The sequence below is a fragment of the Vigna angularis genome, chromosome 11 (genome assembly GCF_016808095.1).
Source record: "Vigna angularis cultivar LongXiaoDou No.4 chromosome 11, ASM1680809v1, whole genome shotgun sequence".
Classification (NCBI taxonomy): domain Eukaryota; kingdom Viridiplantae; phylum Streptophyta; class Magnoliopsida; order Fabales; family Fabaceae; genus Vigna; species Vigna angularis.
This window is the reverse complement of record NC_068980.1, coordinates 18,015,512-18,087,600: the sequence shown is the minus strand read 5'-3', so window position 1 is coordinate 18,087,600 and position 72,089 is coordinate 18,015,512. Positions and strand designations below refer to the sequence as shown.

Genomic DNA, 72,089 nt, shown 5'->3' with positions numbered 1-72,089 from the left:
CAAATTCACAGTGATATGTAGATTTCTCAAAGTGATGGCCATGGTGTGGGCTGGTAGTCAAGTCACTAAACTTATAAGAGCAGGAGGGTAAGCTACCTGAACCTTTTCACCTTCTTGGTTGTGTTATGCATGCACATATGTTCCTGTCTCTTGCCCCATCTAAGCCGAAAACTTTGTAAATATAGTAGAAACTATGTTATGTTCCTATTTCCTCTATATATTGTAACTGTGATAAAGTTTGAGCTGTAAGGATGACATTTGGCATTTAGCTTCTAAGCATTGTTCCAAAATTCATGCAACTATTAAAACTTCCATGTGACGGAGAGCCCTGGCGCAGTGCTAAGGTTGTGCCTTGGTGACCAGTGTGTCATAAGTTTGAATCTGGATACAATCTCCCTGCATAGACAGGGATAAGACATGTGTTCCTTGCTTCTTAGGGGATCAGAGCTGTTGAAAATGTTTATGTACTGTGCTAGATTGTTCTTTCCTTGTTTGGTTTATTGTTTACATCTATGATCTGTCAGCACATTGAAACTATGCAAAGCCATTTTTAAAAACTTTAAATTGGAATACATCTACATCTAAGTTTAGCACATGACAACCATTTCAAACAATGGAGTTACTTCTTATGCAGAGCATTGGCACTGGCACCTTTTGTTGACAGAGGATTGTCCTGGTTTACTGATAAGTTTAAGTTTCAATCACAAGGGAAGGTAAGTTGCAATTGAATAATACCTTTTTTTCTCTAAATTATTTTGTCATTCTTGTTGTTCGTTCTGACTTATTTGATTTGGCATTTCCAGGCTTTCATGGCTATAGTGGGATTCTGTCTTGCATTGGCTCTCATTGTATTTTTTGTCATCACACTGCTTTGGGCTTGAAGCTTCTCTCTGCCACCTTATAGGGAGAACATTCAAATTCGTTGTCACATAATAGTTATTTTGTTCTAAAATACACTATTATTGAAATTTTTTTCTTGTTATATAAGACTGTCTCACAAATTTGCACCTTTTTTCATGTATGTGTTATTTTATGTTGGTTTGGTTTTAGAAAAATTAAAAATATTTGCAAAGTAGTTGTGCAAGTGGACTGTACCTAATCCAGAAACTCTTCCAACCTAATCCGATCTAACTTGATTTTTGTGGATTGAGTTGGATCATTGGGATATCTTGGATTTTGCTAATGCAATAACTATAATTTGGTTAAATAACCAGTTCATGAATCTCAAACATGATGAATATAACTCAACTGCATAATAAATATATAACATAAATTGTCTAATAAAATATTATTAAAAATAAATTTATGTTTTATCATATTAATATTGTTTATAAATGTGTTATAAATATTGTCACCGGTTAATAACTATTGAAAATGTTCATTTGTGTATTTTTTTAAAGGTGATATTTTTTTCTAAAATGCTGATGATCCAATTCAACATAATTCAATTATAATTCAATTGCTAAATAAAAAGAAATTAAAATCCATCTACTTTAATTAAATTTAATTGAGTTACATCGAAAAATTATATTAAATTTGGCTCATAAATGCGACTTCTACTTATGAAAAGAGTAGTGAATTGCAAGCTAACATTTTCGTATTGAAGTACATAAATTAATTAGCATTTACAAATTTACTTATAAATAAGTTAATTAGCATTTCAAAAGGTTTATTTTTAAATTTTTTTTCTATAAGCTGTTAAGAAAATTTTAATACACGTAATCTTTACTGATCGACAAACTAGGCTTAGGAGGATTATTTTTAAAAATAAGATACAAATAAAATTTCTTAAAACATAAATATATTACATGAAGGGTACATATTCAAATTAAAATCACATTTTTAAACATTATCAAAATAAAATGCTTTAAACCATGGTCACCATAAATTACTTCCTATTAATCTCTAATTACTGAAACAATTCCCCTCTTTGGTTTACGAAAAAAACAATGTTTCAGTATCTCTGTTTATGTTTCTCGTAGTTTTATACATATTTGTGCTTCCTAGGTTTGGATAAATACAGGTACCTAGAGTAGAGTATCAGATACAGATACATAAAGTAAATTTAAGTATGGGGCATCAAAGATTGTGATCTTACAATGGTGAAGCAAAAATTGTCCAAAATTATATATTTTTTTAGGAAAAAAGGCAAGTCAAAAGATTAGTATTTTAGAATCAAACTCAAGGGCTAACAGCAGTATCACTGTGGCCATCTAAACTTTCCACTAATCTCCTTTTGGCAGATTTGGTTCTATAACACCAGACCTCAAAAGCCTCACTCAAGTCAGGGTATCCAATTTCCCTACTTCTGATCCAGTCTGCCAAAATGTCTGCTTGATCATTTGATGGCAAAGTCAATACCAGTGACACAATTGCTCCTTCAATGGCCTGGCACAAATCTTCATTCATCTTGTAAGGAAAACCAATCTCCTCAACAGCTTTTGAATCCAGCAAGGGCTTCATCTTCCGGACATATGGAAACCAGGTCTTCAGCAATTGCACTCGACATGGAGCTGGAAGAATCACACTACCATAACCAACTGCTTCCAAAACTTTACATGCTACTTCTATCAATTTCACTTTCAGCCCCCACATGATATGGTCAAGTTTCCTGTCTTCAATGATCCCCAAAATTTTACTTGAGATTGCAGCCCAGTTAGAAACAAAATTCTTCATCAATTCCATCTTGGGGAGCACATTACACATCCATTCAAGATCAGATACCCTTTTCATTATCCTGTTATACACCCCCTCAGGCTCAAGGGAAGTGTCCAAAAGCAAGGAACACAGATCCGTTTCAAATGAATGAATGATATTGTACACACCCATTGTTACTGCTGATTGTACTTCACTGTCGGCGACGATGATTGTAGTATCTCCATCTTCTCCTAGCATGAAGTCGATTTGCTCTTGAGCAGAGATTCGTAGCTCATCTCCAAATGGTAAACATGGTCCCTCAATAGACACAGCAAAGCGTACAGCTGAAACAAATATATCTTTTGTAGAGCTTAAATCTCCAGGTCTGGTGTTAGGTATTTTTGACATGGCCATTTAACTGTTTCAATACTACAGTAAGCTTTTGTAACCCCGTGTGTTCATCCAGAAATGACCTCCATGTTTGCAAAGAGCGGTTTTTACCTATTGATTATGGTCATTGCAACAAAATAGCTTTAAATGGCAACAGCATGACCACAGTCTTAGTCTCAAGTGCATGTCAGAGATCGAAACATAATGTAGACCAGTGAAATGATCTATACGAAGCCTTCTTTTATTTGTCAGTGAAATACTTGCAGGAGCAGTAGCCTTCAAATTCTTAGGTCACACTAATCTTTCACCAATATAGTAGTATCATGGTCAAGCTTACAATGCAGATTTAACTGGAAATATTCATGGTACAAACTGCAATTCCAATACAACACAAACCACCCTTCAACCAACAGAATAATTTAAGCCTCTAATAAGGATGATACAGAGAAATAAAAACAAGGCATAAATTCCAGAAGGGTGCACATGCGTTTTTTCAAGCACGTGAAAAGCCATCAAATTGACATAAAACATGACAAATAGTCTCCTGTAAACTACATCAAAAATAGCTCACCTAAACAAAGGTATTTAAATTAACGAAAGTTTACAAAACACAATCACATCACAAGAAAGTACAAAGGAACACATGCAGTCTCTAACATAAAACTAATGTATCCTGGTGAAGAAAGGCTCCTCACTATGGCATAACCCACTGGTGATAGACACAACTTAACCATTGCACCACGGCACACTCTCTACACACACAAAAGTGGTTAGAAATGGAAAAGGAGATGAACTGTTTATCCCACATCCATTTTTTCCTATCAGTGCTGTTGGAGATCACACATTGACTAAGAATAAGGCCTGGTTATAACATGTAAGTAGGGTACAATGCTCATATTATATATAGGGTTGAATTAGGTATAAACCCACTAAGATGCCCACTTCTCATATTCCTTTAACTCTGAAATGAACTAAACCCACATTCCTACTGCTAGTCATTAATCAATTGAACATGATCATTCCTTTTTCAAAAGTCATTTTGGACTGATTCTGGTCAATTAGCATAATTTTTCAATTGGTCGGTTCATCAAGAACCACAAACAAACTAGACTATAGATATACTTGCCTTCACACAACCATAACCATTACATGACTGGAAGCACAATAATCACTGTTTCCAGCTTCGAATTAAAAATTCAGTCCATGATACAAAACATCAAGTTGAAATGGAGCCTGTGGTTATTGTGTGCAGTCACATACTAATGCTTATCTCATGAAAAGAGAGGTTATAGAAAGCAAAAAACACCAAAAGAATCTGGCCTCTCCGAAACATATTACCAGCACCCATGACTCTCTTTTTTCATTTGTCAACGTATCAAAGAACATTTCAAGTGGAAAGATAGACAATTACGAAACCCATTGAAAAAAATGAATCATTTAAGCCAAATAAATCCAAAAGATATGAAAAATTCAAGCCAGGAGAACAGATATAAACAACCCCACAACTACACAAAAAGCAAAACATACAGAAAGAAACAACAAAAAAGAGAAGAAAAAAAAAACATCAAAAAGTAAAATAGATACATATATAAAAAGAGAAAGTAATCAATTTGCGACTTGGAAAAGTTACAGTATTTTAAGCAAACAACAACTGATTATCTTTTGTGCTAAAAGAGTGTTTTTGGCTAGATAAAAAAGCAGAGATTTTGACATTAAGACACAGACATAACCATGTGACAGCAACTAGGAAAAAAAAAGACAAGAAATTTACCTTACAATCCGAAAAACAGAGGAGAAAGAGTGCATGATTTCATCTTGTTCCTAACCTCACATATCACCACCAGTTTCATGGCCAGAAAATAAAAACCCTAACAATACTGCGTCGTTTAGCTCCAAGTTTTTAATCATACCGAACTGAGATGCACTAAGTGCTGTTTAATAATTTAATGATTTTTTTTATTGTAACAGAAATTTATAAGATTATTTTGCATAAAAGCATCCTACATATTTGAAAAAATAATGACATGATTGAATGATCTGTAATATTATAAAGAAAATTTAAAAGTTGGATTTTAGTGAATTTATATTGTAAAAGAAACTTTTAACGATGAAAAGTTTTTCCCCAAAATTACAAGAAGGAATTTCACATAATCTCAGAAAACAATAAAAAATTGCAAGGGTAAATGAGAATTAAAAAAAAAGGTTTAATAAAAAATAATCTCAATACAAAAGTTCAATATTATAATAATTAATTACTTTTTTTTTCATGCGCTTTTCTTCTTATATGCATTAACTTCCATGATCTTTTGTGTTTGATTTAAAGTTGAAGTTTTTATAATATAATAAGAGTGAAGATGAAGATTTATTTATTAATTCAATTCAAAAAGTATTGTAATTATCTTTTTTACAGAGAAAGTTAAATCATGTACACGAGTACTATCTTCAACCCAGATGAAGCGTAATTCCGACAATTAACATAAAAAGTTTTCTTCTAGTATGTTTGGGTAAAGATTTTTTTAGATTATTTTATTTTTATTTAAAATTTAAAATATTTTATAAAAACACGTGTTTTTTGAATGAAAAACTTAAAAAGAAAATTAAATTTTAAATGTTAAATAATTTGATTATTTAAAATAATAAAATTTCAAATTTTACAATTTTAAGTAGTTATGATTTTGGAAGAGTATGTTTAATCTTTCTTTTATAAGTTATATTTTTAAATGGATTTTGATGTATTCTAGAAATTTCTATAATAAGAAAAATATATAAATATTTTTTATATATTAGAAATTGTTACATGTTACAAACTATTATTATATATTGTTACATGTTAGATAATCATAACAAATAATAATAAATTATTATACTAGACTTATAAATATGCAAGAGATAAGGTTTAAGGGTTTATGATTAATAAAAACGGTAACAAGTCTGAAAACAAAACAAAAATACTAGAAGGATGAATAGTATTTTCGAAACCCTTTCACAAAGCAACTCTCAGTTTGTAAAGGACATATTATGAGATGAATAAAAGAAAAATGTTTTAAACAACAAAGTAATAAATTGTAGGTTTTATACTAGTTTACTTAACCTGAGTTACATCAAGTTCTTCCTTAAGAACTCTTGAGAGCTTTTATTAATCTTTACAAAGATTACACAAGATTTACTTTTTTAGGTTTACAACAAATATTCTAACTATTTTTGGTTCCTTAGTCAACACGATTAGTATGAGTTTAACCACTACTGATTTACAAGTATTCTAACCACTTCTGATTTTAACCCTAGACAACATGTATAAATAAGTGTTTTAATTCTCTTTAAAATTTAGAATGCAAAAGGTGTTATGAGCAAAGGTACAAATAATAACTCTCAAAAAGAGAATATGAGCATGATGTGATTTTGCTAAGATTTTTCTCTCAAAAGAAATATACAATGTCAAATAGTATATGAGCAAAGGAAGCTTAAGTTCACTACTATATTCTTCTTATCTTATCCTTCTTTTGTTATCATTATTATTTTCTCTTCAAGATTTCGTGTATATATAGCTTCTTTTGAAAGATGACTGCTAGCCTAAGAAGTTGACTTTAGGAGAGTAGGTAGTTTCAGGTAGGAAGTCAGACTTTAGTCTACTTTGTAGAGGTTTAGAGCTTTATCATAGCCTTTAGAAAATCTGAGCTTGTACTATATGACAGAGTAGAAGACTTCAAGGAAAACATTTCCAGAATGTTCTTCATCTCTCATAACGTCTTTTTTCTTAGGTGTAGTGATTTTGAGCATATCTTTCTCCTTGAGTGATTTGTATAAATATCAAAACCAAAGTATACAAGTATCGAAACACTTTATCATACATGCATTAAATGTTTTGAACATTGATAAGCATTAGACGTATTTCGTGTTCAAGACATTTTATCATTTATCATGTCGTACATAAATGCATCATTTGGTAAAACATATAACATGTATTATCATCATATGGTGTAAACATTAGATGCTTTTTCAAAGGCTTTTTGTGAAAGGCAGCTTTGAATAGTCATACATTAGACGATGTATTCTTAAGACGCTTTGCTTGAAATAATACTATAAAGAATTTCTTTCTTTTAGTTTCAGTCTTATAAGAGAGATAAACTTTCTTGTTCATAAAACGCTAGTTCCAACTCATATAGTCTATTAGATTATTTCAATGAGATACACTTTCTTTTCTTAGATGTCGTTCATAACTTTTATTTCATTAGGCAGTTTGGTTTAGACAATGTTATTCATAAGCTCGATTTCATTTACAACAGACGTTATGAAATATTTTTTTCTTAGACGTTATTTCTTTAAAAATACTTTTCATACATAAATTTGTGATTATACAGATTCACTCTTATGCTTCAATATTTGTTTGTATGTGAACCTCTTTGTTTGGTGTTTTTCCCTCGTTTACAACACTTAAAAGCTTTTTCCAATTTTTGTATCTTGTCTTTAATTACCACATATACACAATTAGCATGAATCACTATGACTTTTGTGGGCTTGTAACGTGGCTTGGTTACAAAGGAACTTTGGTTTTTTAAGTCGAGTAAAACTCATTAAAGATAAATGAGGAAATAATATACACATTTAATGTTTTCTTTTCCTTTGTATCCTTTTCAATAATCAAAATAAGATGCTTCATTTTTTCTCATATCTTTTCTTTTTCGTTTGCACATTTTCTTTTATAGTGCAATAGTTTTCATTTTGGGGCATTTCACACCCACTTTTCTTGTTTTGTGTTTTTTGGGTCCTTTCTTTATCATCCTATTTTGTTCAATAATGTTGAACCTTTTCCTTGCCTTTAAACTATACATATATTGTTTTCCTCATCTTTTTCAATGAGAAAGGTGGATTTAAATTCTTTTTCGGGCGCATGGTGCAAAAAAGATATATCAATATTTTTCTGGATTGGATTTTTTTAACAATTATTTAACAAAAATGTTCATTGATTCTTTTCATGCCTCTCATGGTTAAGCTTTCATCTAAGACTTAGCACAAAACTCGGCAGGGCGCTCTACATGTTGTGAAAATCTTTCAATCATAGATGTTTTTGGTCTTTCACCTTGCTTGGTTAGTTCATTCAATTTGCAGTCTCTCTTACTACACTCATTCTTGCAAAGTATTCAACTTATTCCATTTAGAGACTTACTATTTTCCTATGCTTGTAATTCCTATGTTCAATATTCTCAACTCAAATTACTATTTAGTTCTTTTTCCAACCAGTTTTCAAAAGATTAATTGAGCAAGAATCAAAACATATTGATAACTTAAAATACTACTTATTGCTCACACATAAAACTTGTGAGAATATAAAAAGTGCAGAAATTTGAAAATTAAAAAAATTTAAAACAAAAAACATGTTTCATTATAGGATGTGGTCAGTTGTTGGGTCCATATGGGGAGTTCATGTTGAAGAACTCCTCATCCTCTTTAGTCTCCTCGTCATCAACTTCTTCCTCACCTTCGTGTCCATCATCAGCCTCATCTTCCTCCATTTCAGCTTCCTTTGTTGTTTCAATAACTTTTGGTTCTATTTTCGGCTTAAGCTCTGGAATCTCTGGCTTAGTGGCAGGCGCTTGAGGTTCAACACTCACATTAGGGACAAAAGAAACACAGGCATCTTAATGCATATTTTCAACGCCTTGATCAACTACTCCACTAGTCTCCCCTAGGAAGAATGGACTATCCCTAGGCCATGCCATAAAGTCGTGGAATTATTGAGGATGATATAGAAAATAGGTTTGTTTTGTTGTAGTTGCATGACAAAATCAAAGAGAATCTGATGTAGGGCAATGTGTGCCTTGTGACTGGTTGTTAACTATTGTTTCATTAATGAAATTTTGGTCATGATGGAGTGAAATACCATCATTTTCTCTTGGGAATGATCATGTGCTTGTTGTGTGGTTTCTTCAGGTATTGGTTGTTGTTGTAGGGGTTGTGGGCCTGTGTAGTATGTGTAACACCCCAAATTTCTTTAGGATATTACGAGTAGTGAAACAAAATTTTAAATTTAACATCTCATATCCATAACTAAAACTTTATTTTTTATTTAACATAAGTACGATTTTCAACTTACAAACCTTAAACACAATCTTCACAATTTAACCTGAATACAGATTTAAACTTACAAATCTTGAACAACATAGTTTTCATATACAAATTTATTTTTATCAAAAAGCCCGTGAAAGTTTTTACCAGCATGTCTCTCGTCTCTATGCATGTCCAACGACATCTGCAACATCATCTATTCATGTATAACAATGCGAGTTATACGATCATTGCACAAATAAATAAGAGTGAGCTAACCATACAATCATAAAACAAACTCACCCTATATTCAATCATATATTATTACAATTTATATAGACAATTATTCTGATGCTATTAATTCACTTTATTGTATCTTTTAGTTTTCATAACATATCGTCCTATGACTCCTCTCAAAGTCATCCTTTTCATTTCCATAATCCCTACAAGTATATTATGCTTACTCTCGAAGCTTTATGGTCATATCACTCTTTGCTTTCATAAGCTTCCCGAGTCACTATTCTTAAACTCAGTCTTATAATGGAAAATAAATGTACTACTCCCTGATGTACAATTACATTAATAAAGAATTATACATAATTTCATAGCTAATAATTCCTCATATTCACTCAATATTCCACAAAATCAACAAATCATATGATCTCATCCACCTAACTCAATCATATTCATTCATTAATCATAAATTGATAATAAGCCATTTTCATCATGCAAATGTCAATACACAAAATTTATAATAAATAGATCATACATATACCTATTGATAACATAAATATCATACTCATCTTCTAATCTTAACTTACTCATAGCTAGTATAACCTCAACATAATTTTACTAATCGTATAGATCAACAATCTAATTTGTTATGAAGTTACAAAGAAGTTTGTTCCTAGTACATGTTTCACATTGAAGATCTGAACGAATAAATTAAATCACAATATATCTAGAATCTATGGTAAAATTTTCAGTTTGATCTAATGGTTAATTAAGCGAAAATCTTAAATTTTCACATCTGTGCTCCAGAAACAGAATTTAGGTTGTGTTAAGATCCTTAATAAACACTACATAATTTCTATAAATCTCTAATAAAAAATCTGAACGGTCAAGGTGAACGTATATGTCTTAGGGACTACATATCCAAATTTCAGGTTAATCTAATGGTTAATTAGGTTGAAATTGAGATTTTACCTACATAACTCGAGGATAATGTATTCAAGTGGTTTTCAACTCTATTCAAAAAGCGAAATTAAATCCTCTAAGTACAAACATCCAATTAAATATCCAAGTGGTCAAAGTATAGTATTATATCCCAGAAATCATATATCAAAATTTCAACTTAATCTAATAGTAAACGAAGTGGAGATTGAGATTTTACTGAGATAACTTAGAGATAGAAATAAAGTGATGATCATTTTACTCAAAATTATGAAATTGGTTCCTCTAGGTACAAACCTCAAATTAACAATCGTGACAGTCAAAGTTAATTACTATGTCTTATAAACCATATATAAAATTTTGCGGTTAATCTAATGATAGAATGTGTTGGAATTAATCAAAGAAACCTAAACTTCACAATTGGACTGAGTATCTATCCCAACCTCTTTATAGCTCACATATTCAAAATAATAATCGCAATTTATTTGAAATTTACATTGTTATTTATCTTTACATAAAATAATTATTTTCAATTTTTGAAATAAAGTGAATGCTTGTTGAGTAGACTTCTAGGAAATAGAGGTGTGTCTTAATTGACAGCTTAAGTACCTTGTCTTTCCTTAGTCAAAGTGTTCCCCAACTAACTTTCACAAATTTCACATTATTATCAGCCCTAGGCATCGATCCAACAAAGAACATTCACAAGATCACAAACAATTTTCATCACCCAAGTTCACACAGAAAAAAAATAGTAAGAATAGTTCCCTTTTTACCACAACAATATTAGACCATCAAGGCTTATTACAAAATAAGAACAAGGTTAGCTCCTCTTATCTGATTCTCTCTTCTTCATGGATGAAGAACACCTCTTTAGAAGCTCTTTCTACATTCTCTAAAACTCATATTCTAGCCCTAAAATCTATTCATTTTCTACTAAATTCTTACTCACTTTCACTCTCTTGATGAAAAACTTCATTTTCTCACCCTTATTTATAGTTGAAGTTAGGGTTACTGTAGCAGTATTGTAGTTGTACTACATTTTACTATAGCAGTGATACATTTTTCTTGTAGCAGTACTATACTTGTACTACATTTTTACTGTAGCATCATGTGTTTCGTGAGGTATTTTCTCTATACCATAATACGTATTTTACTGTAACATTGTACTTATTTTATTGTAGCTATATACGTATTTTAGTGTAGCATTTTACTATAGCATAATACAATGTTTTCTAAATATATATATTTTCTTAAATATAACTATTTTTCAAGGTCTTACCGTATGCATCTTGCTAAGCCCAAAATACAAATAAGAAATAATAACAAACTAACTAAAGATAAAAGATAAATATAAAATAAAGATAATATATCTAACACTCCCCCTCAAGTTGGTGCATACAAATCGTATGTACCAAACTTGTTACAAATATAATTAATTATCGGCCCCCATAAAGACTTAGTGAAAATATCTACTAATTGATCACTTGAATTGACGAACTCAGTCTTGATATCTCCAGATACAATCTTCTCTCGAATGAAATGACAATCAATCTCAATGTGTTTCGTCTCTCACGAAAGATATGATTATATTTAATATGAAGAGAAGCCTGATTGTCAAATATAAGCGTCATTTGAGTGACATCTCTAAATTGTAACTCTCTAAGCAATTGATTAAGTCAAACAAGCTTACAAGTGGTTGAGGCCATAGCTCCATATTCTGCTTCTGCACTAGATCTTGCCACAACACTCTGTGTCTTGCTTTTCCAAGAAATCAAGTTACCATCAATGGAGGCACAATATCCGGATTTAGATCTTCTATTAGAAGGAAATCCTGCCCAATCAACATCAGAATAACAAACCACTCTTGTATGATTACTAGAACCATATAGCAACCCTTTTCCAGGAGATCCTTTAATGTACTTTAATATACAAATAACTGTATTTCAATGATCTTCACATGGGGAATTAAGGAATTGGCTTACCACACTAACTCGAAAGAAAAATGTCAGGAATAGTAACTGTAAGATAATTCAATTTTCCAACTAGTCTTCTATATTTCTCGGGATCTGACATAGGCTCCCCTGTTTTGGTAGAAGTTTAGTATTAGGATCCATGGGTGTGTCCACAGGTTTTGAATTCATCAACCCAGTTTCCTCCAAAATATCCAGTGCATATTTCTTTTGACATATAATAATACCATTGTTGGATTATGCCACCTCAATACCCAAGAAATATCTAAGTTTGCAAGGATCTTTGGTCTATAAATGGTTGCAAAGATGTTGTTTCATATGAGAGATGCCATGACTATCACTGCCTGTAAGAACAATGTCATCAACATATACTATCAAGTAGACAGATCCAACACTTGAGTGACGGTAAAAGACTGAATGATTTTTCTCACACCAAGTCATACCAAATTGTTGAACAACGTTACTAAATTTTCCAAACCAGGCCCTAGGAGATTGTTTTAGGCCATATAAGGATTTACGAAGACGACATACCAACCCAGAAGACTCCCCTCGAGCAACAAATCTTAGAGGTTGCTCCATATAAATCTCTTTTTGCAAATCTCCGTTAAGGAATGCAGTTTTGACATCCAGTTGATAAAGAGGTCGTTGTTGAAGAGCCACCATGGCTATATAAACGAACATATGTCATCTTTGCCACTAGAGAAAAAGTATCACCATAATCCAAGTCAAAAATTTGTGTGTAACCTTTAGCCATAAGACGAGCTTTGAGGCGATCAATAGTTCGATCAGGACCAACTTGTATAACAAAAACCCACCTGCAACCAATAACAAATTTTCTAGACGGTAATGGGACAAGGTCCCAAGTTCCACTACTTTGAAGAGCACTTAGTTCATCTAGGATGGCCTAACGCCAACCAGGATGAGCTAAGGCATCAGTAACATATTTTGGGATGGTCATAGAAGAAATAGACGAAAGGCAGGTATAAAAAGATGAAGGCAATCTATGATAACTTAAAGCAAGATAATGTGGAAAGGGATTACAAGTAGAACATATACCTTTTTGGAGGGCAATTGGAAGGGTAAACTCAATTATCGGAGCCAGAGGATGCTAGGTAGGTATAAATCAATTGAGTCACTTGGTGGTTGTTGAGAAACACCTGGTGAACTAGGCACAATTGGATGAGCACAAACAATAGGAATATTGATAGTATTGGAAAAAGACATATCAAAAGAAGAATGATCATTAAAATCAAAAGAAGATTCATTGAAGGTGGCATCTATAGATAAAAAATAGCGATCAAGAGAAGGAGAAAAACACTTGTATCCTTTCTTTGATTTAGTAAAGCCTAAAAAAACATATTTGTATGATCGATGAGCTAACTTATCAAGACCATGACTAAAATTATGAACAAAACATGTAGACCCAAAAACTTTTAGAGGTAAGGGGTGAAGGGGTTCACGAGGAAATAAGATAGAATAAGGTATTTTGTTATCTAAAACAGAAGAGGGCATGTGATTAATGACATAACTTGTAGTAAGAATAACATCACCCAAAAAATATTAAGGAATGTTACCACGAATTAAAAGAGTACGAGTTGTTTCAATAAGATGTCTATTTTTGCACTCAACCACCCTATTTTGTTGAGATGTATAAGCACATGAAGTTTGGTGAAGAATACCATGAGAAGCCATAAATTGTTGAAAAGAATGGAAAAGATATTCACGACCATTATCACTATGCAAAGTTTGAATAGAAACACCAAACTGAGTTTTCATTTCATTATAAAAAGTTTGAAAAAGATACAATAACTCAGAACAATTTTTCACTAAAAATAACCAAGTGCATCTAAAATAATCATCAATAAAAGTAACAAAATATTGAAAACCTAAATTAGACTTAACACGACTAGGTCCTCAAATATCATAATGGACTAAGGCAAAGGGGGACGAAGCACATTGTGAGATAGTACAAGGAAAGGAACTATGGATATGTTTTCCTAATTAACACGACTCATAGACCAAATTGGACAACTTGGATAAGCTAGGAACAAGTTGTTGCAATTTGGCAAGACTGGGATGACCTAACTGAGCATGAAGAAGAGATGGAGACTCAATAACTGCACCAATATGTGTAGAGGGTCGAAGATGATAAAGACCATGAGACTCACATCTAGTTTCAATCACCTATCTCGAACTCTGGTCTTGTAAACAAACAGAATCTTGGTTAAAAGAAATATTACAATCAAGAGAACGAGTTAGACGACTGATAGATAATAAGTTAAAAGGAGACTTAGGGACATACAAAACATTATCAATGGATAAAAAAGGAAAAATGTTAACACTCCCAACACCATGAGCTAAAACTCTATATCCATCAGCCATTATAACAGAAGGTAAAGGCACTAGTACAAAATGTGCTTTTAAACTCGCACAATAGATCTTGGTTTATACCAAACCGCTGTCTATTCAGACACGGTGGCAGTTTTGTAATTAACGAGACCTTATAGGCCTCGGTTCAGACTTGACCGGTGCCAAAAAGGGTTACCACTTCGGTTGTAAAAGCAACCGGTGCCTAATGAGTGGTTTCTGACACAATTTCTGACGCGGTTAAGAGAAACCCGAGGTAAAAGAAGTATACTGCACCGGTTGATAAGAAGAACCGAGGCGTATAAGCCTCTACTACCTCAGGCCCAAAAGGACCGAGGCATATAAGCCTCTTATTTCTCCCCAGATTTTCCCCAAACACGCGAAGACCTACCCTTCACCCCTCGCGCGCCTCGCTCGCCTCCCTCGCCTCCCTCCCCTCCCTCCCCTCTCGCCCTCCCTCGCTCTCAGTCTCGCCACCCTCGATCTGGCCTCCCTCCCCTCGGTCTCGCCTCCCTCCCCTCGGTCTCGCCTCCCTCGGTCTCGCCTCCCTCGGTCTCGGTCTCGCCTCCCTCGGTCTCGGTCTCGGTCTCGCCTCCCTCGCTGTCGCCTCCCCTCGCTGTCGCCTCCCTTCGCTCTCGCCTCCCCTCTCTCGGTCTCGCTCCGTCGCTCTCTCGGTCTCGCTCTCTCCTACGAGTGCGTCGCCTCTGGAGGGAAGAGCATGCGGTGGTGATGCGTCAATGGTGGCGGCGGTGATAGTGGTGGTGGTGGTGGTGCAAATCTGAGATTAGGGTCAGATTGGGGTCAGATTAGGGTTTTGCCTGCAAAAGGTAAATGTGTTAATTTGCTTGTGTTAATTTGCCCGAGGCACCAAAATTAAATTCCTGTGTTAATTTGCCATCATTTTCTAAGCAGGCTAATGTGCTCAGATCTGCAAAAGGGGTGAAGGTTGTGGAGAAAAATGAAGAACTCCATGGTTTTGCTGAATCCAGTTCTCTGTTTTTTATTTGTCTGTCTCCTTGATTCTCTGATTTGTGTAATTTGCAACTGTAAATTCTCTGATTTGTGTAATTTGCAACTGTAAATTCTTCTCTGATTTGTGTAATTTGCAACTGTAAATTCTCTGGGCAAGTTTGTGTGTTATTTGTTAATGAAAATTAACTAGATTATTTGTGTGCATGTTCTTTGTTCTCTGTTTTCTGGGCAAGTTTGTGTCTCTGTTTTCTGGGCAAGTTTGTGTGTAATTTGTTTGAGCATAACGTTTGCTTGTCACTGCCAGAATACTATGAAAATTATAACGAAAAAAAAAAGACCCTACTGCCTCGGTTCAGCCTCCAACCGAGGCAGCAGAGGGAGAGAACAATCTCGGTCCTGTTAACCGAGGCATAAAGTGTATCACCTTTTACCTCGCCTGAATATGCCTCGGTTGATGAACCGGTGTCTATTAGTGAAAATAACCGGTGCCATTTCTTTTATCTGTACTAGTGAGGATTAAGAGAGGACAAAGAGGAAAATAAAGATTTGTTTCCAGTAATGTGATTTGTGGCTCCTGAGTCAAGAACCTAAGAGCCAAGAGAAGAAGATGGACTCAGACCAATAAAAGATGTACTTGTGTGTGCTACAGATGTAGTGGAACTAGAAGGTTGTTGATCCTTATACCATTTGAGAAATTTACTGAAAATAACATAGTCATCAGTAATATCAGATGAAGGAGGATCCCTAGTAGGTGATTGTGATGGAGAAGCAGTCTGAACAATAACAACATATCTAGGAGGGTGACCATGTAATGCATAACACATGTCAATCGTGTGGCCTAGCTTGCCACAATGGTTACACTTGAGACGTCATTTTTCCCATTTTGCATGATTGCGATCATGACGTTGAGATGCCAACGTAGAGGAAACATATGTATGATTGATGGGTTTACTAGGTACACGCAAAAGAGTGGAACAAGTAGAAGTCAAAGTGGGAACAACAGGTGAACCCAAAATCTGATCACGAATATGAGAATACTCATTAGCAAGGTCGTGCAATGCTACTAGCATGAAGAACTTTGACCGTTGCTCTATTTCTTTGGTAGGAGTAGAGGCATTAGGCAATAATTCATTAAATTCTTCATAAATTTTACCCATATAATCAGTCATAGAGTCTTGCTGCCAAGAAGTAAGAACATTGTGAAGATCATGAAAAATACCATAAAGACGTTGAGTATCATTGGTGTATAATAATTTGGTGTGTTCCCAGATTTAAAAACATGTTTTGTAGGAACGAAAATTTTGTTTTAGAGAGGAATGGAGGGTACCCTTGAGAACAATGCATAACTGAGCATCAACTTTCAACCAATGAGTAACTATAGCAGAACCAATAGTTGTCATGTTCTAAGTAATATGATCAAGATACCCCTAACTCTTAAGCCAAAGGTTAACGTCTGATGCCCAAGTAGCATAATTAGTACCATCTAACTTATTAATGGATAAATGCACATTGACATAGTTAGTATATATGAACGGGTTAAAAGCCATGAACAAGCAAGAGAGTAAAAACCTAGAACTCAAAAGAGGCTCAATCAACACAAATAGGTCATGATGAGTCTGTCGCAACCGGGATCGCGACGGGACGACGACCCGAAAAAATAACGAAACAAAAGATTTTGAAAAAAAAGATTTGGAGTCGCCACCATAATTTATTCTCGAAAACTACTGAAAAACCATAAAATGATAAGGCATGGTCTACGAAAATGAGATTCTAAGTTCGGGAGTCGGTTACGTGTAGGGAAGGTATTAGCACCCTACAACGCCTACCCTAAGGCAGTACCTTTAACTAAATACGCGAATATGATGTGGTTTTCAAAATATTCAAACTATCCCCTAAAATAAAACTCTAAACAAACAAAATACATTTTTTTATTTTTTTGGGCCCGACAAGGATGGACCTTGCTCCTACGTATTCTCATTAAAATGAGAAATCAGGGTTACGTAGTTCTTTTATAAACTGGAAAGCTTGAAATTTTGTTTGAGAATTTTGTTTGGAAATGATTTTGGATTTTTGGGAAGTGAACCTGACAAGGGCAAACCTTGCTCCTATGTATCTCCACTTTTGATGGAGAATCAAGGATCATGTAGTTCTGGCTAGGAAGATTGTTTGTTGTTTAAAAGTGTTGATGTTTTTGGTTTTTTGAAGATTTTATATTTTTTGGTATTTTTTACAAAATAAACGGAAAATGTTTTCAGCACAAAGACGATGCGTGCGATCACACATGTGCTTAATATTTTTGGTATTTTTATAAACAGAAGAGGTTTTTAGCACAAGGACGATGCGTGCGATCACACATGTGCCTAACCTTTAAAATATTTTTTTGGTTTTTGTTATTATTTTTATGAAAGAAAGAAAAGGTTTCTAGCACAAGGACGATGCGTGCGATCACACATGTGCTTAACCCTTTAAAACATATTTTTGTAATTTTTAATTTTTTAATTTTGTATTTTTCTTTTTATCTTTAATTTTTATATTTTAGTTTTCTTTTTATCAAGAAGAGAGGTGAGTTGAAATATCTATGACATAAAATTGTGGAAAAAAAAAGCATAGGATAAAATTGTGGTAGAAAATAGGATAAATTTATAAACTAAAAAAAATGATCAAAATGCATATAAATAGAATGAAAAGAAAATGTGTACCTTGTTGAAGATTTGAAAGATGAAGCAAAACTTTGCTTGTAATAAGTTGTAAGGAGAGATAGGTTGATGGTGAAGAAGATGAATTTATAATAGAAATGTGGTATGGGATTTACTATGTATAGAGGGATTAGGTAATAGTAAAATGTGAGAGAAAAATGAAGTAGAGTTTTGGGATGGAATGAAGAGGTTTTGAGAGAGAAGAGATGGATATTATGTAATTGTGTGTGTGTGAAGTGAAGGGAATGTAGGTATTTATAGAGTTAAGGATGAAGAAAGTTGATGAATAAAAATAATATAATAAGTTGGTGGAAAATTTAGATGAAATAAAATATAATTAAAAAAAAGATGAATAGAAAAAGTTAATGTGAAAAATAAGTGAAAGAAATAATATAAAAAGTTTGTAGAGAAAGTAGGTGAAATAAAATATAGTAAATAGTAAAAGTTAATGTGGAAAATAAATGAAAGAAATAATATAAAACGTTGGTGGAGAAATTAGGTGTGGAAATTAAGTGAGAGAAATAATATAAAAAGTTGGTGGAGAAATTAGGTGTGGAAATTAAGTGAAAGAAATAATATAAAAAGTTGGTGGAGAAATTAGGTGGAATAAAATATAGTGAATAGTAAAAGTTAATGTGGAAAATAAGTGAAAGAAATAATATAAAAGGTGGGTGGAAAAATAAGGTGGAGAAAAATGGATAATAAAAAATGTTGATGGAGAAGATATAATTAAAAAATGTAAGTGGAAAAATTAGAAAAGTTGATATATAAAATTAATATGGAAATGATGTGGAAAAAGTAAATGAAAAAGGTAGATGATGTGGAATGAGATGTGGAGGGTGATGTGGATGGTGATGTGGATGGTGATGTGGAGAGTGGGGTGTGATAAGAGAAAAGAGGTGGTGAGGAAGTAAAAAAGTAAGAGATTATTTTGGGCCATTGGATTAAGTGTTTAAAAGACAATTTGTGGGTGCAAAAAGTAAAATAAATAGTATTTTTCATTTTGGTTTTTTATGTTTTTTTTAGTTATTTTTGTGATGAGTTTTATTTACCCGGACGAAATTGGGTATTGACAGAGTCCAATGAAGGTGGTCGGCGACGGAGACAACAACACAAGTTTTGTCACGAGTGACTATAAAGTATAACAGAAGAAAATTGTGATCGGTGAGTGAAAGCGTGTCTGGACTCTGATGGTAGCAATCTTGACGACATTGTGGTTGCTTGGCTGAGACGAGAAAAATTGTACTCATCAATTGAAACTAATATGCTCTGGTGAGGGTGACAACAGCGGCAACGACTCTAACGTTAGTGACGTCAACTATAACGGCGACAATGGTTGTAGTGGGCAGGGCCAACGAACAAATAACCTTATGCTCTAATACCATATTGAATATAGTGAAAAACTATATATGAGATTAATCTCCCTTGTGTTGAATATACACATAGAGTCTTCTATTTATAATAGAAGAAATATAGATTAAGCTCAAAATACAAATAAGAAATAGTAACAAACTAACTAAAGATAAAAAATATAAAATAAAGATAATATATCTAACAATTAATTTTCTCTCAGTTCCTCCATAACTTCTTAAATCCTTTTTATTATTCTATATGCATCCTCTCTATGCATGCAACATCAATGTATTAAAACAAATAAAGTGAGTATTTAGTTAAGCTGAGCTACCTCTCGTAGCCCTTATTTAAGGTCTTTAGCTTGATGTCTTATTTGTCATGAGTCATTTAGTACTATTCTTGTGGTGAGACTTGCAAGATCACCATCCTGATATTCCTTCAATCTTATCCATTCACAAGCCAACTTCTTTTTGTTTTAGGATCTTTCAATTACTCCATATGGTTTCAATGATTTAATAATGAATGGTCCATACCACTTAGACTTCAATTTACTTGGAAATAGCCTCAATCTAAATTGAAAAGCAAAACCAATTGGTTTGGTTTGAATTTTCACTTTAAGATTTTCTTGTCATGCTTTCATCTTTAACCTGTAAATCCTTGTAGACTCATAAGCTTGCAACATTAGTTCCTCTAGTTCTTGCATTTGAATCTTTCTTCTTTAACCAACAACTTTTAAATCAAAATTTAGGGCTTTCAGTGCCCATAAAGCTTTATGCTCAAGCTTTATTGGCAAGCGGCAGGCTTTCCCATATACTAGCTGAAACGTCGTTAAGCCTATGGAAGTCTTGAATGATGTCATGTAAGCCCACAATGTGTCATCCAATTTCAAAAGATCAATCTTTCCTTGTGTTCGAGATAGTCTTTTCCAGGATCCTTTTAATTTCTCCGTTTGAAACTTTAGCCTGACCATAAGTTGTAACTACTTTATGTCTTATATGTAATGGTCTAGCACATGTTTAAGTTGTACGTTGAAGAAATGACTACCTCCAACACTTATTAGCACTCGAGGAATACCAAATCTACAGAAAATGTCTCTCTTGAGTAGAGCTATCAATTTGACCCATAACCCGGGGCTAGCCCTAACCCACTCTTGAAAAAGCCCCCTCTTAAGAAACCCCTCAAATTGGGACCAAGAAAAAGTCTCAGCCCCCAAAGCCCCTTCTCAAGGGGGTTAAGGTCAGGGTTAAGGTGGGTTTAGCCCCACTAAAAAAAATTTGGAAACTAAACTTCAATATTTTCATAGTAACTATTAAAAGTACTAAATTTTATATTCATGTAATTGATTTCTTATTTCAAATTATTAAATAAAACTAATTAATTATAGTATAATAGAATATTTAATATTCAAAATAACCACTTTTTTAAATAATTAAAAACAATTGCAAACCACACACTTAATTTTATACAACTAAATAGTATTACAATTATTTTTTACTAAAATATTATAAAAATTCTTTATTTTGTTGCCAATCTTAATACAATTATGTTTTATATTGCAGACACCAATTATTAAAAAATTATATATAATTAGTAATAACAAAATAACCCCAATCAGAGATAATAACATATTAAATTGATTTAATATTTGCACTGCTTTTACAGTTCTTAAAAAGAATCATTGTTTTGTTTCCTCGACTTCTAAAATATAACTCAATCTTTTTTTAATTATTTAAAATTAAAAATAATTCAAAAATTTTTTATCTAAATTTTTTGGATCAAAAATAGTATTAATATTTTATGTGTAAATTAAACTTATGTTTTATTTTGTTTGTTTCTCTTTGATAATCTTTTCTCAAAATCACCATAAAATATATTATAAAAAGAAAGTTAATTTGTTAAAAATTTATAAAAAAAATAAAAATTTTAAATAGACCTAAAGTACTAAAAAATGACGTGTTTCAATTCTTTGATTAACACACTAAATAATTTTTCAATTAGAAAACATAACATAAATGTATGTTTATGTTTATAACATTTAAAATGTACACATTTTGAGTAAGTAGTACGACGAGATTGAATCCTATGGACGAATACAACTGCAATCCGCACATGGTTTATGAGTTTTTTCTTTTTACTTATTATTTATGTTATGAGCATATTTTTTGAGTATAAAATGAAAAAGAAAATAATTTATATGTAATTTCTTTTTCAATAGCTTTCTAAGAAAACAGTTAAGCCTTTTTTTTTAAATTAAGAGCTTCAATTAGAGAAAATCTTCTCTTAAATTTTAATTTGCATAATTTTAGATAGAAAGTTAATTTCTGATTTATAACCTAAAAAAAACGAAATTAAATATTTAAATTTTAAATTTATAAAATGATCCTTTAATTATATATTTAGAGAATCTAACTCAATAAATATTGTCATTTTGCTTTTGTTTCTTGATTCTAGAACTCTCCTCCTATAAAAATTTCAATTTATTTTCTATAGTAATATTTTTATAACAAATTAAGAGTTAATTATATTTTTTCTTATATTCAAAATGAACATTTTTCTTAAAAAAAGTTCATGAGTTGACCCTGAGTCATAGGACTTTTGAAGATATTTTAGTCTTGTGAACTTTTTCTACGAGGAACTTTTTGGTCTTATGGATTTTTCTGACCTCAACCCACGTGGGTTAGGGTCAAACTAAGAGGACGAAATTGACAGGTCTACTCTTGAGTGGACACATACATCTTAAGCATTCTTGTAGTTGTAATCATGTTGATTGGCCACTAAAGAAGAGTACTATCACTATTGTTTTAGGTTCCAGAAAGTGAGACTGCAAAACTTTTTCTTCACAGGATACCAAACTTGTAAACATTGAAGCACTGCATACCATTGTTCCTGGAGAATTCAGAACAGAAGTGCAGGTAGTGTGTCCCATGGCTATCTCAATGTTGCAGTGAATAGGTTCATCTGTAATTATTTAAATAGTGTGAATATCTTCAATTTGAAAACATTTAGTTTTGTCTCAAGCTAATCTCGTTAATAAATTCTTTAAAATGCTGTAATAATTTCGCTTTCTTTTTCTACTGTAGCAAAATCCTTTAGTGCAAGTACAAATGACTTATTGCAGTAATTATACCAGTGAGTGAATATAAAACAAAACATGCATATTGAAGAGGAACTATTGTTATTCCTAAAAAACATAAAACAACACAACCTTCTCCAAACTTCTTTTCAATTTACTTTTTATTTGTACTTTAAGCCTAGGATAATTATTAATTAAATCTTATAAAAATGAACTTTTATAATGGAGTTTATAAAACAAATTATCAAAAGCATCCGAGCTTATAATGCTACAAGAAGCTCAAATAAATTTATTTTAGTTGGTTAACACCATAAAAGACTTTCAACTTCCATCCGCCAAAACTTCTTTTATAGATAAGCAAAATATTTTAATATTAAAAAAAGAAAGTTATTTATGTAATGAAAAAAACTATTTTTAGGAAATCCATATTTATAATAAACATTAAAATATGTTTTTTATTTATAACAAAATCATTTAAGTATCTCCTCCAAACTTATACATTGCTTATTTTAATCTTTAAACAGACTTTTTTTAGTATGTTTTAAACTCTAAACACAAACTAAAAAACAGAAAAACTAAATCAAACATAATTTATATTGAATGTGGATAACTTGGTAACCCTAGGAACATATGAGAAAGTCCTTTTAACTTTTCAATTTCTATGGATTAGAACAGACAAAAAGTGAAAATGTTAAAAATACAAAGAATTTGGTGTAACGAAGAGGGAAAACAATTCTAAAGAATCTTCTCAAGATGTTAATTAAAAGATCTTCCGTCAAAATCAAGTTGTATTTGATGAATGTTGTCTTTAGGCAACCTCTTCAAGATAGCAAGACCTGGTGAAAAAAATTGAAAATATAATCAGCAAATTTAGTGGAAAAAATAGTGATTTATATTAGATCAACAAGTAAACTCAACTATAATCTCAAAATATAGTAAAAAAGGACTATTAGTTGCAGACACATTACTGTTAAACTTTTTACTTACTATTACTTCAGTTATTGTATTTTATGATTACAGCATCAATTTTGTATTGGTTTGAAGGAAAAATTGTGGTACCAACAAATACTTTTACTTGTGTGTGAAAAAACAATTATCTCTTTGTTAAATAGTAGGATCTTGTTTGTACAAACTTTTACTAAGTACTTAGAAGAGAAGAAAATAAAAGCAAAAAATGAATCAAACTTCTTAAACTTGTTAAAATTAACTGATGCAGAGAGAGATTTGTGAGAGTAAATGGAAAGGTTGTACAGAAGTGAAAGTGAATAAGTTGATTTTAACTTAGCAAGAAGTTTATTTCCTTTTAGCCTCTACAGACGTAGAATTACTCACTGAAAAGTTTATCCAATCAAGACTTATAAGCTATTGACCCAACTAAAAATTGGCAGAGAAATGGCATATCATGCATGTTTGAGCTTATCAGAATGTTGTTTTCGTATCAGTCTAATGTTTACCTTCAATAACTTTGTAGAGAGTAAACCACCATCTATCTGTAGGAATATGGTATTTATGCAGTGTCTCTTCTATGGCTTCATCATGCTTCCCCACCAGAACCTCTTGAAGTATTGTAACTGCATCCTTTGTTTTATCAAGGATATCTTCATTGTCTTCACTACATGGTTTTGGAAGCAGATGGTGTAATGAAGAAAGGGTAGCAGCTATGGCAAACTGGGTAGCAGCAGTCCAGTGAGTAGAAGCTAATTGTCTCATATGGTTTTCCAACTCCTTGTTATATTCATTATTGTTTTCTGTTCTTCCAAATACTAGGCTACATAGATACTGAGCATTTGCTTCACCGGTACTTTGAACCATCTTGTAGAAAGCAGTTCCTTCATTTTGTAGGAGTTCCTCTGGTGAACTGTATTCAAGAACCTGGAAAGAATCGAGGAAGATGAATAATCTTATTGACTAACAGAATATGACTTACAGACGTAGATTGAAGTTCAGCAACACTTCAATCGAACCATGTTAGTTGTGTGTGTAATTCTGTGGACTTACCCGGCCAGAATCAAGCAGCAGAATCCGATTGCAGTCAATGATTGTATTTAGTCTGTGTGCAATAATGAGCATTGTACATGACTGAAATTCCTGTCTGATAGTTTTCTGTATGAGGGCGTCAGTTCTGACATCTACAGCAGCAGTAGCTTCATCCAGGACAAGAACCTTCGATCTTCGAAGCAATGCTCTACCTAGACTCAGCAGTTGCCTCTGTCCAACACTGAAATTATCTCCTCCCTCTGAAACCTTCGTTCAGTGCAAAAGATTACATTGTCATATTTCATATTTGTAGTTGATAATTCAAAAAATTTCTCTAGGAAAAACCAATCAAATACAGGCATTGAAAAGATTATCCCACAATCTGGGTACCTACCTGAGCATCAAGACCAAATGGATTTCTTCTTATTACGTCCTTCAGATGTGCCCTTTCTAAAGCCTCCCATAGATCAGCATCATTGTGCTCATTAAATGGATCAAGATTGAAACGAACAGTCCCTTAGAGAAAGGAATAAGAATATTAGAAAGAGAAGTTTTACTGAAGCTATCAATCAATGTTTATTCACCGCTAAATGAAAATTTAAAATTATACAACATTATAATAATGTCTTAATCCCTATATTCTCATATGGTCAAGAAAAAGAACAGACTGAGTTTTCTAATGCAAACATTCTTCACACTTCAATTATAATTCACCAGCGGTTAACACGCATGTCTCAAAATAATCAATTTCTGATCAACAGTTTTATTTCATGGTTACAATACCATCCAGACATTTATTGCCACATTATTGTGATAATTTGATTATCAGAACCACTTGTAAAGTCTTTTTTCTCCAATAATATGCTAATTCATGATTGGACGATAGTGTATAACACTCATGACATCTTGGGACAATAATACCTTCATATGGATTTCAATCACAATATAAAACATTGCTTACATTAGATTAAGATCAAAATCATATTTGATTATCAATATCTGAGATAGAACAAGAATTCTGTTCATGGACATACCAGAGAAAACAACTGGAGACTGTGGTATGATAGTAAGAACTTTTCGTAGATCTGCTATTCCAAATGTAGAAATATCACATCCATCAATAATGATTCTTCCTTTTGTCAGTTCCACAATCCGAAATAGTGCATTAAGCATGCTAGATTTTCCTGCACCAGTTCTTCCAACTACACCTATCTTCTCAGTTGGAGGTACCGTGAAGGACAATCCATGCAGCACTGGAGGAAGTTCAGGCCGGTATCTCAGAACAACATCCTCAAACTCAATTGATCCTGAGGTTGGCCATCCAGGTGGGGGACGGTTGGTCTCAATTACACCTGGAGCCTCAGTTTCCAAATTTATATATGTGTCAACACGCTCAACAGCATTTAAACTGTTTTCAGCTCTACTTGCTTGCCTAAGGACACCACTTAAGAGATTTGTTATGTTTAAAGTATAACTGAGAAGTAAACCCATTGTAGATGCAAACAAAGCCTGGTTTGAAGCTCTTGCATTCTGCATGACTGCAGATGTTGCTATCAGCCAAATCATGAGGCCTCCTAATGTTTCTAGCCTTATGGTGAGCCAACGATTTGAACTTATGTTCACAAGAGTGAATCTGATGTTGTTATCCATGAATTTTCCATTGATGTGTGCCATTCTGTCATATGCTTTATAAGCACGGATGCTTGACAAACCATTCAGTGATTCACCAAAATGTGCATAAACAGGAGATCTTGTAATGGAATCCATGCGCTTTACCTCTCGAGCCGTGCTCTGTCAGGCAAGATGTTAGAAGAAAAATACCAATAACTCAAACTAAGACCACATTGTGTCAACTAAAAACAATAAACTCTACTGGTCTTAGTTTCCAGAAGGGTGTTTTCTTTTGTCCCACCTTCACTTGCACACCATTTCGATTTTTGGCACATTAATTATGGTTTGTTAGTAATCTATACTTTTCTTTACACTAACTTGTTATTCCATTCCATGTTGATAAATTTTCCTCCATTTAAAAATTAAAATCTTTAAGAAAATTTAAATCAGAATAACAATATTGCACAAACAATGAGAATAATAAGAAGCAAGACGCTCATGCATCAGGCTTTCATTATGACTAGGAATCTAGCTGGGATAATGCTGCGGTGACAGTTATGAACTTTGGAGACTAAACTATAACTTAAGATCTAAAAGAGAGAAAAAAAATGTTTCTCAAAGTTCTTATTTCATTTCTACTCTTAAGCTTACATTTATAGAACTAGAGAGAGTGCTCTCTAGTTGTAACACACTTAACACAACTCACACACAACTCATACACACTCACACACAGCTCATACACACTCACACACAGCTCATACCCACTCACACATAAACCAATAATTCTAACACTCCCCCTCAAGCTGGAGCATACAAATTGTATGTGCCAAGCTTGGAACAAATAAACTCAATCCGAGGTCCCCTTAATGACTTAGTCAACATATCTGCGAGTTGGTCATTTGATCCAACAAACTCAGTACATATTTCTTTTGACAATAACTTTTCCCGAACAAAATGACAATCAATTTCTATATGTTTGGTTCTCTCGTGAAACACTGGATTTGATGCAATGTGAAGAGCAGCTTGGTTATCACAATACATCTTCATACTCTGGATGTCACAGAAGTTAAGTTCTTGAAGGAACTGCTTTACCCATATAAGTTCACATGTTAATGAAGTCATTGCCCTATATTCAGCTTCAGCTGTTGATCGAGCCACTACATTTTGTTTCTTACTTTTCCATGAGATAATGTTTCCTCCAAGGAAAACACAATATCCAGTAGTAGATCGTCTATCAATAGGAGAACCTGCCCAATCAGCATCACAATATCCTGATACCTGAAGGCTTCCTTTTTCTTCATATAACAGCCCTTGCCCAGGAGCCTTTTTTACATACCTTAGAATGCGAATGATAGCATTCCAATGGCCAACACATGGAGCTTGCATGAACCGACTAACCACTCCAACTGCAAAAGATAGATCCGGCCTTGTAATAGTAAGATAGATTAGTTTCCCAACTAGCCTCCTATATCTCTCTGGGTCGGAGAATAACTCACCTTCTTCTGTTGTCAATTTTTGATTTGGATCCATAGGGCTATCAACCGGTCTACAATCAATCATGCCTGTTTCTTGCAAAATATCCAGAGCATACTTCCTTTGGGAGATTACAACTCCATCTTTTGACTGAGCTACTTCAATGCCTAGGAAGTATTTGAGGCTCCCAAGATCCTTGGTTTGGAAATGTCTACACAAATACTCCTTCAGTTGAGATATTCCAGCAGTATCATTTCCTGTATAACTATATCATCAACAAATACTATCAAGTAAACACATTTCCCTGGAGATGAATGATAATAAAAGACTGAATGATCTGCTTCACTGCGTCGTAGCCCAAATTTTTGAACAATGGAGCTAAACTTTCCAAACCAAGCACGTGGTGATTGCTTGAGCCCATATAGAGATCGGTTCAATTTACAAACCATACCAGACTCCCCCTGAGCAACAAACCCAGGAGGTTGCTCCATATAAACCTCTTCCTCAAGATCACCATGGAGAAAGGCATTTTTGATATCCAATTGATGAAGCGGCCAATGACTAATGGCTGCCATTGCAAAGAACAATCGAATGGTAGTCATCTTTGCCACAGGAGAGAAGGTATCACAATAATCAAGACCATAAACCTGAGTGTACCCTTTTGCAACCAGTCGAGCTTTGAGTCTATCAATGTCACCATTAGGACCGACTTTAATTGCATATACCCATCGACAACCAACAGCCTTTTTGCCTGGGGGAAGTGGCACAAGCTCCCAAGTATGACTGTGGTCAAGAGCCTGCATTTCTTCAATCATGGCGTGTCGCCATCCAGGATGATCAAGTGCTTCCTTCACAGTTTTAGGAATAACCACAGGAGACACTGAGGATAAAAGTGAATAAAAGGAGGGCGACACTCTGTGATAACTAAGAAAATTATAAATGGGATGAGGATTTCGAGTGGAACGATTACCTTTTCTGAGAGCAATGGGCCAACCAAAATCATCTTCACCAGGAGGCGTGACAGGAGATGGTGACGAAGAAGAATCTGAAGAAGGAGATCCACCATTTTCTGGAAGAGGATTATCCATCGGGGTACTGTGTCGAAGGTTATCAGTATGTGGAGAGGAAGGTTCGAGAGGACCTTGGGTATTACTTGGATTGACTGAGGTATTTGAGATATTAGACTCAACTACTGGAATAGGAAGTACCTGTTGGAGGATATGAACATCTTGAACAGATGGAGAGAAGAAAGGTGTCTGTTCAAAGAAGGTAACATTAGCAGACATGTAGTATTTCTTGGTTTCAGGAGAGTAACATCGATACCCTTTTTGAAGCCGAGAATAGCCCAAAAAGACACATTTGATCGCACGAGCAGAGAGCTTGTCAAGTCCCGGAGACATGTCATGAACAAAACAAACACAACCAAAGACTCGAGGAGAGGTGTGAAAGAGAGGGTTATTGGGAAAGAGAACGGAGAAAGGAACTTTATTATTGAGAGAGGAGGAGGGCATTCTATTAATAAGAAAACATGCAGTTAAGATGGCATCCCCCAGTGATGAATAGGAATGTGAGCACCAAGCAAAAGAGTACGAGCCGTTTCAACCAAGTGTCTATTTTTTCTTTCGGCTATACCATTTTGCTGGGGTGTATGAGGACAAGTGGACTGATGCAAAATACCATGGGAGCTAAGAAGTGAAGAAAAAGTTGATGAGAAATACTCTTTAGCATTATCACTTCTTAAGACTTTAATTACTTGGCCAAATTGGTTCTTGATTTCATTCAAAAAGGATGTGAAAATAGGTAACAATTCAGAGCGATCTTTCATCAGATAAACCCAAGTACATCTAGAATACTCATCAATAAAGGTAACAAAATACCGAAAACCAAAAGAAGAGACGCGACTAGGTCCCGAGACATCAGAATGAATAATAGAAAAACTAGAAGTACACATTGATTGAGATCTTTTAGGGAAGACAGATCTAACATGTTTTCCTAGTTGACAGGACTCACATTCTAAAGTTTGAAGACCACTAAGTTCAGGACACATCTTTTTTAATTTTGACAAGTTAGGATGGCCAAACCAATCATGTAACACTTTAGGGGGAAGAGCGGCAACACAAGATACCCGTGGACGAAATCCAAAATGGTATAAACCTCCAGCTTCATATCCTTCTCCAATCTGTCTCCCCGAGCCACGCTCCTGTATAACAAAAGATTTTGAATCAAACGTTATTGAACAGTTTAATATTTTGGTTAACTGACTTAGGGAAATTAAATTGAATGGACAGTTAGGAACAAAAAGAACGGATTTTAGAGTTAGAGAGGGAGACAGGGAAACTTGACCGATTCCCTTTGAACAAGTTTTAGAGCCATTTGCAAGGGTAATGAAATGAGGTTTTTCTTGGAGAGAAAGATTTGAGAACAATGAGGTATTACCAGAAATGTGATCAGAAGCACCCGAGTCAATTACCCATGAATTTGGACCTGCCATGGATTGAGAAATGCAAGCTGTGGATGTGCTTGAGGACTGAGATGATTGTGCCAAGCTGTTAGACTTTAAGCGCAGATACTCTTGATACTCTTCCTCAGTAAACTTGGAGTTGGAAGTGGAAGTTTCAGCCTGAGAGATATTGGCGGTTTTTGAAGGAAAGCCATGCAAGGAGTAGCAGTTTTCTTGGGTGTGACCCATCCTGTTACAGTAAGAGCATTGACGTCCCCGACCTCCACGTCCTCCACGTCCTCCTCCTCTAGTTCCACGTCCTCTTCCTCGCGTGGCAACCATGACAGATGGTTCTATTGTTTCATGAGTTTCTTGAGACTGAGGCACAGGAACACGAAGAAGACGTGTGGTCAAGGCTTCCAAGGAAGGGACTTCATGACTTGTCAGAAGTTGATCTCTGATGTGATTCAAATCTGGATGCAAAGCACGTAGGATCATTACCATATAATACTGGTCAAGCTTCTTTTTGATATCTTCTGAAGATTCCAAGAACATTCTCAATTCTTCCACAGCTGCTTGGGCTTCCGTCATGAAGGAGACCATATCATGGTCTGTCATTTTGAGACAGGCGAGCTTGTTTGCGGTATCATAGAGACGTTGAATATCATTAGCATAAATGCTTTGGGCTTTCTTCCAAAAGGTGTGACATGTCTTGAAGGCTCTAAGAGATATCAAAAGTCGGGGTTCCACAGATTGCCACAATAGGGCACACAGTTGAAAATCAGCTTGTTTCCATTGTTCAGCTTTGTCAGAAGGTACTTGACTCCCATCCTGCTCAAGGTGGTCATAACGTCCTTGACCAAGGAACCACATTTCTACAGCAGCAGACCAAGACATATAATTCTTTCCATTTAGCTTTTCGGAAGTGATTGAGGGACTTCCAGAGAAAGAAAGAGCACTTCCAGATGCCATTTTTCAAAGAAAGAATCAGAAAAAACCGTGTAGGACCCGAAAACCCTAGAGGGTTTCTTAAGGTTTTCTTAAAGAGAAGCTTCTAGACCCACCAAAGTAAGATTTTGAGGGTCAGAACGGACAGAGGAGCTGAGGGCGACAGCTATGGAGGTGGCACGGAGACTTTCCGGTGAGCAGATGGCGGCGCGTGGGCAGCACGCGCTTGTTCGCAGCGCACAACGCGGCGGCGCGTGACGGAGCCGGACGGCGGCGGACGGCGGCGGACAGATACCTGGATGGCGGATAACCAAGTTGAAGAACTTGAAACTGCAGTTGACAGCTGCAGATAGTGGCGAGACAGTCGCAGACAACGACTAACGGCACCGGACAGGTGCGACCAGCAGTGACAGTGCTGGTGGACAACACACGGAAACCAGGATGAACCCGCTCTGATACCAACTTAAGATCTAAAAGAGAGAAAAAAAATGTTTCTCAAAGTTCTTATTTCATTTCTACTCTTAAGCTTACATTTATAGAACTAGAGAGAGTGCTCTCTAGTTGTAACACACTTAACACAACTCACACACAACTCATACACACTCACACACAGCTCATACCCACTCACACATAAACCAATAATTCTAACACTATAGATTATGAAAAAGAATTTCAGTGTATGTAGAAGGACTTCAATCTCCAGATATGAGAAAGATTTCCCTTATAGTATCTACTGCAACATAGTTCTTAAACTTTTAACCAAATGGGTTTTTAGATAATCCTGATCAGCCAATCAATGGCAATGCTCCTAGCCTGGATTTTGGACAAAAAATATCCTAAATTTCAGTGTAAATTGCTCTGAAAAATATATAATGCCCATGTAGTGTTTGTACTTTTCCGCTGTTAAGAATTACTTTTTATTCATCTATCTCTCTAGCAAGAAAAATGAAGCATCTTTATTTCATGTTTTCGAAAATGCAAAAAGTAGATAAAACTAACTTGGCATGTAAAATATTCTAATGAAACAGTCTCTATCTAGAACTAAGGAAAAGATATGGAGCATACCTGATAATATACATAAGCTGCATAAAAGAAGATCAGAAGTGGCATTATGGCCCACAGGGAAATGGTGCTCACAGTGCCTATAAGAACAAATGTGGAAAGCAGTTGCCAAACTTGCCCCAGAAACATGTTCACCAAGTTAAAAACATTGGTATCTATATCTCCCGTGTCTTTTGCAAACCTATTAATTATCCGACCAACTGGATTAGTTTGGAAGAATAACATAGGAGCCCGGAGGATTTTATCCAGCATTGCATTGTGCAGTCTTTTGGCAGCACGAAGACTAGAAACGATCAACCAATAAGAGTTGGCAAGTGCCACAGATACCTGAATTCAGCAAAAAGAAATATTAATTTCATTTTCCTTAAAACTGAAAAAATGAGCAGAAAGCTACCATATATATGGTAAGTCAGATAGCTTGTTGAAAGATGAATATTTTCTTGAATAATGAAAATTCCTTAAGGGTAAGGTGAAAAAAGTTAAGTACCAAGCAGAAAAAAAAATAGACTCATTGAATAATGACCTGTCCAAATGAGAAAAGTGTATAGATCAAAAGAAAATATGCCGGATTATTATCTGCAGTGGAATCTTGAGATGTCCACACGCTTAGCCATGTGCTACTTGAAATTCGGAGAACTTCTGTTAATGTGTAACATCCAAAGAGTATGGAAACTACCCACAGTCCTCCCAGTGCTGATTTGTACCTGTAAATTGGATTTGTTAATTTGGATTTATAAACTATGAACATGTTGCTTAACTTTCTTATTTATTTTCAATGTGGACATAGACTCAGACTTGAATTTCTTTACATTTTTCAATCTTGATCATTTCACTATCAACATCATCTTGTTCATAGATTATAACAATAGCTCAAAGGAAATAGATTCGTCTTTTTCTGAGCTTTCATGGAAATCTTACCTCATTATGACTTTCCAACTAACCACGCCTGTTTCCCTTTCCTCTTTCTTAACAAGTACTGATTTTCGTAATTTTCCTTTCTTCTCAAAGCTTGCATCACTTGGTAATTCAACAATTGCTTCATTATTCAAGGGTAAATTTGTATCCTTATCATGACTTTCAGTATCTCCGTTATTATCTGCTTGTTGTTCCATTTTCCCAGCATTTTCCATTAGTCTCTGAAATAGAGGCCCACATTTTGATAACTCCTCAAATGTTCCCTGCTCCTTAATCATGCCTTCACTAACTAGAATGATTTTATCCACCTGAGGGAGAAAATGTAGCTGATTGGTGACAAGAACCCTGGTTTTTCCTCTCAGCCCTTCCTTTATACAGTTCCTGAAAACCTAAAAGGCAACTTTAAATCAGACCATGTGAGGTAAGATCATAGCCATTTACAAACTTTTAAATGGTCAAACATTAAAGGGGATTTTTGAAATTCAAATATTTATATATACTATAGAAAAGAAAGGCTAATCTAATAATCTAATGTACATGAGGCATTCCTTATATTAGTTTCTTGATGATAAAATTCAGTTGGATTTGAATCAATGTCAATGATAATAACTCTTAAGATTGAACCAATGTACCCTAGCTTCTGCGGACAGTAGTTGTATTATAACAAGGACTCGTGTTCTAAAGGATGATAAAAAATTAAGAATGATACCTCTTGAGCAATATGAGCATCAAGAGCACTCAATGGATCATCAAATATATATACATCTGAATTTGAGTATACAGCCCTAGCTATGGAAACTCTTTGCTTTTGTCCACCACTAATGTTGACTCCTCTTTCTCCAATCTCTGTAAAATCAAGTCCCTGAAAGGATATAAATGTGATGATTACAAAATGTAAATTTCCACTATTTTAGAGAAGTAATGGAGAAGATGACATTTTATAAATCATCTTACAGGTAGTAAGTTGAGATCATGCTGTAAAGCAGTGATATCAATGACCTTCCGATATCGTTCATGCTCAAATTTTGATCCAAATAGTATGTTTTCACGAACCTAGGAAAAGAAAGCAATCAGAATATGATAAATGAGGATATTCATTTATGAAAAATTAGTTTAACAAGAAGAAATGAAACGTGAGCAAGCTTCAACTCACTGTGGCATTGTAAATCCATGAAATCTGAGGCACATAAGCAACAGTGCCTCTGATTGTAGCATTTCCATCGGCTAAAGGTGGTAACTCTCCAATCATTGCTGAAATAAGAGACGTTTTGCCTTCTCCAGTACCACCAATGATTGCAACTAAGCTGCCTATTGGTATTTCCACATTGATATTTGATAATGTTGGTTTCTCCTGTGAATTCAATACAATTTTCTTGTATAAAGTCAAGCGTGCATTACTAATACCAAAACTATAATATGTATTTGAAGAAAATGAAAACTGTAGGTCCACATTCATCAAAAGCAACATCATAGTCACATCTAAAACACAAGCACCACATTGTTAAAAAATGAACTTTAAGCCTAACTCAATATTATAAAACTAATTTATAAGATGAAGTTTAATCCACTTATATACTATAAATTTCTTTAGTCGATGTGAGACTTCCAATAACTCCATGTAAGTAATGGGGAGGCAATTCCAAAGTATAATATTTTTTCAATTGTAGAGACAAAAAGGTTTCATGCATCTAGTCATTTGAGTTAACGGTGAATGTGGAGAAATGGTGTCACCTAAACATATCCGTGCCCTCTAATTTTGAAAATTGAAATGCAACTAGAAAGTTAAGAAATCTTTAACAATATAGTGGCTGTGTAAAGAAGGATAGTTGAAAATTTGACCTTAGGATCCCACGAAAAGTATCCATTCTCAATTGAGATGGCTGGAAGACCAGGTTCAATAGGTGGATTTTGTTTTAAATTTCGCTCCTCACCTAAGAACAATTCCTCCAAACGTTGTAACGAGACATTTGCATTTGCTACCTGTAAGAAAAGAAAATCAGTAAGTAATGTCTTGACACATAACCGACTAAAGCAAGTGTTAACTGAATGTAACAAGGGACAATGCCAACCTGACTTAGTAAGTTTGGTAGCATATTTAAAGGAAACCGCAAAACTGCAAACAGAGATAATGAGGTAAATGCTCTTGAAGGTGTTAGTTCTCCACCCAGAAAAGTGAAAACTCCGAATGTGGTCACCGTCACAAGAACAGGGATGCTGTTTAGTATAAAAGAATTTAGCTGCAACAGAAGACAAGTAGTTATCAGGAAAGGTATAAGTTTTGAGGTAGTTATCAGAAAATTCCAATTAAAGAACTTGTGGGTCCTATCAGCATGTGACTTTGCACAATACTTCTGAAGAAATAAGAACAAGTCACACTTTTAAACAATCCTGAATTTGGAGTGAGATCACAAGACATTACAATACAGTGCTGGAATTTCATGAGGGGTGACAGTGTATCCTTGGAATTAGCCCCGAATGTAGGAATCTATAGCATGTTTTACCAAATATGTCAAGCTTAAGAACACTGTCAATATGCTTTCACATTCCTCCTTGATATATAGCTTGAAGTCCTTAAGAACGTAAAGTGATAATATGAATACTATTACCCACAGGAAGTCTAGCAGCATAACAATGAAGCGTTATTATCTTAGAAACCAGTTTCTTAAATCATACCAGGTGATCTTTTCCTTGAAAACAATTTTATATTTATAAGTTTGAATGTACTTACTGACCCTGAAAACCATGAATCTTTTGCTACTTTTACTTAAACTTTTAGTTACTTCAAATTTTGTAAATGGATTCTGCGCTCTCAATACAGAATATGGGAAAGCAAAATTCTAGAATTGTGTCAAGGCTCATACAGCATATAGCAGCTGGGCTTTGCGGAACCATGATAGCTCGTCATCTCGTATGCTTAGAATTCTAGACTGAAAGCTTGTTTCCCATGCATAACATCTGAATCATAACAGCATATCACAGAAACTGTTAAAACACATACAAAGCTTGAATGCTGGAAGTGGAGTTTTTTAAAGAATTCATACTTTACAGTATCCATGGCAGCAAGAATTTCATTCATCAGACCAACCCTTTTGTCTGTCTGTTGCAGTCCTTCCTTTGTCAGTTTTCGCATCTTGCTAATCACAAATGTCTGCTCGAAAAAGCAAGAAATTTATTTATTTATTCATTAGATCAAAACCTATAAAATAAAGAGAATAATTATAATTTGGAAGACGAACAAGACACCAAATATATCAGTTTCAAATTATACTAAATTAAGTCTCTCAAACATATATATATATATATATATATATATATATATATATATATATATATATATATAACAATAACTTTATTTATTTATTCATTGAGTCAAAACCTATAACATAAGGGGAATAGTTATCATCAGGAAAATGAACAAGAAGCCAAATATACCAGTTTCAACTTCAAACCTCTCAAACATTTACTATTATATATTAAAATTAATTGAAAGCATCTTAAAATGTGGATTTAAACATAAATGCATCCAAAAAATCAACCTGTAAGGTGAAAGTTGTCTTCAGTTATATAATTTAGACATATCTCTTGTTTACATGAAATCTCCAACAACCATAATAATACACATGTCTGCATGCTACAAAAGAAGAGACAAAACTTGCCTGCAGTGGGATAATAAGGACTAACATTAATGATCCAATAAGTGAAGCAACCCCCAGTTGCTGGTAAAGGAGAACCATAGCTACAGTGATACGGAATGGTGCTGACCATAGTCCATGAAGCTGTTGACATATTTGCTACAAATTGCAAAACACAATAAGGTTCATACCATACAGCATTTTACACTCCAAATCATAATCATAAAAAATGTTCAGCATATAAGTTGACTTGAATATTCAGTCTAAGCAACAAATGAACCTGCAATGCATTGGCATCTGTTGTTATCATATTCATAAGCTTCCCAGATGTGCACTTCTTTCGACCATCATTAGTTAGCCTTAAGGATTTTCTAAATATAGCAGCCACCTATAATTAGACAAGGTCACATCATATAAACTGTGTTGATAGATAAAACAATAAATACTTTTGGATAAACCAGTTTATTGAGGGCTGTCTAGATTGGATGAATAGGATATATGAGCTCTAAAGAGAAAGAGACGTCATACCAAAGTTGATCTAAGCCGAAAACCAACACGCATAACATTCTGAAAATACTGTGCTTCAGAAAGAACACCAGCTGTCTGGAAAGAGTTGAGTTGAACCACCAGTTAGTTGTTCTTTTCTTCATGTTCATAAATGCTATCAAGAGTATAAAATAGTAATGACATTACAAACAAATTCTATTCATTGTGAGAGAAACAAATATATTCCTCCGTCATTCTACGTGCATTAAAGATATCAGGGAAGTTCTAATCCTAGTTTCTGCCATGGAAAAAATGATGGCTGTAGAAAAAAACTAGAGTGGAAATATTCATTTTGGATGAATTATTTGTATATCAAAATGCAAACTAGCATGAGAAGGTAAGGGTAATTTCCCTTTGGTGTGAATAAATAGTACATTTAATTTTTCTGAGGCAGGCTATAGAGCACATACTAAACGAAGCTTCTCTGTTTTGGCCAAAATCTTTGTGAAGTATGTACTCATGGCTGCTCATATACTGTAAAACACTTAAAACATGTTTTACATTGGACCAAAACTCTTGAAGCTATGATAGACAGAAGCTATACCACTCCAACAAATATAGAGAAGGCGTAGATGTAACCAATCCAGGATGGATCTCCTCTTTGCATTGACTGCATTCACAATAAGAGTAAAAAGTGATAATGTAGCTAGAACAAGCCAAAAACATACTTGCAGAAATGAAATCAGAAGCATAACAGCGAAATTATCATTTAAAAAGGCAAGGTGATAATAACAATCTTGACCTTTTAATCTTACATGAATGGTCAAGATTGGAGTAACTTGGTGGTGGAAATTTTTATTTGCAATGAAATACCTCCGAACAAGGAAATTTGCAAGACAATACAATCCAATTTGAAATCGAACTCAATATGTTTTAGTGCTTAAGATTTTTCTATGTAGTGAAGGATGACATGATCTCAAAGCAAGTAGGCATGTGTATAGACAAATTTTAATTTTTGTGTGTATGCATGTGTGGTTGGGTTTATCACTGTATGATTGTGCTTCTCCGTGCTCTTTATTTTCATTTCACGTCAATCCAGTCTGGCCTTAAGGAGAAATAAACTTACATCTAATAGGTGATTCAGCAAAATAGGTCCCACAAACTGAGAAAGATCATTACCAATCTGCAAAGACCATTAAAAATTTCAAGTTCCAAATGTGTCAGTGCTATAAAGCTCAATAATGTTATTATATGCATTTTCATGTACAATTTTTTGCAAATTATACACAGAATCTAATTATATATACAAAGAAAGCATCTTACGAGATGCTCTAACGAGATTACTGGTTACTAGAAAATGCAAAACAGGCTGCCATGTACATAGTCTATCCTCACTTTTGGGAGTGTTCTATTCCTAGGCCTTCACCAAGCTGCTTAAGCTTATGATGAAGTAGATTTTAAGCTTAAATCAATCCTACAAAACTGGTTTGTAAGATGAGATTTGCAAACAACAAATCTTACTAAGATAGACTCTAACAATGACTCTCATACTATGTTAAAAAGTGAATTTTAAACCTAACTCAATCCTAGAAAACCAACTTGTAAAGTGAGGTTTGCATTCACTTATATACTATAAATTAACCTTATCTCTAGTCGATGTAGGACTTTTGTAATTCTTTAACTTGGTAAGCTAACTAACTTAAGTTCAGCGAATTTTTATTTGTTATCAATTAAATTTATCTCATTTATGTTTAAATTATATCGACAGATAAGCCTCGAAGTATGCAATGAGAAAATGTTTATTGATGCATTTGAGCTTTGAAGAAATCAAGTTAAACATCAACTGATGGTCAAAATGTTTACCTTAAAGAAGCCTCCCATCCAAAACCTAACCAAACATTGAAACCAAATCACATTAAAATATGAGAAAATAATATTACTAAGTTAATCTGGTAGAATCCAAACAAAGACTAAACAACTAAGAAAAGGGAGTCCAGATTCTCTGTTGAGCGTTTTGGTACTGTCCTCTGCTAAGCATTAAAAATACAATAATATTGGTATATTAAAAATCTTTTTAATTTGATTTAAAACATAAAAATCAATATCTATCCGTGTATTTTGAAAGCACGACAGAAGGATAGCACACAAAAAAACTAGCAGAAAATCCAAATTAGAAAATGCAAAAATGTATCATCAAAAAGCTGCCAATATGCACCTTTTCCCCAGGCTCCTGTTCAAAGCTCTTAAAAGACACGGGTTAGAGCTTTGAAATTCTAACATCCAACAGTTTTGAAACCTGCATTAACCATAAAGTAGTGTAAATTGTGTATACAGGATGTGAGAATTTCATAGAACCTTATAGTAAGCATGGAGAAAACAATACAAACTTCTCAGTTAATGTCTCTGTTTCATCCCATTTGTCTAGCTTCCAAACATCCTTTTCAGTTACGGGTTTTCTGTAGCCTTGCTTCATGAGTGGAGTTATCCATCCAAAACATATTCCTACACAGAATACAGAAAACATGTTAGTTCATAGGTTCACAAGGATAGAGACTACTTAATGCATAAAATGGAAAGCGACCAAAAAATGCACTGCAAATTTTAGTCAGTAAAACAAATTGTAAAGCTAAGAAATTCTTCATGCTACTCACTGGAGAATACATTGGCTTGCCTCTCAGGGAAAACTTGATCTTCTCCACAAAGAGGTTCATATTCACCATGGTCGGGTACATCAGTTTGCATTGTTGAATGACCAGAATAAGGAATCAAATCAGGAATGTAAACAAAAAGTAAGGCACCAAACAACACCTACACCAGCAAAGTAGCCACAATAAGTCAATTGTGATGTATCTGATTTGCTTGGTAACACAAATCTTTAATTTCCAGTTGTTTGATCTTGGGTTAAATGACAAAAATGTAACCCACTAATTTCTATTCCATCGCAATCTGCATTAACTCTCAAGTTGCTACTTGTATACCATGCTACTGCAGGATCATAAGTACAAACCACTCCAAATCCATGCTAAATTGCCTCATGTTTTCTTAAGAGATGTGAGTGTCATATTTCATCTTAAAATCATTTAGCGTCAAGTGAAGATTTCCAACCTATGCATAAGCCTCAATTAGAGAATTGAGGTAGGCTATTATATATGTATGTGTGTGTCTGTGTGTGGGTGTGGGTTTGAAACTATGCAATGAATATCAACAAGGTAGCCAGCTTTAATAAACCAACACACTTCCTAATGTTGCAGTCTAGAAATGAAATGAAGTTACAAGTATTGTAGAGAATGTTTTGATCTTCATTAATGGAGGAAATGAGGAATTTACCTGGCAGATGACACTGCTAATGTACAGAAACAGAGCAGATCTGAAAAAATGAAATCAAAGCTTAAGTTTCTTGCTGCATATACTATCAAGAACGAATTAAATTTTTCTTTTATACTGCTTCATTTCATTGAAATGTCCAAAATTTGTTTCCTCTTCTCTGGCATTAATTGCTTATCTTAATCATGACATGACACACTGAAGGTAATAAACTTTTTGTACAAACAACTGCCATTTTTTCTTTACTTTGAAAAATATGAGTGAAACTATCTTTTGCTAATTCAAAAATTCAATTGACTTTCCATGGATACTAATCTCAAACTGGTAACCCTACATTCATTAGATTCCAGATCCTTTATCATTGTCAGTACACTGAACACACCTATTGACATACATTTCAGTTGGTATGTCCATCACATATTAAAGGAAATTATTTCAGGAAAAAATATTTAAGCTACCAATGAAATAAAAGCTTACTCATTATATTACTGCTTAGACAGTATGAAATAGAATGCATTATTGTCCTAGACGTGAAAAGACAAGGTGTTAAGCTTAAAATTGAAAGCTAACCTGCTGCAGTAATCTTTCACTGATAGAAGAAGGTTAAGCACTACAATATCTCCCACCAAAACATATATAACTCCACAACGCACCAACCATCTAAATTTTCTGATATAAACCTTTGTTTCCAAGAGGATGAGAGCTATCATTGAGCTCCAAGTAAGTGCTTCAACAACCAGTGCCGCTATCTGCAAAATCATAAAAGCATAAAGCGGCTAAAATTGCACATTCCAACCAAATTGTACAATTTTTTGTTGCAGTATGACATCTAACAACTCCCAGGTATCAATAGTTAAACCGAAGCCATCATCAAATATCAACTTTGAGTGATGGAAGACGCTATGAATTCAAGCAAAGGAATCTCATTGGAGTATAGTATACAAGTATGAATGATACACCCACCTCAAAAGGAGCGAAGCCGGTTTCACCACTGAGGTTGAAAGCTGAATTTCCAGTTAACAATCTCAACAAAGGTTGAGCAGAACAATAAGCAGCCAACATTCCCAGAAGATAATTATAGTAATTTGATCTCAAACAAAACCTCTGAAACTTTGCATTGCAAGTGATAAGCCATATCCGATACAAGCACAGGCCAATAAGAACCAAATTTGAAATGGAGATAACAAGAGTGTTGATTGCACAAGGTGTATAGGGTCCAAAAGCACTGTCCACTGCTTTATTCCAAATGCTGTTTTCTGCTGGCTGGCAGTACCAATTTAATGGGTCAAACCCCATCTTTTGCTCACTCATACAACACAAACCTTCCACAGATTTCACCAATAATGCTCGAAGATCTCTTTTTTCAATACAAAAAGTAGTAGCTGCAACATCAAACCAAAACACAATCTCATTAGAACAATAAGAACAAACTGGGGTGGAAAAATAAATGAGAAGAAACACCATTCTCTGCTTAACCATAGAGGAAAAACTTCAAACACAAGAAATGCGAGTGTGACTCCCACCTTTTCGGTTCACACGATAAAACCAACATGAGCGAAAGCTACAATTAACTATGTTAGTGTTACAGCTCCATGAAGACCCGTCTTAGACTTGTGTACTTAAACTGAAAACAAGGAAAATTATCAGTACCGCAAGTGAGGTTAGTTTCTGATCCAATTCACAGTACTGTGAACAGGATTAGTGTGTGACCCAGTTTACAATATCACTAGCAAGATTATTCTCTGGCTCAAGTTTGAGAAACTGTGACAGAAAAAAAAAACATAAAACAAGGAAACTGATATTGGAATTTTATGGGATAAACTAGATAGACCATATAATTGACTACTTTTGAGATATGAGTTATCTGTATAAAATACCTGACACTATTCTCAACGACTAAATAGTAGCAAAAGTGCAATGGCAAGTGACAGTTACAAAAAAGAAAAGTGAAGGTTGAAAAGAAGTGAGAGAGCACAATTGTGGGGGTGGTATGAGAGGACATAAATGGAGTATATCACTTGACATTATTGTTGCACGACAACACAAGTCCTATGATACACGACAGAACAAAACGTTAAAAGGTTGAACCAAAGTCTGAATGAGACAAACATTATTACAAATGAAAATTCTTTGCTAACGTCACGGCTTACGGGTTAAATCCCATAGCTTAGTTAATTAAAATGAAAATAAAGATTCTCTGGTTTCAATATAGTTTTTGAACATTTTCCCAAGTTATGAAATTGATAAGAAAATTATCATGTGTTCAATAATGAGCTCTTACGTGGGACCAAATCCAGCACCTCAATGACGTCAATGGGTAGTGGGAGTGAGTGGCCACTGATGACTTCAAGAGAAACATGGAGAACTTAGTTCTGATTATATGTCATTTATCATCAATGAAATAATGAATGGAGTAAACAGTAGTAGATAAAGTTGTACTATGATAATTACCTTAATTTTGAATATAGGAAGAAAGATTTCCATAAATTGTGAAAATATGAACATGTGATGCCTATGCACGACAGTATATTTCGTTTACTATTTTATTAGATATTACTAAAAAGTGGATACATATATATATAATCATGTGTTTAATGAATACTTTAAACATTAATAGTTGTATTTTTATTATTGAATTATGAGAAATAATAGATAGTTTATTAATTTTATAAATAAATAATTATGATTGAATGAATTAAAAATTCTTGTTTACAATATCGCATTACGGATTTAGTATATAAATTTCCAAGAATATCATTACATAAGTCATTCTCAGTAAATACTAACTTATTTATTAAAATAAAAATTATTAATATTTTTAACATCGTATCTAATAGACAGGTTATTAGATTAGTAAATAAATATAAAAATAGGATGTTTTGTGAAACAATTATTTAATATATATATATATATATATATATATATATATATATATATATATATATATATATATATATATTCTTATAATTCTTATAAATGAGTTAGATTTTAAGAGTTTAAAGTTGTCATTATATTATATGTTTTGAGCATATTCAAAAGATATTGTTTATTGATTACATTGATATATAAATCAAAGCATATTTTATTGTCTTGATCGCAATAACATAATTAAATAACATGATTCATCACGAAATATATAGCATGAAAATAATGTGAAGGTGATTTGTACACATCTATTTTCAATTAGTTCTTACTTTATCTAAATAAGATCAATATAATAACATTAATGTACAAGATGTAATATCTAAATAAAAAATACCATATATATATATATATATATATATATAAAACACCAAAATATGTCCATAAATAATATCAAACATATAAAACAGAACATTTAACATGTTCTTATTGGCTACGAGTAACAAAAGGTGATCTTCCCATATTTAGAAGGTATGAAGATGATATTGCCTAGGGAGGTTCTGAAAGACATCAGTGAGGGGGCAGATTTTTCTATTGTGATGGCACAAGAAAAGAAGAAAAACACAAATGAACAGATCGCATGTATGTCGTGTTTCTGGAGGAGGTGTCAAGTTTGCCACCAAGTTGGAAGGTGGATTTCACTATTGACTTAGTATTTGGTAGTTTTCAACATTGGAATATGTTTCATTTATTTGGCATTAAAGAAATTGAGATTTTTATTACTTCAGTTTTCGACAATGGTATCAAATTTTAAATTTTCGCAATTAAAAATGTTTTATATTTTACTTGTGGCATCCTAAATTGATATGTTACACTCTTTGATTTTATATTTTATATATGTATGTGATGTTGGAGTGAATGGTGTTGTTATACAACATGTGTTATTAATATATGATGTTTTTTTTTATACTAGTTTACCTTCTTTTGTTTGTTTGTCTGTTATGTGTTTTTATTTTTTTATTTTTTGCAATGATCACTTTATTAGTGTAAGTAGATAAAGATACAAGTTTGAAGTTTTCTTTGAGAGATGACAAACTAACTATTTGAGTCGTGGAGCGATTGTAGATCTTGTTAGCTATATCTTTGGAATACAACTTAGAAGCTTGAGTATATTATTATAGTCTTACATGTACGATGACTGTACCAATATGAGATATACTTGTTTAAACTTTTTTTTAAAAATTTGTAATGAAATGTTTTATTTTAGTAGTAACATGCTCTTAAAAATAAGATGTTACAATATAAAAATTATATAATCTTATTATTCAATCACACTTTCAATTATTAAATTTGTATTTAAGCCTAATAACAATAATAAATAATAATAATAATAACAATGTGTTTTCACTAGAATTTAAAAGTTTATTATGATCTTAAAGAATAGATAAGTAAACCCCCAAAAGGTTGTTTAGATACATAATCAAAAGTTTTTAATCTCTTAAAAAGAGTATAACAAAACCATAATAAAATTACTAGACAATTTTACAGTGAAAAAATGATAAAATATTTACAGTGAAAAAATTACTAGACAATTTTACAGTGAAAAAATGTTAAAAATTGTAAAAATATAAAAATATGACAACTTAAATATTAGTAAAAATTGATATTTGCACCATAATAATAAATAAAATAGTATAAAGAGCAAATATTTTATAATCGCACATGTACCATATTATAATCATTTATTCGGTCTTTTGTATTACATTATGTTTCTTTCACTACAAAAATTTATTGGGATTATTTTTTTCATTTTCAATGATTTTAACTCCCAAAAAACATGTTACTCGCGGTTAGGAAAATCGCTGAAAAAAACTATGTCAATAAATAATTACCAGCGATTTTTTAAACCAACGCAATTTCTAAAGGTTTTGAGAAAACCACCGATATTAGAGAGAGTTGTGAGAAAACCATTGGTATTAGCGGAGTTTTGCTGAAACCTCTAAAACTAGTCATGGTTAAACAAAACCACCGATACTTGTTGAGGTTTATGAAAACCATCGATACTTGTGAGGGTTTTTCAAAACCGTCAATAATTGTTGAATTTATATAATTAGAGTTTCCAAAACTGTCAAAAATGTAGATAATTTAATTTTTTTTATTATTCAAATAATTTTATTATCATAAATAAACCAAAATTAAATGTAAACATTAAATATAAACCAAAATATTATGATATAAACTATAAACATTAGAAATACAATTAATGTTTCCTAAAAATTAAAATAAACATGTTATAAATAATAATTATCAAATTTTGTAATTCTTCATTGTTTTCATCATTTGGTACTATTCATTATTTTCATTGTCTTCATTATTTGATACTCCTTCGTTCTTTTCATTATTTGATATTTCTTCATTGTTTATATTATTTGATACTTTTTTATTGTTTTTATTATTTGATACGCTTCTTTTTTTAAATACCTACAATATAAAATAATAATTAATTAATAATATATTAAAAAAAATTATTAGACATTTTATAAATCATTCATGGTTCAAAAATGTTAAAATGTGATATAATAGGAATTACACAAGACCTATTAATCATTCTCTTAGTCCTCAAATATAAAGGCCCAGGCCGTAACAGATGGCATTTCTCCCTCAAACACAAACAAGATATACCAAATCACGAACAAAATTGATTATTACTAAACATTAAAAAACGTAAAGCATGATATTGTAAGTTTTACTATCTCACAAGTTTTATGCTACAAGATAGGATGATATAAAAAGTAAAAATTCATGAAACTATAGTAAGATAGTCGTTTAGCATTCAGAATAAAATTTATGTATAACCTCACAGTGGCAGATCCTGTTAATACTCCACGAAGAGCCAAATAACAAGCATCCAAACAAGGGGGAAAAAAGTGCAAAGCCCTGTGGAGAAAAACTGCCTCAGAAAATTTGTGGTACTCGAAACTTGACCCGCTATCCGCTAGATATTCGCATAAAATTTTTTTTGGATTTTTTCTATCCCACGAATAATTTTTGAATACTCATTTCAACCCACAAATATTTAAAAAATATATTTTGTGAATTTTTAAATAAGATTTAAATTAAATTACAAGTTAAAAAGAACAATTTAATATATTTGCTATATATTAAAAAGACAATGTAATTTTTAAACAAGTTAGAAAACAAATCTTGAACAACTTACGAAAAAAAATATGAGGAAGAAACACTCAATAACTGAAATCTCAATTTAGTCACAGGATTAACTCACAAATACCTATCAATATATGAAACAGATAGATAAAAATTTTTCAAAAGAACTCAAACAGGAACCCTAAACCTAAATTCTGAAAACGAACGCAATCATAGAAATCTCCAAACCACGATAACCACTAGAGTCTTCAAAAATCCAACCTGCATCAATGAACTAAAATCCAAAAAACAAACTCAAAACACTCATTTGAATTATATCCCCAAAATCGCGTCACCAATCAACAGTGAAGAAATCAATAAAAGAACTCCCAAAACGTACAAAAGAAACCCTAAAATCAAAGAACAAATAAAACCCTAATTTCAAATCCCAAATTAGAACAAAACTCCAATCAGAACCGAGTGAGAGAGAGGTGCAGGGAATGGAGCCTACTCCCTGCGCAAACTGAACCAAAAGGAAGAAGAAAAAAGTCATCCGTTAAAAGAGAATTTTCTAATGGGATTCTATGTATATGTCTAATATCTCTATTAGAGTTAGGTTAAAAGTAATATAACCCTTTTTATTTCTTTTTTTCTTTTAAAAAACTATAATTGAAAGAAATCTTAAGTCATTAGTATTAAAATTTTCCTTTTTTAAGAGTAATAAAAAAAATTAAATTTTAAAAAATATTAATTAAATTATTATTATTTATTTTTTCGGGTAACAGATACCCGCGTTGGATAGTATAATACTTGCATCCGACCCTTTAGAAACAGGTATCAAAATATCCGCTACCTATTACTCACGGATAATAAATATACGTGGATAGTAACTATCTTTTATCCGTGGATATCTGTAAGCGTAGATTTTTTTGTCATTCCTATTGTTGTGAAATGACAAGTCTGCATTATGGAGAAACAGAAAGATTAGAGCAATATTAGTGGTAAAAGAATGTAATAGGACTTTGACAAAGACTTTATTGAGAAAAGAATAACTAAAGAAATTCAACCTTATGTCAACAATGGCCCTGATATCTCCACTTGATATCATGAAACTCTCTCAACCTCTATACAACGGAATCTAATAACACCTCAGGAGCACGAATTCAAAGTTCAAATTAAATATTATTTAAGTTGACAACTAATAAGAAAAAGAAAATAATGGAATGATGAAGCAGAATAGAAGTAGCACAAAATGTACAACAGACGAATCTGAACAGAAATATTGTAGATAACTGGTCAGTTAAGAAAACTACTATTTAAAACTGGACAAAAATAATATGATAGAGAAAATAATTAAAGTGCAGCACAATGGGCACGTCTCAGATTACCTATGCCAAATGTAAGTCCATGAATACATTACTAAATCAATATCAATATAGTTTGTAAAAATTAAATCTAGTTACACTCCTTAAATCAATAAACTTCAAAAATTAGTACATATTGGCAGAAAAATTAGCAGAACATTAGGGGAATCATATAAAAACTTCAGATTTACAAATCAATTTTAGTTCTTGATGAAAAACAAGTGAAGGGTAGAAGGCAGAGTTAGATCCATTTGTCTCAACAAACTAGAAAAAGGAAAATAAAATAAATAATAATAGATAGATTTAGCAATACAACTTTGGTATCCCAACTGTATTGAGGATGTCCAATGTTTTTCTATGTGCACTATGCATCCCAGATATATGTCCAAATGAAAAGGTATTTATTAACAACAATATAATGGATTAATTGTTACCAATGAGGAGCATGGATAAATTTGAAGATAAATGATTTTGATGATGCTAAAAGACGATAGACTGTTATAATTGTTTTAAAAGCACTTTGTAAATTATAAATGTATTAGGAAAAGCCTTAAACATGTAATACTTAGAAAAATTCGCATTTCTAGAACTGTTACGCATTTAATCGATTATTAGAAACTATAATCGATTATCCTGAGCCCTTCTGAAAAACCTCGTTACTCTGGAATAATCGATTATTACTCCAAATAATCGATTATCACTAGTTCTGATGAGAACTGCCAAAGTCTTTGGAATAATCAATTATTCCTCAGGATAATCAATTATCACTTTTGAAAAACCCTGTAACGGACTCAAATAATCGATTATCACTAACAATAATCGATTATCTATAGCAGTTATAATTCATCTCTGCAAACTTAGACCAGTTGGCTATATAAGGTAGTTCCAAAACTTAGTAGATAACTCTGAGGTTTTATCTATCTGTTTTTATTCACTCTTATTGTAATTTGTGAAACTGATTTTAGTGAAAACGTTAATCACTTTTTATAGTGATTAACAACTGGACGTAGATTCTTTTGAATTGAACCAGGATAAAAATTCAGTGTGTCAATTTTTCTACTCCCTATACTCTTTACTGTTTTATGCACATCAACTGTTTAACAAATTTTCTCTAAGAAAATTAAATTTCTAAAACGGACAATCTTATTACGAGTTTGACCGAACACGCTTTCCGCTTTATTAATTTATTCCGCTGCGACTCTATAACGGTACCGATTGTTCCGACATTAATAATGCTCCATTAATTAGCACTAAGAAATTAAAACCCTAAAAGAACTGGATGTTGATGAAGGTTAATATAGAAAACATGAATAGGATAAAAGCTACACTTTTTTCTTCAAGAGAGATGCATTCAGTGTAAATGGAAGTAGAAGTAATGGTTCAAATTTAAAGGGAAAAGGGGACAAGAAAGTGTTATGTTTAAAATCTGAACCATAAAATAACATTAATGAGAAATAGAGATAAAAAGCATAATTATATTTAACGTAACTAATGACTTAGTGCATATGTTTAAGAGGTGAACATATGAAACAGAAACAGCACGAAAAGAACAATAAATAGAGATAGGAAACTGATATTTTACGCAATTACAATATAAATTTCTTTGGTAGAAAAACAAACATAATATTTAATTTGTCACCAATAATCACAGATATTATTCTAGCTAAACCTGAACTGTAGAATATAAATGTTGTCACAACAGAAATGAAATGAAATTACCTTCAAGCGTTCTCTTTTGACCATTTATTGAAGAAAGGATTGGCTTCCCCAATTGCACTTGCATTTTCTAGTTCCGGGGCAGAGGCGCGAACTGAATGTAATGCCTGTGCCTCCTCATGAAAAATTCTTAGAACATGAGCAAAATCCCCATTCTAGCAATTTCAAATGAAGTAGTTATCAATAAATGATGAAGTAAAAATAAGCCACTAAACTAGAACATGATGGTAACAACATACAGCTCGTCCCAATAGTTCTGCTCTCTCATTAGCTTCTCTCATCCGTTTCTGATGCCGTAAGTTATATTTATCCAAACTTGCTCTTAGTGATTCAGCCTCCTCAGCTATTTGTACCACTATTCTGAATAAGAAACATAATATCTTTAATGAAAATCCTCAACTAGAATACTGCAATTCCAGCAGCAGAACCCATTATAGCATAGATATAAGCAGAAGATACAGAGAATTGTTTTCTGTATTATGATATGACAATTAGCATTTAGTTATGCGTGTAATCATTTTGCACAAAATGACTAGCCCAGATAACTGAGACAATAAAGAGAACCTGCCATTAAAGTTTTTTGACTCCAAAATTCTGCATAGATCTTAACCAGAACAGAAGAGCATCACTAAGGTCAAGGATAATTATTGTGAAATAAGTTATAGTCCAAAAGATTGAGATTTCAACAATGATATAGGGTATGTAAAAATAGAAGTGGTTTAAAGCAGGAGATAGTTTAATTTTCAAGGAGAGGGGGGGACAAAATAAACAAATATTATACAGTATGTCTGTCACGTTTAATTTGTCAAAACGAGTGCGGTGTTAAGAAATGCAGCAAAGATAAAAGCGAATTTATATAGATATTATTGAGGTAAGTTCTTGTTATTGAGGTAAACGCTAAGAAACATTGCAGATACTTAAGTTCTTGTTATTTCTAACATCAGCAGATTGACAAGTCCTAATTGGTAGCATATGTCGTGGTTGTTACTGCATCGGTCATCGAGGGGAACTGCAAACCAAGCAAAAACTAAGAGGATCATTGAGGGGAACCGCACAACTTTGATATCTCTATTCTATGAAAGTTTTCTTTTATCAAAAAATTCAATCCATTAACTAGACTTCCTCTCAATATAAGACAAATCTGCATAATGAACAACAAAACTGGAGTTCCTCTTAATGTCTTTATCTTGAATCAGGATTATAGAAATCGTATTCAACACGAGTTTACGTTCCCAGTACCTAACATAGAAAAAAAAACAAGAACTCTAAAACATATATGCATTCTAGTCATGATAATACATCACAACATGCTCAATATAAGTAAGACGAAAATCAATCAATTTAACCACAACAATTTACATGAAATTAAAACCCCTAAATTTGAATGGAACGAGGTTTTCCAATTTCTAGGGTTTTGGAAAGAGGATAGGGCGATGGAAAAGAGAATTCAGATGAGACTAAGAGGACGAGAGAATTGGGGATTTCAGAAGAAGAGAACTTAACTGTGACAGACGAAGCTCAAGCATCAATGGCGGACAACGAAGGAAGAGTCAGACGATGGATGCGACTAAGGCGAAGGACGAAACTCAGGCGGATGATGAAGACTCAGACCGGTATAGTGAATGACAAAAAACGTTTTTCGGTGAACAATGAAGAAGAGGCGTGCAGAAGAGATTAGGAAAATTAGGGAGAAACAAAATGGAACTAGGGAGAAGCAAAATGTGAGCGCGGAAGGCAATCGGGGAACAAAATAATTATTTCACTCTTCTGGGTGTTTTCCATCCCAAAGCGCCAAAAACATTTTAAAAAAAAATCATAACTTAACTGCGGTTCTATAAAAACCGTCCGTACTATTGGAGGTTTTTAAAATCCCCGTAAATAAACCTTCATTAAAATAGATTAATTTTGTAGTGTTGAGTGTGTCATACATACATTACACTACTTTTTTGATTTCAATTCTTAAAAATGGAAAATATTATGTATGATGTGTTTTATACGAATTTAAGAAAATCATTGAAAAGTATATTATACCATTTTAGTAAAATTAATATACTTTTTTCAAATATATATATATATATATATATATATATATATATATATATGCAAATGAATATTACATTTTGTTCACAATAAATATTTAAAAATTGCGAACACGATAACACTTTATCGAGCCTTGGTTTTCTCTAGTATTATTTATGACAATATTATTATTGATAATATTATTTAATAATAAAGTAATTTTAACAATAAATGTCATAATTTTAATTATATTTGTCACAATAATAAACTATTTTATTATGATTTTGTATACTATTTTATTTAATAATTTCACTATTTTAATAATAAATATTATACAAGGAGTGAAGTGAGATATTTGTCATTTTTAATATTGAGAAGATATCTGACCAATATTAAAAATAGAAATTTAATATAAAAGTTATATAATTCTACTATTCAATTAATCTTGCAATTAATAAATTAGTATTTAAATGTAATAATAATTTATATGTGAAGTGTAAAACTCTAGAAAATGATATTTTAGAAATAGTAGTAGTTTAAAACTAGTGAGGCTCAATTATTTTAATATTAAATGATTTTATTATAAATAGTTTTGTTATAAGAGTTTCATTATTTTAAAACACGTTATATCTCTAGAAACGACTTTTCTAGAGTCATTTGTCTTCTCGGGTTCTTGTATCCTTATTCATATGTTCAAAGTTTGGAGGTCGCTTGTATGATCCTCGCGGCTAAATCTTCAAGTCTACCTGATCAGTTTCTCAAAAAGAGTAAGTTAGTTTTCTACTATTGTCTTTAGTTTCACGTTTTCCAATGCATGTGATGTATGACTTTATGTACGCTTTGAGTCTTCTTTTAGGTTCTTTATTGATTAGTGGTTCTAACTGCGTACTTTGATCATGATTATATTGTTGTAACAGATAGAGCTTTTTGAGCAATGAAAGTGATACAGGGTCTTCTAGAACAGTTCGGTCTTCTAAAAGGTAAGGGAAACTAAATGCCTTATTTCAAAAGTTTATGTAATTTGTTAAATTGTTTTGGTATGTTGTAATTATATGGAATTATGATGGAATCTGTGTTTTATTTATGTGACGATATGTTGTATGACACGTTGAATTAATAGTTGGTAATTTAAGATATATTACGCGTATGCTTGTGAATTGGTATTGGTTGTGTACTTAAGGTGGCTATTTTGGAGTATGATTAGACAGAAAATTGATGTAGTATTATGAAGTAGAAAATAGGCTAATTTGTAGGTTGTTTTTAGTCTAAAAGTGGGTTTTAATAGGCGAGATTTTGAGGTAATAGTCGAATGGGAGAAATTGATGTTTGTGGTGTGCTTTTAGATCATTTAAAATTTATCTATACCTTTAGTTAATCAAAAAGCTAATATTGAATTGGTAAGTAGTTAATAGGTTGAGTTTAGGCTGTTTTTGATTTAATTTTAAGGATTATAAGAGGTGAAATCTTGAAGGAATGGTTTTATGAGTGAAGTTGTTGTTTGGTATTTACTATGAAGTCATTTAGGACAAAGTTGGCTAGTTAGTGTATTGGAAAATCTGGTTTAAAGCATTTATTTAAATTATGATTTATGAGTTTTAGTTGTAAGTTGATTGGTTAAATCTTGATTATTGACTAAATCATTAAATTGATATCTAATTTACAAACCCTTTTTTTTTATCATTCCTAATGTCTAAGAAGTCATTTTGATCATTTGGATAAGTATTTGGGTCAACCAAGACTAGTTTTAGAGTTATTAATTTGGCTTAAATGCTTACTTCTTCCCCATGTTAAGAGGTAAATTTATGTTTAGTACCCAGTTTTAAAAATAAAGACATTGGGTCCCTATGTTATGAAAAATATATGAATAAGATCCATAAAGAAAGAACAAGTTCAACAAATCATCAAAGAAAAAACTGAACAAGAGATAGAAAAAGCTGGACAGTAGAAGAGAGAAGAGAAAAAGTGCGACCACATTAGTATGGACTTAACGTCATTCTTGTCAACTTAACGGACAGGACCTTATTCATACATTTTTCATAACATAGGGACCCAATGTCTTCATTTTTAAAATCGGGTACTAAACAGAAATTTACCTCTTAACATGAGGACGAAGTAAACATTTAAGCCTATTAATTTTTTGGTATGGGGCTAAGTGCCAAGATAGTAGGGCTGAGCGCCACTTTTCCAGTGGTGTTGGGGCTGAGCGCCACTCTTCCAATGGTGTGGGGCTGAGCACTAGGAAAGTAGCATTGAGTGTCGTTTTTCCTGTGATGATAATGCTAAGTGCCAGAAAGCTGGCACTAAGTGCCATGTGTGCAGTATTGGTTTGTGTTCTATGTTCTCTTATTCTTGTTGGGTTTTGAGTTGCATTTGGTACTTTGATGCTTGTTTGGTGGTATCTAATGAATTGTATGATGATGTTTACATGAGACTATGTATATGATTAAGTATGGTGGAAATGTATGGGAGGCATGTATGATGATATTCAAATGAAATGGAAAGTGTGAATTTAAGTATGATGTAAAAGGAATTCCATGGAGTAATACTCTAATGTTGTTATGTTGTATAATGTATTGAAGTATGGGTATTGAAGTATGGACTCTGAGATTAAGAAAATATTATGACACTCTCAATAACTCAATATGGGTGATTATGTTGTGGAGAGTAGCATGAAATCCTATTTAGATGTTTGACGGATTAACTTTAATGTATGTCATTGTAGTTGTAGTTATTTATTCTGAGCAAGTTGTTTTACCATACACAGATGCAGATTTTCCATGAGTCTCACATATATATATATATATATATATATATATATATATATATATATATATATATATATATATATATATATATATATGTGGATAGTTGGAATTTAAGGTTGATGGATTATTTTGTATTATTTTAATTATATCATGGATGTATTGTTATTGTTTTAAAAAAGGTATGTATTCTTTTGGTACTTTACTTTCCCTGTGTTTTGTATATTGTGTGTACGTTTGTTTTCTTTTTTACCATGTGAACTTAGAAGGATGTCGGTGGTAAGCAAATGTTAGAAAACAGTAGAACTATAACGTAAAATAGGAGGTTTTTGGTGTCAGTTTTCTCTTATTTATGTTAAACTTTTTGTTTTAATATAAAACTTTTGGGATGTTAGATAAAGAGAATACCTTCTTTTCTTTATTGTTCTTATTTTGTTCATTTATTATTGGCCTTTTTAATATTGACAGTTATATAGACAGTATCATAAATTGAAAAACAGTTTCTCGTCCACGTACAATTACTAATTAATTTAAAAATTTTATTTTATTTATTAAATATTAATTAATAAGTAAATTTTTTTAATAATTTTATTATTATTAATATTTGTAATATTATTTATGACAACATTAATATTGATAATAGTGTTTAATAATAAAGTAATTTAAATAATAAACATCATAATTTATAAAATTTATAAATTGATTTTTTCATAATAATAAACTATTTTAATATGATTTTGTATATAATTTTATTTAATAATTTCACTCTTTTAATAATAAATATTATTAAATATGAGGTAAAGTAAAACATTTATCTCGTTTAATATTGAAAAGATGTCTAATAAATATTAAGAATAGAGATTTAATATACAAATTATACCATCATAATATTCAATTATACTTTCAATTACTAAATTAATATTTAAACCTAATAATGATAATAACATTGTCTATTTTTTTTTAGATTTTGAAAGTTCACTATGGTGTTAAAGAACAGACCGACAAACTCCAAAATAGTTACAGAGACACCCACAAAAAGAATAAGGGTTTCGGAACCTATTTCTTGAATTGTTTGAATAAACATATCAAAACCGTAATAAAATTTTATTAATAAAAGCTTTAAATATAATTTCTCTTGATAGGATAAAATCACTACACAATTCTATAAAATAGAGATTTGATATCAAGAAAATGTGAAATATGATAAAAATATAAAAATACAACACAATTTTAATATTAGTAATTCATATTTGTTACCATAATAATAATAATAAATAAAATAACAAAATCAAATAATTTTAGAAACAAATATTTTTATGATTATTTATTCAATCTTTTATTCTACATTATATATCATTAATATGTCATACATACATTACATTATTATTTTTCAGTTCTTTAAAATTAAAAAAAAATTATGTATGATGTATTTTTACAGAATTAAGAAAACTTATTAAAAAGTATATTACATCTTTTTAAAAAAGTTAATATTTTTTTTTCAAAATATGTGTACAAATAAATATTATACTTTGTTTATAATAAATATTTAAAAACTGAGAATACACCGTCACAAGCATGTGTTTTCGCTAATTCATTACAAAGTTTATTCCAAAAATCCTACAACAAAAAGTTTGTTCCAAAATACATTTCCCTGATATCTGAAATTGTTTTAGAAATTTTATTTAAAAAATTATATTCTAAAAATATCGCTAAAAACACTTGTTTACTTCTTCTTTTTTACGATAATAAAAATAATAAAATTATTATTATTATTATACTCAAAATCGAAATATTTTTTAAATTTTATTATAAATAATTTTTTATTTATTTTGTAATAAAATGATTAAGTTGAAGAAAAAAATTAAAAAAAAAATCACTTAAAAAATAAAATTAATAAAATAATCACTTTAATTTAAAAATAAAACATTTATTTCCGTAGATGTGATGTGGTTACTTTTTATGATTATAAAATTATTATTATTATTATTATCAAAAAATAAAAAAGAATTTTGTAATTTTATTATAAACAATTTTCAATTTATTTTGTAATAAAATGATTAAGTTTAAGAAAAGAATCATGGTTAAGTTTAAAAAAATAATCACTCAAAATAAAATTGATAAAATAATCATTTTAATTTAAAAATAAAACATTTATTAAAAGAATAAAATTGAAAAACAAACTTAATACCAAAATGAAAAATTCTCGTTATTTATATATAGATGTAGATAATCCGAAATTTACTTTAATGAAAAATAAAATAATATTTTGAAAGTTTGGTAGCGTAAGGAAATTGTGTGGCCGCAGAAAGGGAAGCCATCGGTAAAAACACCAACAACGAATTTAGGATAAAAATTCAATCCAATCAGACTTGATTCAGTTATGAATTGTTTCAGGTTCCATTGAATCTTTTACTTACTGGAGTAACTATCACGAAGGTGAAATATAAAAGAAATGTAGTCTAAACAAGAAATCCTATTTTTCAATAATGGGAAATTAGCAAGTACTCGGGTCAGTATTTCTTACCAACTTTTACCCCGTCCATCCCCATCCACCTCCACCACCAGAAGGACTTGCATTCTTCCCCCATCCTTTGTTCTCACTTCCGGATCCACCATTACCTTGTCCCCAATCTTTGTTGCCTTCGTTCCTGTTACCAAAATCATTTTTCACAATGTTCAATAAAACTGACACAATTCAATGTAAATTTGTTTGTAATTTAGGTTAATTTCAGCACATATTCTCTTATGTTCCAGAGTTCAAGCTCAATTCGAATGAACTTCAAAACAAGCTCACTCACCTCTCTTCATTCGAGTTATTCCCACCCCAACCACTACATCCTTGGCCATTGCCTTGGCTTCCTCTCCATCCTCTTCCTTGATCAGGACCTTCTCCCCAATCACTACATCCTTGGTCATTGCCTTGACTTCCTCTCCATCCTCTTCCCTGATCAGAACCCTGTCCCCAATCACCACCCTTGTAAGCATCACTGTAGTCACCATCTGCACGGTTCCTACTCCCATGGTTATTTCTACCCCAACCACCACGTCCTTGGTCATCACTACCTTGGCTTCCCCTCCTTCCTCTCCCCCGTCCTCTCCCTCTTCCTCTCTCTCTCCCTTCATTCTGACCAGGTTCAAAACCACCATCATTTGTATCACCTTGGCTTCCTCTACCTCCTCTTCCTCTTCCCCTACCCCTACCCCTACCCCTACCTTGTCTCCCACCATCGCCTTCGCCAGAACCCCTAACTTCCCAACTCTTGCCTGTAAAGGAATCATCAGCACTATCATCACGAGAGCCAGACCTAGGGCCAAACCCTCGTCCACGGCCTCTACGGCCACGTTGAGGACCACGACCACCCCGATGATCATTGTAAGCTAAAGAAGGCAGAGATTCAAACGAATCAGGTCAGAAGATACAAACTAGAAAAAAGGAGATAAAGAATAAAAAAATCTTCAAGAATATTATAGTGTGCATAGAAACTCAAAGTCTAATTCAATCTAAATTCAATAATCTTAGTAAATTTCTTCCAGGAATTATTATCACCGTAAATTTGTAATGATAGCATGCATGTTAGACAATAGTATCTAGGGGTTTGTTATATTGCAACAGCATTTTCTTTCTTTTATCTCTTTATGATGCAATCTTTTGTACACACAGATGGTATCAACATAATTGCTTTATTATATTGAAAGTTGAACAAATAATCCATGATCATGATGTTCTTATCAGAGGAAGACCGCAAGAAAAATAAACTTTTAAGTTGATCACATGAGAACAATGCTTCTGGAAGAAATAAAATGTATTTCATGTTTCTAAAACAAAAAAGAAAGTCATGTCGAAGTTTATTCCTTTTACACGTTATTCAAACTCATCAACTACAGATGCGAGTTAATCAAGTAAAACAAAAACAGAAGAAATTTTCCGTTTCCGATACTACTAGTTTACTGGAAAGTTGTGAAAGATGTTAGTCATGAGAAAGATCAACAACTTACAAGGGGAAAGACTCAGAAAGAAACTTAGTATCTTAATATTTTAGTCTTCTATAAGAATTTGTTTTGATGTTAAATATCTCAAATGTCTCCAAAGAACCCACAAAAGACTAGGTTTATGCTAGTGAGAAGGGAATATAAGTTCAAGATAATCATTGGCTGTAAACAGTTTCATACTGCTTTATAAGAAAGATGGGGGCATGTGAAGCAATTGGTTGAACTAAGCTTGCGTATGAATAAAACATGATGATGGAAATCATGAAATACAATATTTCAGGTGGTTAATATCAGATAACTCCATTCCCAAAACGAATAAGCACATTTACCCCAAATTTCAAAACATCTATGGACACATTAAATAAATTAAAAGCATCAAGATATAAAACTTTAAGAGTCCTACTTATACCTTTTGATTCAGAGTGTTGATCGACACTGTTTCTCCACCCTCCAGACAAGGAATCACTAACTGAACCAACTTTTATGCTGGATTTTGCTAGCGCAACATTATCATTGATATGATTTTGAAAATATGCCACCAGCAGCTCAATGTTTTCGAAAATTTGCTTCCTGAACTTGAATCCTTTTGGATGGATAGCCACAAACTCATGATGTGGATTTGTACTTCTAATGTAAGACAAGATGAAAGTGCCAGGATGTTCATACGAAACGCCAAAGCCATATACTATCCTGTTTGGATATTCGTCCTTCTCATGCTTTAACCGTTCATCAACCTCAACTTTTGTGCCATTCTTAAATTTTCTAAAATTAAGCATAGCTTTCAGATGAACTACTAGTGGATTGACATATAGTTCAATAACCTATTTTCACGATAGAGGAAATAATTAGCTGAAGGAAAGAAGTAAATCTCAAAAGCATCAAGAAACGACAGCGCAAAGAGAAGATAAACAAATTCAAATTAAATTGCTTTTCGAAGTAATTATCCATGGACCAATATACAACTAACTAAGAAAAATATTCTAGCATTGCCTGCTAATGTCTTAATGTAGAGGCATTTTTTTTTTTTTGCATAAATTGACTGAATTTAAAATAGGAGCCTAATCGTGACACAAAATCAGAAGCCTTGATTTTCATATCATGATTCATTGCTACAGGAAAAATAAAAGAAATTTCAAGTGTGTAATAAATTGGTATGATTAAAAGCAGGGAACAAAAAGCACGTGGATGGTATAAGGAGGAATTGAAGCCTCTGAAATCTGAGTTAAGGATGCTGACCTGATTTATGTTCTCAAATGTTTCCTCTCCTATTTTTAATGTCTCTCCAAGTTCTGCCAAGTTTTTTAATTTATTACCCTTTCCACCTTCCAGGATGTCTTTGTGTACATAAACACTATTACAAATTTTAAGAGAGAGGGTCAAATAATATAGACCCCTTGAACTTGGGTGAAAGATATATTCCCCAACTTCGTGATCTGCAAGGAACTGATCAATAAAGAATATATGAAATGACATCATCACAAAGTGTCTGGAAAATTATATTAACTCAAATATCAAACAATAAATAAATTAACCTGTTTTGCTTGATCTGCATTTATATTTTGAAAATTAGCGTGAGAAATCATCCTGGGCAAGAAATGTTTATTTCCAAGCTCCACCTCTTCTGTTCCCTCCAATTGATTCATTGAAATGGTCTTTCCTTCATGGTAATAAGGATCCATGTCATGGAAACTTTGGTCGCTATCATTCTTCAACTCACTCACCTTACAAGTCAGATTTACCTGGCATCTGCTCTTATCAACTAATTTGATCTTGCATGCAAGCACAACACCTTCACGCAATTTTTCTGTTAAAGAGATATTCTCAGTTCCATCTGAAAAGTCATCCTTAAAAAGTACTGCAGCCATTCCGGAGTGTAGGACACAAAATGCTTGTTTAGGAAGCACCTTACGAACTGTTGCCTCAACTCTTTTTCCTTCTACTAGCACATCCCCAGTTTCTCCAGTTATCATGCAAAATTCCTCATCTTCAGTTGGCTCCGTATAAGGCCTCCTAGGATCTTTAAAACCATGGAGTAATTCCATCTTTATGTCAAAAAGGGTAACCCTTCTGTTTTCACCATTTTCTATTTCCAATCTATCAGCATATTCATTTAAATCAAATTTTTTTAGCAGGTTTGGATCATTTTGAATGCATTCAATTGCACTCTCTTCGGAAACATCAGCTTCTGGATTTTCCTGAACAAGTTTCCTGTAAACAGCCCTTGCTAATTCCTCTGAAAGATTGTACGACTCTGGATGAATTCTGGTACGGTCAAGAGTATTGTCTGCTACATCGCAAGAAACACGTAAAAAGCCAACAGCATTGCAAAAAATCTTGTTTGTGTTCAGCCCAAATTTAGCAAAATCCCTTCTATTTCTCACATCGGCACCTCCAAGCAATTGTCTACACAAAATATTGGCTTTCTTTGGTCCAAGACCAGAAACAAACTGCAAAGAGGCCAACAGCCAGTCATGTCTGACTGCCAAATTTATGTCTATGCCTACTTGATTTGTAACATCTGTCATGACCCATTCAATCATCTTCAACTTCTCATCACTTGTTAGGAATTTCTCCAGGGGGGTCACCTTCCAACAGACAATCTCATTTTCCTCTCCACATAGTGTTGCCACCATAGCCAGTGGGTTTAGAAGGTAACGTCCAAGAGCCACAGCTCTCCTGACAATGCCTGCAAATTTTCAAAAATGAGATTGTCAAAAAAGTATATAAAAATGTCAGAAAATAAAAGGGAGAGAGAAAATGCATGGCCACTGCTTTCTTAGCTTCTTAATCTCCTATGGATTACCGTCTTGTCTAGGAAGCTGCCTCGTGGAAATTTCTGAATCTTCGTAAAGACGAGGCAAGACTGTCTCCCCTAATACAACTGTAGGTAGTACGTTCGTTCCTTGATTGAAGTTTCGAAAATTGTGCTCTGAGATCATGGAAATAATCTGATTGACAGTACAAATAATCCATTCAACTCATGGTGTCTATTAACAAAAGGAACAAAACCACGAACTAAAGCTAAAGAAGCTAAGGAAGCGGTTGCGATATATTGGTAACAGTAATATAAAATAAATAAAAAGGAAAATGGATAAATCGAATACAAGGAAAATTGATAGATCCGAGTTGTTGTTGCAAAATTAAGAGACAAGGTTTTGAAATACAGGAACCGCAATTCATATTGGTAGAAAAAACCTATGGAAAAAATTCAAGGCACCAATCTACTTTTCATACTAATGTGATTATATTGTGAAAAATCCTTTTTAAAATTAATTATTTTTACCTGGAAATGGAATAATATATTCATACGTTTCACATTACAAAGCAAACTGTACAGAAAAAAGTGTCTCTGACATGGTGCCGCAGGGCACTGTGCTAAATATTTCATCCCAAACTATGAAATAACTTGGTTTTAACTACTTTTTTACACAATAAGGAAGAAGAAAATCAAAAATAGTATCCTGCGGCATTTGCATCTGCCTTGCAACCCAAACCTTCTTATAGAATGTAAAGCAACAAAGCGGGCAAGCTTTGTTGAGCTTTGATGTCTCATTCCAGCCCAACATATATACGATTTTCTTTAATTGAGATGCATTCACATCACTCAAGGATGCTATGACAGTTTCTTCCTATTAAAATGCATGATCAGTCTTAAGTGGGATGAAGGGTTAAAAATGTATATTCGAATAATTAGTCCCATCAAGGAACCCAGGTCTGCTTAAGGATTTAACTTACCTCGTTAATGTCCTCCCTCAACTTCAAACAAGACGCATTACTTGCTCCTATTACGATAACTTCTGGTTGATATGTCGTTAGGAACCTGAGGATACACTGTTGATCATTTTTCCTGCTCTGCTGGTCAATGATTTGTTGAGATCGTAGTGTAAGCGACCGAGCATGCATCACATCAACCAATTCTCCTCCAGAGTCCAACATGACAAACGTTGTACCTGGCTTTCCATTTCCCCAACAGCAAGCCATTACTCCCTTCTGCTGTACAGTGTCACTCACATCTTTCAAATACGGTGCCACAGAGACCCTGTTCCATAATTGCATTGCATACTTCATTAATACATAGTTTTTAGCCTTGGCATTTAACAATACCCGTGCTTCCTTCTCCATAGAAGGCAAAATGAAATTGGAAATGACATCCTTCAGGATTAATTTACGCTGTTCATTCCAAAGTCTAGTAGATATCCCTTCACTATCTTTGAGATAGGCATCATTACAGGTCATTGTCAATTCATTTATGGTATGATCAGGCAAATGTATTTTAACTTGAAGAAGCTTCTCTTCTTCAGCCTTCTGAATTAATAGCCACTGGGAATCCTCAAACTTCGGGAGAGGTTTGTCCCGCAACCACTTAACACCAGCAAATTCATGAAAGGAATCTATAGCTATATTTCCTTCCAGTGTAGGGTTAGTTGAAACTAAAGCCTTGTCCATAAATATGGTGCGGACATATTTCCTGAAAGGAATCTCACTGCTTAGCATCACTGCTGCCTGAAAAAGAAAATTTTACATCAGTAAGATAAATTTATCAATAGACATTGGGTTATGAAACACAAATTAATGAATTCAACAGTACACCATGTGCCTAGCCCCTTTAAGTACAGCTTCTGAAGTTTGAAAGGTTTCACACTTGTATATTGAAGCTATTTGCTCTGGAGATTCCTCTGAATCTTCTTCTTTGTTTGTTCCCTAGAGTCCAAGAATTTCTCAAGTCAATTGTCACCCAAAAAAGCAAATGTAATTAAGAAAATATTCATGCACATTTAAACATAGTCAAAGTTTACCACTTGAGAAAGAGTAACTAAAGAACTGAATTTCTCAGGATCGCCAAATTTGCTTGAAAGTGACCCAAGACCTGCCTTATAGCAATTGGAATAGTATGATTTCGTCATAGGTCTTCTAAAACCGCAGTCAAAAGGCTCCTCGACTGGGGGGAAATACAAATTAAACCTCCTATCGATATCATCAATCTCAGTCTCTGTTTCAGCAATTTTTAGCATATTGGTGATTGAATCAAACATCTGCGCATGAAAACTGGATTCTTCAACAAGGAAAGACAGTTGAAGTTTTTCCTCAAAATGTTTGTTATAGTATTCCATGAGCAGGTTCTTCCGCTTCTGAAGAAGCCACCACTTTTTATCTAATTCTTGGATTATCCAGAGCATCTACACGAAGAACGAAGGTATTCCGTCTACTGTTATTGTATTCCATCAAGCTCTAATGCATTAATTTCTTTCAATCAGTAAATTTTCTAATTTAACCATCAACCTTCTTTATGCTACACAAACAGCAAATTTGAAATTACCTTGTGCATTTTGAGCGATATATTTTCTGATTCATCATTCAATTTTGGATCTTCCAGAAGACTAAGGCATTGTTCCTTCCGGTACATCGCAATAAAAGGAATCTAAAAGAGTAAAGAAAAGACAATTTTAAGAAAATCTAAAAGGGAGTCTTAATTGCTGTATAACCCAAAAATGTAAGTAAAATCATATAATCCTTACATCATATTTCATTTTATGATGTAATTCTAAGAAACTAATAATATCTCCCCTTTTGGCTGTATCGACTAGTCTGCACGAGTTAGCCTCACTAAATAATGGATTTATGTTAGATGCTAGTTGACCTAGTATCCAAGAACTTTCTTCTTCTAGACTCATTCCGTCAATTGGAGATCCTACAATGTCCTGAATTATCTGTAAAGAATTGAAACAGATTATAATTGAAATCAAAATGTTTTTATTGAAATTTTTATGAGTAATTACTAATCAACAAATATTTTGAAATTATGACCTGCATCCTCTCAGGTATATCTATATCATGACCCTCTCCAGGTACATACGTGTCAGCAGGGATGAACGATTTATACTTGTTAGGATCAACAGACTGAATTTGATCATTCTCAATGTGCTTTTCCAGCCGACCTTCCTTGCCAAAACTAAGTTTGGCTCCTTTTGAAAGTGAAGGTGAATGTTTTATGCCTTTCAACTTTTGTTCTCTATAGTAAAAGTTGACAAAAAAAAATCACATATTAAAGAGGTAATAACTTATCTGACATAGGTAATGAGATCAGAGTTGCGAGCCATTAAAAGAACTACCGGTATATAATTTCATAAGTTTTCATGTTTGTTAACCGCTAAATACCTGAGAAAATCTGGCTTCTTGAGGATGACAACGTCTTCATCCACTATGAAATCTGCCATGTCATCTTCAGCAATATTATCAAAGAGTGATCCTGTACATAAAGGACTTACTCAATTACAAACAATAGTACACTAGATGATAATCGGATCACACTGCGAGCTACCAAACGTCATTTTAGTACCCAAACGAAAAAGAAAATGAAGATAATAAAATCATAAGCAAATACAGCTCACCTCCGTCATTAGAAGAGTATTCCATCAGTGCAGAGTCTACACCAGCCTTTCTAAGTCTCTTCAATTTTCCATCTCTCTAGAAAACCGAATGAAGATGGAAGAAGCATGATATATGACGAAAATAAGACTCTCTTGTGCTTAGAAATATTCACACAGAAAAACTATTTGTAGAGTAGAGGCAGAAACTAACCGATGCTTCTTGATTGATGCGCCTGTTCTCGCGAATCAACTCAAGATCCTCGTCATCAAGAACAATGGTTCCCAATGATTTCCTGAAAATGGGTAGCAAAAGGACTCGGTTGAATAAACAATGCAGATGTATGAAATTGCATAACAGGATTATACAACCTCTTTTTCTTCTCTTGGGCTTGTTTTCGACTTTCTTCTTCACCATCTTCTTCATATTCGGGGTCGTCAACAATAAACCCATCAGTATCAAAAGCATCCAAGTCTTCCTCTGCTTTTCCATGTGAAGCCAGTAAACAAATAAATCACGATTTGTTCATTCAAAAGACCACTATCATCAATGATAATGTATGTCTGGCACCAATGTACAAGTCTTCAAGTAACCATGAAAGATTCAACATGATGATAGCAACATGATAAAGCTAAAAAATGAACCACAAATATAGTTGATAGAATTTAACAAAACCTAAACCTGAAAAAAAAAAGTTATGAATTTTTCGCGAAATAGAGCAACGAAACAAAAGTACAAATGCTCTTGTATATACCTGATTTGAATTCCTATGAAAAACACAACAGGACAGACAATGCCTAGTTCTACCAAAGATTTGACTAAGTATGCTATAGAATTAAATTAATTAACTATAATAAACAACTACAAAGCTGATATAGTGAGTTTAATTAGTATGAATATCATTGTAAACTTTTGTCCTAAAGAATTTTTTTAAAAGTTCATTTTGAAAATATATTTTAAATTAATTGATAGTTTACACATTTTCAAAAACATAAAAGTTATGCATTATATCCAATGTTTGAATACAATAAGAGGCAAAGACTCTCATAACAGAAATTAGACCAAACAGTGAGTTTTTCGAAAATAATTTAATATTAGATTTTATTTTTTGAACGTTGCAGTTGTTTTATTTTTCATTCACGTTCACGTTTTGTTATACAATGGACTAGCTTATTTGCGTTTATTTTTTTTAAAAATAAGTATTAATTTAAAAAATACAATTTATTTTTATGTATCTTCTAATTTGTTTACTGTAAAGATAAAAAACCTTTCTTTCTTTTTAATAAATAAATTTAATTTACTTCTTAAATAAGTAATTATTTTAAGATACTAATGTTTTTGAACAAAGGATATGTAGATTTTATACATAAGGAACAAAAAGGACAAAAGAAAAAAAATAATTTCTAACACGAATATCACTAGAGGAGGTAACTGAGATGGGCATTTCATCCAAAATCCATATTAGGATATTCCTATCTTAAATTAAAAATTGTAAAAGATGAATAAAGTACTATATTAAAAATTATATTATAACTCTTTCTTTTAAAAACTATGCTAAGGATAATATAGAATAGAATCTCTATCTTGGTTCTTAACAACTCAGTCTAGTTTCGAGGAACTATATTCTTAAGAGAGGGATGTTTTCATAACTATATTGAAATTCTTAAAAAATCAATGTTTTCTTGTGATTCATGAGAATCCAATTCTTATTAAATTTTTAGGTTGAACTGCAAAATTTTTTATTTAAATTCTTAATGAAATGTATGATAAATGTTAAGAATTCATAGGTTCTATATAACTCTTAGCAACTTAAAGTTGCAGTTATCTAGGAAATTTCAGCTATAACATTCTTTATCATTGATATTACCACATTTAAGAGTTTAGTTTAACAATTTGCTACAATATTTCATATATTTAACACATAAAAATCATGTTATCAACTTTTTTTACACTTTCATTCTAGGAAAATCACCAATTAAATCCCTAAACAAAGTTATTGAAAGAATATAAATTCTACTCTAGTAAGAAGTAAGAAATTACTCTTTCCAATTATTAACATAGAACACTGTAACATAATAATCAAGCAGGTTAATAATAAAATAACAAATTTAGTTTATCTTTGGTAAATTTTTAAAATAATATTACTAATGTACTAAATTTATCATTATTAATGACTTTTAATTTTTTATTATTTATTAGTATAAACACATATTATTCATAGTACTTAATTAATAAAGATATTAAAAAAATTAGGATTAAATATGTTTTTATTAAAATTAGAATTAGTCTCTTTGAAATTTTGGACTAATTTAATACCTAATTTTTAGAATTCTCTGAATTTAGTCTTTCCAAACCAAATTTTGTTAAATTTTATTGAGGTTTTAAACGCATTTTCCATTAATATTGAAAAAGAAATTATAAATTATATAAATAACTCAAACGTTATTCTATATTTGACTAAATTTTTAAAATTGATAGACTATATTAGATCAAATTTCAAAAAGGAAAATTTTTCACATAAAACATATTTAACCCAAAAAATTAATGTTTCATGTAAACCATAAAATGCAAAAGAAACCATCAAAGTTTTTCTAAATTATCCCTTTTATAAACAAGGAGAGAAGTGTAAGTTAGGATATTTTTCCATCAAATTGCATCATTAAACTCCATAAATATATTGTTATATTTTTTAAATATATTTGGCATTAAATAGGAGAGTTCAATGCCTAATGCACACAGCTCTATTGATATTTTTCAAAAGAAAAAAATCCACCAACATCTAATATTACCAACAATAATAGGAACTACTCAATGCACTGTTCACTACTAACTACACTTTTTTGTGTGGGAGACATAAACAATAAAGAGAACAACTCAGGAATAAGATGATTGAGTTTTGAGAGTTCATAAACAGTTCTTACCGTCTTCTTCATAATCAGGATCAGGTTCTGAACTTTTTCCTTTCCTTTGGATTTTCTCTGAAAAACAGAAATCAGAAAGAAGAACAACCAAGAAAACAAAATGTAAATGAGTGAAAAAAAAAAAACTTAACATCATCTCAGTTTCAGCAAATGAATGTGAGTGAAATAAAGTAGAAGATAAGAGAGTAAATAGGTGTTGTTATTGATTTTCACCTTGTTCTTGGTCGCGATGGTTCTCTCTTCTCTCCCTCCCCATTCTTGCCAAAGCTATCAAACCCTAGACTCTAGTGAGAGGTTTCTCTGGTGAGAGATTTTGGAAATGAAAAGATGCATTGCAATGCAGAAGGCGTGAGATAAGTGGTGTTTCAGGAAACTGTAAGTATCCCGCTAGCTATTCGAGTTTTGATTCGCCAAAGAATTCTTAATTTTGTGTATACCAAGCGTGTCCTTGTGATTATATTTATTTACATGACTGTCACCGAGGATTTGTGTTTGCATGTCTTCTTATGATGTTGCCACGTCAAAGGAGAGATTACACGACACCTGATAGAGGAATGAGAATTCAACAGGTTGCAAAGGGTAGATGAGTCATTTGATTCAATACATGGCCATGCATAGATAGAAAGAGCATTGCAGTACCTATTATGGTGTATTACTAAGATCTTTTTAAGTTTTTCATAAAAATTATTGATGAATGATAATATTTAATTATAACTTTAATAATAATAATAATAATATATAAATTATGTTAACATTGATTTTAATGATTAAATAAGTTCTTATAAATTATGGAAATAATATTATTACTATCATATATCAATTATGTTAAAATTGATTTTAATAATTAAATAAATTCTTATAAATTTTGGAAATTTATGGCTAAATGCTGCTATAGGTTTCTGTAAAGAACAAGATTGTACATTGATGAAGTGAATTTTTTTTTATAAGGACTAAAATTGAATAAGATCATGGTTAAAATTAAATAACAATAAAATAAACTAATAACATAATCTATTAAGTACAACTTACTAATAAGTAATGTTATTTTTCCATATCATGTAAGCTACATAGTTTTACATAAGAAAAAATTATTATTGAAAAATATTATTTTGTAAACTTTAAAATAAAATTTTCAAACTTTCTATAATTTGAAATAATTAAAACCCTCTTTTATATTTATAGAAAGTTTTAAATAATTAGGAAAAATATTTCTTTTACTTAAAATAATCAAAATGTTCATTGGTATATTTGAGTCAATTAATTAACTCTAGGATCAAGTATCATTCCTTATATCTAATGTTCATGTATTTAAGATTTATCTAACATTTTTAAATATGTCTAGAGTAAGATATATTTTTCATATAAGACTTACAAAATTTATAGTTAAATTTCAAAATATTAAAAACTTGAAAAGGTATATATATATATATATATATATATATATATATATATATATATATATATATATATATATATATATATATATATATTAAAAACTCATTTTTTGTTTCATTAAAAGTTATATAATTCAAAAAAGTAGTTATTTTTGTGATTTTATTTTTTATTAAAGGGATATATATTGTTCTTGCATAAGTATTCATACGTAGAAATATGTTTATACATGTTTGTGTATAACCAGGAAAAGTTCAAAATATGAATTTTGAAAGTAGTTGAGATTTACTTTAGATAAATATGAATTTTGAAAGTAGTTGGGATTTACTTTAGATGTATGGAATGATTGTTTGGAAAGTAAAGTGTTATAAATTGTTATATTGTTTTGTTGTTTGAGAAATAATGTTTCTAAGTTGATATTTGTTGAAGTGGATTCCTACGGGAACATTCAAATACTTAGTGATCCTTTCATAAATTAACATGAATGTTCAAGTTATGACGGGAGTAAGAGCCATTGAAATTATTATCTATCCTTTAGAGTGAGTAAGTATCAAATGATGAAAGATTACTTAAACATTAATATGTGATGGTGCATAAATGAAATATGTAAGATTATACCTGTATGTGTAAACCTCAAGCACCAATATATTTCGATGAGGCAGTTTGAGTGATTTTCTCAAACTTATTAGGTTTTATAATTCCTAAGATAAGTGTTAAGATGATACTCAAACGACATTAAATGAGAATGTATTTTTTTGTTTAAGGAAGTTAGGATACTCAAACCAGAACAAATCGCTCTAGTGTTTTGTCTTTAGTATTTCTTAGTTTGTGAAAGATGTTATTTTATAGATGTGATGATAACTTTAAATGCATGTGTGGAGTGAAAGAATTTGATTGAAATAAAAGAGTATCATCATTTTAGAATGCAATGTATAATTAATTAATTTAAGAAAAAAACAACTTTTGATATTATCACGGTGGAAAATTAAAACTTTATTTTATTATCATGAAAATATTTAAATCATATGAAAAATAATAATTAATCTAATTACAATTTATAATCATGTTCAAAAACTTCAAAAAATAAATTATATTATTGTCTCAAAAACTTTTGAAAATTTCCAGTAAGATTCTTTCATGTTTCTTGTTTTAGCATTATTTGTTCCCGTATGACGACATGAGTTATACGATCATCGCACAACACAAATAAGCAAGGATGAGTTAACTAGAAAACAATAAAAGATAATAAGCAATACCCGTACTCATTCACACTACTCAAATCATTCATTCCAATCCATGAAATCACATCACATTCATGAATCACAACAACAACACATCACCACCAAGTGATACTCGACAACATCACATAGAACCACATCACCTCCAAGTGATACCAACAATACGTCATTCTCCCTTAATCAACCGTCACACAACCTGCCTACCAAAACAGGACAGTTTGAATTGTCCTAGTGAAGACATGTCTCCCCTACTCCTCAAGGAATTACAGGTAAAAACTTTGATACATCGCACACTAAGCACTATACTCAACAACAAGTCAAAAACCTACGGGCGAAACAGCATTCCCTTCCTCACAGTCTCACACAGGCAAGAAGGTGATAATGCAGATTTTATTATCATTTCAGTATTGAATTATGAACAAAGATCAATTTTGCCTTAGCCTTTTACCTTTTATATCCTAGTTTTCCTTTATTTTCCTAAGTGGTTACATCCTATGCTGTAATAGGTTAATTTGATCACTAATCCCTCCTTTTATGTGCTTAAATTAATTGGAAGAAACTTTTGGACTGAAACGTGAGACAAAAAGAAAAGCTTGGATCTTTTGAGGTAGGAGGAGTTAGTTCAAGTTTCTTTATAGTATGGGTTGCTATTTATGAGTTTGTATACCATTATTTTGGTTCATTGAGATGTTGGTAATCATGAATACATTGTATGGATGCGCTAACCTGGGTTTTGTTTTCTGTATGAGTGTTGTCTTGGTGCAATCCCAATGTTTTTTTCGACTTTTATGAGTATATATATATATATATATATATATATATATATATATATATATATATATATATATATATCATGCAATCATTAAATGCTTATGTATATATAAAAAAAGGAAGCTATGAGAATTTAAAGACCTTGTAGGACCACTAGGAAAGATGAGAAGTTGTCTTATTCATGTTGTAGATGGGCAAGGAGTGAAATTGAGTGCAGGATGGATTTCCATTGAGTTGACTTACCTTGTGTTGGATATTAGAGTATTGTGCATTATGTTTGTAAGAATAACGCGAGCAAAATTATGTGTGAATCTATGCCATGTTAGTGGCATCAGGAGAGAGATTCGTAACTTAAAAAAAATAAAAATAAAGGTAAGAGTAGTTTTGAAAATCGCATTGCAAATGGCATTAAAGGTAATATGTTTGTCCTCTGTTTTCTTATATTGGCGAAAGAATGAATGCATAGATGGTTTTATTATATTAAAATAATAAGGAATTCCAAGGAATAAGATTAGTCTACGTGAAAGTGGTGTTGATGCAATTTGATAGTATATTGGTGGGGCCACTTAGGATAAAAGAAGATGGAATAATATTAAATTAAAGAAGTATCACAGGGAGATAGATAAATGAGTTACGTTAAAGAAAATAAACAAATAAAATGTGAAGAAACTTTTGAAATAGTGTGGGACCTATCGTGTGGTTAACTAGGAATGAGATTAATTAAACAAGGTGTGTGTTCAGTCAAGATTAAATAGTTATAATAATTGTTTTATTATTGGCATGTGAATTTTTTCGAAGGATTGTGAGACAATATAGTTTCGGATATGAAGTTGAATAGTTTCGGATATGAAGTTGAGTACATGAGACTTGACGTGTGGTGGTATGCGGGTGAAAATATGACAGGGTGTTGTGGGGTTGTCGCACCGTGGTGGTATGTGGTGATATGCCGGTGAAAATATGATAGGGTGTTGTGGGATTGTCGTACCGTATCCAGTAAATCCAG

The 72,089-nt window shown here is 32.4% G+C and overlaps 6 protein-coding genes across 18 annotated transcripts in view; 1 reads left to right on the top strand and 5 right to left on the bottom strand.

The window, feature by feature from the left end:
• Positions 1-1,013, top strand: part of LOC108332508 (uncharacterized) — a 9,951-nt gene extending 8,938 nt beyond the window's left edge. The window contains exons 7-9 of the mRNA XM_017567805.2: positions 22-87; positions 635-713; positions 804-1,013. Coding sequence (XP_017423294.1) covers positions 22-87; positions 635-713; positions 804-881 — 223 coding nt within the window. The 3' untranslated portion in view covers positions 882-1,013. The remainder of the gene's footprint in view (positions 1-21; positions 88-634; positions 714-803) is intronic.
• A 1,035-nt stretch (positions 1,014-2,048) lies between these two features.
• Positions 2,049-4,951, bottom strand: LOC108333058 (BTB/POZ domain-containing protein At3g05675). Its single transcript, XM_017568385.2, has 2 exons — positions 4,799-4,951; positions 2,049-3,399 (listed from the first exon to the last, which is right to left on the bottom strand). The coding sequence occupies exon 2, from the start codon at positions 3,049-3,051 to the stop codon at positions 2,182-2,184; it is 870 nt and encodes a 289-aa protein (XP_017423874.1). The 5' UTR covers positions 3,052-3,399; positions 4,799-4,951; the 3' UTR covers positions 2,049-2,181.
• An 18,298-nt stretch (positions 4,952-23,249) lies between these two features.
• LOC108334099 (ABC transporter C family member 12) lies at positions 23,250-42,555 on the bottom strand. 5 transcript variants are annotated; one of them, XM_017569740.2, is made up of 29 exons: positions 42,419-42,555; positions 42,065-42,165; positions 41,505-41,923; positions 41,112-41,290; positions 40,545-40,584; positions 39,869-40,025; positions 39,605-39,719; positions 39,433-39,513; positions 39,081-39,105; positions 38,344-38,400; positions 37,822-37,887; positions 37,260-37,334; positions 37,012-37,119; positions 36,756-36,890; positions 36,141-36,247; positions 35,961-36,054; positions 35,169-35,336; positions 34,939-35,079; positions 34,253-34,450; positions 34,054-34,152; positions 33,809-33,961; positions 33,103-33,488; positions 32,708-32,888; positions 32,188-32,511; positions 25,685-26,441; positions 25,045-25,166; positions 24,672-24,917; positions 24,128-24,545; positions 23,250-23,509 (listed from the first exon to the last, which is right to left on the bottom strand). In XM_017569740.2, the coding sequence occupies exons 3-29, from the start codon at positions 41,850-41,852 to the stop codon at positions 23,430-23,432; spliced, it is 4,860 nt and encodes a 1,619-aa protein (XP_017425229.1). In that variant the 5' UTR covers positions 41,853-41,923; positions 42,065-42,165; positions 42,419-42,555; the 3' UTR covers positions 23,250-23,429. The 5 variants fall into 5 exon arrangements, 4 of the variants coding, with proteins under 4 accessions (XP_017425229.1, XP_052726442.1, XP_017425230.1 ...); XM_052870482.1 differs by lacking the exon at positions 42,065-42,165 and having other exon boundaries at positions 42,419-42,526; XM_017569741.2 differs by lacking the exon at positions 42,419-42,555 and having other exon boundaries at positions 42,065-42,388.
• LOC128194721 (uncharacterized) lies at positions 29,536-32,169 on the bottom strand. Its single transcript, XM_052870484.1, has 2 exons — positions 30,171-32,169; positions 29,536-29,934 (listed from the first exon to the last, which is right to left on the bottom strand). Exons 1-2 carry the CDS (start codon positions 31,144-31,146, stop codon positions 29,897-29,899), a joined length of 1,014 nt encoding a protein of 337 aa, XP_052726444.1. The 5' UTR covers positions 31,147-32,169; the 3' UTR covers positions 29,536-29,896.
• Positions 42,556-46,038: 3,483 nt separating the features above from the next.
• On the bottom strand, positions 46,039-51,407 carry LOC108332543 (membrin-11). Of its 7 annotated transcripts, none has more exons than XR_008246217.1 (6): positions 51,131-51,407; positions 50,567-50,636; positions 49,867-49,987; positions 49,631-49,782; positions 47,615-47,685; positions 46,349-47,507 (listed from the first exon to the last, which is right to left on the bottom strand). XR_008246217.1 is itself a non-coding variant. In XM_052871123.1 (3 exons), the coding sequence occupies exons 1-3, from the start codon at positions 51,151-51,153 to the stop codon at positions 49,633-49,635; spliced, it is 294 nt and encodes a 97-aa protein (XP_052727083.1). In that variant the 5' UTR covers positions 51,154-51,405; the 3' UTR covers positions 49,459-49,632. The 7 variants fall into 7 exon arrangements, 1 of the variants encoding a protein (XP_052727083.1); XR_001832515.2 differs by lacking the exon at positions 50,567-50,636 and having other exon boundaries at positions 46,349-47,070; positions 47,412-47,507; XR_001832514.2 differs by lacking the exon at positions 50,567-50,636 and having other exon boundaries at positions 51,131-51,406.
• A 5,342-nt stretch (positions 51,408-56,749) lies between these two features.
• LOC108334201 (transcription elongation factor SPT6-like) lies at positions 56,750-68,078 on the bottom strand. Of its 3 annotated transcripts, XM_052870936.1 has the most exons (19): positions 67,899-68,078; positions 67,686-67,742; positions 65,136-65,247; positions 64,978-65,059; positions 64,788-64,863; positions 64,555-64,645; positions 64,204-64,408; positions 63,915-64,106; positions 63,716-63,817; positions 63,195-63,575; positions 62,989-63,099; positions 62,134-62,901; positions 61,202-61,346; positions 60,138-61,084; positions 59,931-60,050; positions 59,635-59,841; positions 58,808-59,219; positions 57,207-57,786; positions 56,750-57,056 (listed from the first exon to the last, which is right to left on the bottom strand). In XM_052870936.1, the coding sequence occupies exons 1-19, from the start codon at positions 67,939-67,941 to the stop codon at positions 56,939-56,941; spliced, it is 4,749 nt and encodes a 1,582-aa protein (XP_052726896.1). In that variant the 5' UTR covers positions 67,942-68,078; the 3' UTR covers positions 56,750-56,938. The 3 variants fall into 3 exon arrangements, with proteins under 3 accessions (XP_052726896.1, XP_017425395.1, XP_017425396.1); XM_017569906.2 differs by having other exon boundaries at positions 59,931-61,084; XM_017569907.2 differs by having other exon boundaries at positions 59,931-61,084; positions 65,136-65,244; positions 67,899-68,077.
• Positions 68,079-72,089: the final 4,011 nt, after the last annotated feature.

Coding starts and splice junctions, on each gene's coding strand:
- LOC128194721 (XM_052870484.1), bottom strand. CDS start 31,146: ATGGCATCTGGAAGTGCTCTTTCTTTCTCTGGAAGTCCCTCAATCACT. Junction 29,935..30,170: donor TGCTTCTGATCACATTTCTG/GTAATACCTCAT, acceptor TTTGTTATACAG/GAGCGTGGCTCGGGGAGACA.
- LOC108333058 (XM_017568385.2), bottom strand. CDS start 3,051: ATGGCCATGTCAAAAATACCTAACACCAGACCTGGAGATTTAAGCTCT.
- LOC108334201 (XM_017569906.2), bottom strand. CDS start 67,941: ATGGGGAGGGAGAGAAGAGAGAACCATCGCGACCAAGAACAAG. Junction 64,864..64,977: donor GCATCAATCAAGAAGCATCG/GTTAGTTTCTGC, acceptor TCGGTTTTCTAG/AGAGATGGAAAATTGAAGAG. Junction 64,107..64,203: donor ATATACCTGAGAGGATGCAG/GTCATAATTTCA, acceptor AATTCTTTACAG/ATAATTCAGGACATTGTAGG.
- LOC108334099 (XM_017569740.2), bottom strand. CDS start 41,852: ATGAGTGAGCAAAAGATGGGGTTTGACCCATTAAATTGGTACTGCCAG. Junction 39,720..39,868: donor GCAAGCCAATGTATTCTCCA/GTGAGTAGCATG, acceptor TATTCTGTGTAG/GAATATGTTTTGGATGGATA. Junction 37,335..37,821: donor TCTCTATATTTGTTGGAGTG/GTATAGCTTCTG, acceptor AACTCTTTCCAG/ACAGCTGGTGTTCTTTCTGA.
- LOC108332543 (XM_052871123.1), bottom strand. CDS start 51,153: ATGCTTGAGCTTCGTCTGTCACA. Junction 49,988..51,130: donor CTTGAGCTTCGTCTGTCACA/GTTAAGTTCTCT, acceptor TTTCTTATTCAG/AATAGTGGTACAAATAGCTG. Junction 49,783..49,866: donor CAGAACTATTGGGACGAGCT/GTATGTTGTTAC, acceptor TGAAATTGCTAG/AATGGGGATTTTGCTCATGT.